The sequence below is a fragment of the Mauremys mutica genome, chromosome 7, assembly GCF_020497125.1.
Source record: "Mauremys mutica isolate MM-2020 ecotype Southern chromosome 7, ASM2049712v1, whole genome shotgun sequence".
Taxonomy (NCBI): Eukaryota; Metazoa; Chordata; order Testudines; family Geoemydidae; genus Mauremys; species Mauremys mutica.
The window spans coordinates 95,859,389-95,931,477 of NC_059078.1; the positions used below are offsets into that span (position 1 = coordinate 95,859,389).

General features: G+C 45.2%; 1 protein-coding gene across 1 annotated transcript; it reads right to left on the minus strand.

Annotated features, from left to right (window-relative positions):
* Positions 1 to 388: 388 nt before the first annotated feature.
* Positions 389 to 58,504, minus strand: SLC16A12 (solute carrier family 16 member 12). The gene is made up of 8 exons (XM_045024909.1): positions 58,289 to 58,504; positions 56,183 to 56,247; positions 24,864 to 25,085; positions 20,078 to 20,181; positions 17,529 to 17,672; positions 10,409 to 11,000; positions 7,738 to 7,997; positions 389 to 1,757 (listed from the first exon to the last, which is right to left on the minus strand). The coding sequence occupies exons 3-8, from the start codon at positions 24,971 to 24,973 to the stop codon at positions 1,495 to 1,497; spliced, it is 1,473 nt and encodes a 490-aa protein (XP_044880844.1). The 5' UTR covers positions 24,974 to 25,085; positions 56,183 to 56,247; positions 58,289 to 58,504; the 3' UTR covers positions 389 to 1,494.
* Between the last annotated feature and the right edge of the window lie 13,585 nt (positions 58,505 to 72,089).

The following is a 72,089-nucleotide window of genomic DNA, read 5'->3' on the forward strand; positions in this document are numbered from 1 at the left end:
CTAAAAACTATTTCCCCATGCTAATTTTCCCCTACTGTTACTCACACCTTCTTGTCATCTGTTGGAAATGGGCCATCCTGATTCTCACTACAAAAGTTTTTTTTCTCCTGCTGATAATAGCCCACCTTAACTGATTACTCTCGTTATAGTTAGAATGGAAACACCCATTGTTTCATGTCCTCTGTGTATATATATCTTCCTACTGTATTTCCTACTGTATGCATTCAGTGAAGTTGGTTTTAGCCCACAAAAGCTTATGCTCAAATAAATTTGTTAGTCTCTAAGGTGCCACAAATACTCCTCGTTCTTTTATTATTTAATAGATGAATGTATCAGTAATGCACCCCACAAGCTACATTTACTCCATAGCTTTTCTGAAGCACCCAACTGTATTGTTTTTTTCCCAACACAATAAGTCTGAATCAGCAGTAAATGTCAGCAGTTGTCTGCTGGCCCAAACAAGCCAAAAATAACTAGGGCCAGATCCTCGTCTGTTGTAAATCATGGATTCACATCCACTGAGGATCTGGCCCCTGGAGTTCTAGAGAGGAGAAGGACCTCTCTGGGTTTGGGTCTGGTTTGGATTTCAGGCAATGAGAATTTGCTTTGGCTCCTTTACATTTCAGTTTGCCTCCTCCCATGCATAAAAACCCTGGAGGACAAACCAAACACACTGGGCTCTAGAGCCCAGCTGGGATGGCAGTCACAGGCTCCCTTCCCATCTGTTCACAAAAGGGATCGGCAACAGGAGATAATACCTGAACTGGAACTCTATCCCCTAGAAATCCAGTGTCCAGGGACCTTTGAAGTGGGAAAGGGCAAATATCTTGTAGCAAGTTTGGGAACAGAGCTGTAAGAATCGTATTTCTCATAAAGCTGCATTCTAGTTATGTACAAAATTTAGGCACACTGTAAAATTAAAGCTGCTTCAGAGATACTTTGAAATAATGTTCTATATGGTCTAAAACACAAATCTCCTGCAGAATTCCTTAACAATGGCATTGGCATTTGTAACAGTGATTTTCAAATGTTTGGAAAAGACCAATAAGCTTGGAACATTTTTTTGCTGGTCAGTCCACTGATAAACAAAACGGAGTGCAACACTGAAAAGCTTATTTCATCAGCCCTGTTTTTAAAACAGTTTCAACCTAAGTTCTATTGTTCCGTTTTGCTTTTTGATGGTCATGTGAATTACCTCTGATTATTATCAATTACCTCAGTAGATTCACCCTATTATCTCTGGAGCCCGCATTACTGACTCAGAAAATATCCTGCACACATTAACTGAAGAACTTTCCTCATTTGTATCTAACTTTGCTTTAGAGCTGTATAAATCACAGTTGTTATTCTACTAAAATATGAGAGAAAAATCTAGTTGAAAGATGCCTTGTTTCTTTCATTGTATTGGGAAAATATATCTTCACGAGTGTAGCATGTGTAGTCACATCTCTCTTAGCCATGGCTGTACTGCATACCAAAGCTTGATGGCACTTGTCATCTGTTGCTGTAGCTATTTGCCTCAGTGGCCAATATTTCTACATCCTTTTGGTCTAAATCTCCAGACACAGAATAAGCTGTTGTTCCATTTGTCCAGTTCTGCTGTTTTGTGTCAGTATCTCTGGTAAGTGACCTCAGCTGTGTCCTTTTGATTTTCTTTGCTAGTCTAGCAAAGCAGAGTAATGTTGAACTGAATATCATAGAAAATCCACACAGAATGAATGATGCAGTGTAGCTGCTAGTTGTATCCACCAGCCAACCTATTGGAAAACAAATATTTTTTAAGGTATTTAGTAGTTTACAAACTCCTTGTATGGTACAGCATTCAATCTGCAATTTATCACATACAATGGTGATCAAGTGACAGGCATATATAGCTGACACATCAGTTAAAATACATTTTGCCTCCAGGGAAAGAAAACAAATATCTTACATAATGATCTCATCACACTTAGCTCAAGTTTTTAGAAGCTTTTGTTCAGAACATAACCCCATCACAAAAGGGCACTGTAGTTTTCCCTACAATCCTATATAAACATCCTCTAAAAGCATTGATTTAGCTGACAGTCTGGAAATGTGCTCAGAGCCATCATGGGAGTAAATGCTATTCTGTGCATGAGTTCCCCACCCAGAAACTTTGTCTGGGCTTGTGTATCACTTGAAATGTTCCATTAATATTTTTGCTGTGACAAATCAAATTAAAAAGCATCAAAAGCAGAGGTGAATTTGAACTTGGAGTGAACAGCAAATACAAAATGAAAGACATATATACTGTACTATGGCTATTCAAGAAAGGCAATATGAATCGGTGATCTTCCCACATCACTCAAAATGGATATAAATCCTTTCTGTGGAATGATCAGGACATCATTGTCCTAATCCCTACTTCATTTTTCAAGCCAGAAATTTAAACTAAACTGGCAGGAGATATGGTGTTCAGATATCCCGGTGATGATGATGGCTACTTAAGAACCTGAATAGAATTGAATGGACTATTGCCAGCCCATACTAAAGAAATTCAACAGTAAACCCCACTGCCTAATCCATGCCACATTTCTGAAATAGACGGATAAAGCTCTCTGGATCCTAAAGTCTATAAAAGAACATCCTTTGATTAAAACTCAAGGGTTATTTAATTTCAAAGCAAAAGATACATTTTTGCACTTTTTATATTGCTGAACTACATGAAACAATTAAATAACAATGTGCTGCATTATTTCATTGTATGCCCCTGAATTTCCATTTGTTTTTAGTGTGCTGAATTCACTCCATCAAAATAGGGCTTAAGTGGGACCCAAGTGGTGTGTAGGTCATGCATTGGCCCTGTGCTCAGGGCTCAAGTGGACTCAAATACTGTTTGTTTATTTTCCTTTCTCTTTTCCATCATTTAGTGCTAAGGCCCACATGAATTTTACATAGAATTTAGAAAACAACTAAGCCACGGGGATCTTTTCCTCACCAACACAATGAAAACATCAGAGAGAGATTACTTTGATCAGTCACAAGGGAAGAACACATTGGGACTGTTCATAATATTTGAAAATGTTATAAAAATACACAAACTGAGAAGTAAAGCCACACTAAGGTGTTTGCTCTTAACTACCATGGGCGGTGCATATCATAGGCTGGGGAAGGCTATGCCTCCCCAGACAGCCCCGTGTGGCCCTGCCCATGCTCTCCCCTGAGGCTCCCTTTTGCTTGCCACTAGCTGGCCCTAGCCCAGGCAGGCTGCTCCTCTTCCGGAAAGCCTGCTGTGGCTGTGGCTAGGGCAGCCAGCCTGTAGCCGGGACTTGGGGTGGCTGGAGCCACCCAGAGCAGGGGGACCCACAGCTCTGGGGCTGCACCGCCCGGCGCTCCGGGGCTGAGGCCGCTTGTCGGTGCTTTGGGCAGAGGGGGAGCGCACCACCCGCCCGCCATTCTGGGGTTGGGGGCACTCAGGCTACCAGGGCGAGGGATCGGGGCCTCAGATGGAAGGGGCGGGCTGGGCCAGGGGCTAGCCTCCCTGAGAACCATGGCTCACCCACCACCCATGTTAACTCTTCTGGCTTTGTTACCTCCTTCCCAATATTGGAGAAGGACTTTTGTTTTTAATATGGGCCAGATGCTCTCCTCTGCTCCAAGTGTTTTTTTTTCTCACCAAAATTTGTCATGGGCGTCTGTGTGGCAGGAGGGTCCCAGAGCTTGGGCTGCAGCCTGAGTCTAAACATCTACACAGCAATTAAACAGTCCCTTGGTCTGCGCCCACATGCCCAAATCAGCTGGCATGGGCCAGCCGCGGGTTTTTAATTGCAGTGTAGAGGGCTATGTTGCCAGGGCTGAGAAGGGGATGCACCCTGCATGGATGTCCTGACCTCCACAGGATTCATATCAGGATTGTCTGTGGCTCTTCATGCCATTTGGGTGAATGTGATCATGAAATGATAGATTACATTATTCTAAGGAAAGGAAGGAAGGAGAGCAGCAGAATAAAGACAATGGACTTCACAAAAGCAGACTTTAACAAACTCAGAGAACTGATAGGTAAGGTCCCATGGGAAAAAAATCTAAGCAGAAAAGGAGTTCAGGAAAGCTGGCAGTTTCTCAAAGAGTTAATATTAAAGGCACAACAGCTAACTATCCCAATGTGAAGGAAAGATAACAAGAGGCCAGTATGGTTCTATCAGGAGCTCTTCAGTGACCTGAATATCAAATAGGTATCCTACTAAAAGTGGAAACAGACAACTTGCTAAGGAGGGAATACGGAAGAATAGCACAAGCATGTAGGAACTAAATTAGGAAAGCTAAAGTACAAAATGAGTTATATCTAGTGAGGGACATAAAAGGCAATGGAAAGAGGTTCTATAAATATATTAGGAACAAGAAAAAGATGAATGAAAATATAGGTTCTCTACTTAATGGGGAAGGTGAGCTAATAATAGATGACTTCAAGAAGGCTGATACGTTTAATGCCTATTTTGCTTCAATCTTCACTAAAGCCGCAAACTGTGACCAGATACTTAACACAATAAATATTAACAAACAGGTGGAAGGAACACAAAGTAAAACAGGAAAATACCAGGTTAAAGAACATTTAGATTTAGATTTGGCTAAATGTAAATGAATACATCAAGGAATAAAGAATATAGGCCGTACTTACATGATGGGGGAGTCTATCCGGGGAAACTGTGACACTGAAAAAAAATTGAGGCTCATGGTAGATAATCAGCTGAACATGAACTCCCTGAGTGATGTTGTAACCAAAAGGACTAATGCAATCCTTGGGTGCAGAAACAGAGGAATCTCGAGTAGTAGTGAATAGGTTATTTTGCCTCTGTATTTGGCACTGGTGCAACCACAGCTTGAATACTGTGTCCAATTCTGGTGTCCACAATTCAAGAAAGATATTGATAAATTGGAGAGGGATCAGAGAAGAGCCATGAGAATGACTAACAGATTAGAAAATTTGCTTTATAGAGACAGATTCAAGAAGCTCTATCTATTTAGCTTAAAAAAGAGAAGGTTAAGGGTTGACTTGATTACAGTTTACAAGTACTTACACATGGAGACAAATATTTGATAATGGGTTCTTCAGTCCAAAAGAAAAAAATATAACAGGATCAAATGGCTGGAAGTTGACATTAGACATGTTCAGACAGGAAGTAATTTTTTAATGGTAAGAATAATTAATCACCGGAACAATGTATTAAGTGTTGTGGCAGATGCTTTACCACTGGCAATTTTTAAATCAAGATTGGATGTTTTTTCTAAAAGATATGAAAATTCTAGGAATTATTTCCAGAAAATTCTATGGTTTGCGTTATACAGGAGGTCAGACTAGATAATTATAATGGTCTCTTCTGGCCTTGGAATCTATGAATCTAGTTAAATTAGATATTTTCAAGTCAGCAGGGCCTGATGAAATTTATCCTAGAATACTTAAGGAACCATCTGAAATAATCTCAGAACCATTAGCAATTATCTTTGAGAATCCATGGAGGATGGGTGAGGTCACAAAAGACTGAAGAAGGGCAGACATAGTACCTATCTTTTAAAAAAGGGAACAAAGAGGACCTGGGGAATTATAGGTATCCAGAAAGACAATAGAACAAATTATGAAACAATCAATTTGCAAGCACCTAGAGGATAACAGGATTACAAGGAATAGCCAACATGAATTTGTCAAGACTCAATCATGCCAAATCAACCTAATTTCCTTCTTTGACAGGGCTAATGGCCTAATGGATGGGGGTGGGGAGCTGTAGGTGTGATATGTTCATTTTAGCACGGCTTTTGACATAGTCCCACATGACATTCTCATAAGCAAACTAGAGATAAGTGGTCTAGATTAAATTACTATAAAGTGGGTGCAAAACTGGATGACAGACCATAATCAAAGAGTAGTTATAAATGGTTCTTGTCAAACTAGTGGGGTACTTGTCCTGTGTCCAATACTATTAAATATTTTCATAGACTAGAATTTGAAACTACTTTGACAAATTGGAGAATTGGTCTGATTTCAACAAGATTAAAGTAAAAAAAGACAAGCGCAAAATATTACATGTAAGAAGGAAAAATCAAAGGCACAGCTACAAAATAGGGAATAACTGGCTAGGCACTAATACTGCTGGAAAGGATCTGAGGGTTACAGTGGATGACAAATTGAATTAGAGTCAACAATGTTTTGCATTTGTGAAAGAGGCTAATATGATCCTGGGGTGTGTTAACAGGAGTGTTGTATGTAAGACACAGGAGATAAATGTCCTGCTCTATTCAGCACTGGTAAGCCCTCAGCTGGAGTACTGTGTCCAGCCAGGTGCCACACTTTAAGAAAATGTGGAGAAATTGGAATTAGTCTAGAGGTGAGCAACAAAAATGATAAAAGTTTTTTAAAAACCAGACCGGCGAGGAAAGGTTAAAAAAGCTGGGCATGTTTCGTTTCGAGGGGGAATAAAAGACAGGGGGTGGTCCTGACACCCAGTCCTCAAATATGTTAAGGGCCTTTATAAAGAGGACAGTGATCAATTGTTCTCCATGACCATGTCCACTGAGGGTAGAACCAAAAGTAATGGGCTAAATCTGCAGCAAGGGAGATTTAGATTAGAGATTAGGAAAAAAATTTCTAACTATATGGATAGTTAAGCACTGGAAAAGGCTTCCAAGGGAGGTTGTAGAATAATCCCCATGACTGGAGGTTTTAAGAACAGGTTGGTCAAACACCTGTCAGGGATGATCTAGGTTTACATGGTTCTGCCTGAGCACAGGGGGCTGGACTAGACGACCTCGGGAGGTCTCTTCCAATCCTACAGTTCTATAATTTTAAACTCTGTATTTTCACCCTGTAACGGGTTGGACTCACCCCTGTGGCGCCTCCTGCTGGTTGTCCTCGGGAATTAGCTCTTTCCAGCCCTGGAGCGCCCTCTGCAGGCCGGTGATCCAACTGTTTGCTACTGGCCCCGTGTCCCTCCCAGGACCCCGGTGGTGCCCCTTTAACCTTTAACTGGGTTTCCCCTTCCCAGGGGAACCCCCTACTATCCCCACTTCGCCTCAGTAGTGGCTACTGCCCAGTCTCTATCTGGGCCCCGTTCGCTGGGGCAGACTGCAGTAGCCAGCACTCATCATCGGCAAAGGGGGTTTGGACCTGCTGCCTTTGCCTACCCCTAGGTTGCCCCCTGCAACCCCCAGTACCTTTTGCCCTGTGCTAGGCCACAGCCTGGAGTTTTCTAGGCTGGAGCTTCCCCAGCTCCTCAGCCTTTCCCCAGCCCTGCTTCACCCTAGGTACCTTGTCTAGCTCCCTGCAGCCAGGCCCTTCTCTCTCCGAAGGCAGAGAGAGACTGTCTGGGCTCCTGGCTCATAGCCTTTTATAGGGGCCAGCTGTGGCCTGATTGGGGAAGTGGCCGCAGCTGGGCCACACCCCAATCAACCCAGCTTTGAGAGCAGAAGCTCTCAAGTCCTGCCAGGCCACTTTTAAACCCCTTCAGACCAGGAGCAGGGGTCCACCCTGCTACACACCCTTTAATGTGTTTTTCCACAAACGTGGATAATTTTGATGGCTGTAAGTTAGAGATGGGCAACGTTTACCAGAACTTGATTTTTCAATGACATTTTTCATCAGTGTTTGAAATTTCTATGAAACATATGGAACAAAATTTATGCACAAAATTACTTCCCACGTCTGACCAGCTCTAGATAAATAAATCATTCAGTTTTCAGAAGGTAAATCCGGAGTAACAGTATAAACAGTACAGTAATCTGTGAACTGACCTGCAATGGGTGGACTCACTAGATAAGGGAGTGCATGAAGAAAATACACTACCCCTAGGGCTGATGATAAGGAAGCAGTTCCCACTACATCTGCTGTCACAACAGGGATCAGTGTAACGTAGGCTCCATCAAAATACCCAAAGGTAAATGAGAATGGCACAAGCATAGGGAAACTTTGAAGAACAGGAAGGAAAAGACAACAGAGGCCATCCATTCCCACGGCAAAGAGGTAGCAAACATAGCGGTACTTCTTCAGACACCTGCAGATTTTAAAAAGAGGAAGGATAAGTCAATCATGTGTACTTCCTCTCTGTTTCTGTTCACTTCCAGACCTATTAGTTTACCATATGCAATTAACATATGGTTGAGTCCTGGGATATTTTCTGTGTTAACCTGTTCCCTGTCTTTTCTATGCTGCACAGTTTTAATGTCTGGCTTACCACACAGCTTTCCAAGTGCAAAACCCAGCCAGTGAGGGCTCTAACACTGTGCTGGATTGACAAACCTGGATAGTGAAGTTCTCTATCTACCTGTAGAACACACAGTAGAGACAGCAGTGTGAGCTTCCATACACTATGCACATGCCTTAGTTTTCTTGGGGACCACCCTGGGTGGGGTGAGGATAGTTCAACCTCCAGGCCCATTCAACCCTTGGTCTCTGTTTTAAAACTTTGTCTGAATAACATATACAGTAACTCCTCACTTAAAGTCGTCCCTGTTAACATTGTTTCGTTGTTACATTGCTGATCAATTAGAGAACATTCTCGTTTAAAGTTGCACAATGCTCCCTTATTACGTTGTTTGGCAGCCGCCTGCTTTGTCCACTGCTTGCAGGAAGAGCAGCCCGTTGCAGCTAGCTGGTGGGGGCTTGGAACCAGGGTGGACTGGCAGCCCCCCTATCAGCTCCCTGCTCCCCTAAGTTCCCTGTGCAGCAGCCACCCAGCAGGCTAGCAAATGCTGGGCAGTTCAGCTGTCCCTCCCCATACCACTGCCATGTGCGGCTCCTGCCCTCTGCCTTGGAGCTGCTCCCGGGAGCCTCCTGCTTGCTGTGCAGGGAAGGGGAGGGTGTGCTAATGTCAGGGTGTCTCCCCCCACACTTACCCCATCTCCATAGAGCAGGTGGGGACATGACAGGGCTCAGGACAGAGGGAGCTTGCTAGCAGCAGCTGCTGTCTCAACTTGCTGATCCACTTAAAAAGGCAATGTACTTAGAGTGGGGTCAGTGTACTTAAAGGGGCAATGCACATCTCTCTCACACACAGAGTGTGTGTCTCTGTCTGCCATGCTGTCTCCCCTCCCTCCATTTGTGCTGTCTTGTAGAGTGTGAGAGGCTACATTAACAACAATGTGTTAACCCTTGAGGACTCAGCCAAGTGCTAGTTCATCATTCAGCACTAAGGCATTCCCCTGAGAAATATTCCACCCTCTGACTCCACCACCTCAACCAAGCTTCACAATCAGATATGGAGATATACCTATCTCATAGAACTGGAAGGGACTCTGAAAGGTCATCAAGCCTCCTGCCTTCACTAGCAGGACCAAGTACTGATTTTGCCCTAGATCTCTAAGTGGCTCCTTCAAGGGCTGAACTCACAACCCTGGGTTTAGCAGGCCAGTGCTCAAACCACTGAGCTATCCCTCCCCGTCATTGCTATATACAGTATTAAATTGTTTGTTTAAAACTTATACTGTATATATAATATAGTCTTTTGTCTGGTGAAAAAAATTTCCCTGGAACCTAACACCCACTTTCCCACATTTACATTAATTCTTATGGGGAAATTGGATTCGCTTAACATTGTTTCGCTTAAAGTCACATTTTTCAGGAACATAACTACAACGTTAAGCAAGGAGTTACTGTACTCCTCTGTATTTATAACTAAGATCACTAAGACTGTTCCTAATATTTTGCAAAAATAAGACAAATGTCCTTATTCCCTCTTCTCTCTTTTACTGGTGTAAATCAGGACTGATGCAATGGAGTTAAAAGTGGTGTAAGTGAGAGAAGAATCAAATCCACAATTCGCATTGACTCAAATATCCAGTGTACTGAATAAGTATGATGACTGAAAGAATAAGTATGACGACCTTTAGAATAGCCTACTGCCACACTCACCTGATCTTCGCCACCAGTATTATAGACATTGCATACAACAAAATGTCACAATAGAGTAAAGGTAGCAAAACACGGCTAAGCACTAAAACCTCAGGAAATGCAGAAGTTAGGATTCACATACAACCTTAACTCTGCCCTTTTGTGTTTATGCATTACAATAGAGTGCCAGATCCTTCATCCCTTTTGTGCCACGACAGCAGCACAAATGAGACAGAAAGGCAGAAGTAGTAGATCACATCCTCTACAGAGCTGGCACGGAGGGCAATGCTTAATATACACTGAACATTGAGCTGCATTTACACTATAGACAACAGCAACTTTGGACAAATGTTATTCATTTCTAAAAATGAAAATTAAAAGTATAAGTTAACTCAAAGATGAAAACTAAGGTAAAAAATGAGCATTTCTGAAAATTGTATAAATACCATAAATTGAGCTGATCTACTGGAAAAATAACGCAAGCTATTGTAATGTCCTCAAAATGTACGCTAGCAAGCATTCCACCTGGCTATCCCACATGCAAAGGCTTATAACTAGTTTGCGGTCTGTCGTTACCTTCTGTCTGTCAACCATCCAAAGGTGATATTACCAACGATATCGATGACACCAAGTATGGACATAAGGAAGGCAGCCTGCTGATGACTCACACCAACACTCAAAGCATAAGGCACTAGGTAGACAAAAAGAGGGCTACAGCCATATGCCATAAATAAAACAGACACTGCTAGCACCATGAAGTCTGAAATCAGGAAGAAGTTGTATTCTTGCCAGGAGCAGCAGCATAGACATTCATGAGACCATGCTTTGAATAAAGGTGAACAGCTAGACAATTGCTTTAAGTCTTGCTTCTGTGCTTCTGAGACATACTCCTGTTCAAGAAACTCAGGAGGGTGTTTATGGTCCTCCTTAAGAGTAATAGGCCTCATCAGGGCACCACAGACACAGAGATTTAAAACAAAACCGCCCAAGATGAGTAAGGCTCCACGCCAGGAAAATTGTTCAATCAAGAGTTGGACCACAGGGGCCAGAATGAAGGTACCGATTCCGCTCCCTGACATGGCTATTCCATAAGCCAGTGCTTTCTTTTTGTTGAAATATTTTCCCACCATTGCTATGGCTGGAGAATAACAAAGTGCAAATCCAAGTCCTAGGGAAAAAAGCAGAATGAAGGTTGTTTAATACTGAATACAAGTAACAGGATACATTAAATTAAACCAAGTAACCCACTCCCATCAGCACTAATAATGAAGAGGCCCTTTGTGGATTATCACATTTTGCAATTTAGTGAATATGGGATAAAAACATGAAGAAAAAAACAGGGATGCCGAGTCAAACAAATATAGTTGAACCTCACTAATCTGTACCAATGCAGAGGCTCAGTGAGGATTGATGAGCTTTGCATATGAACACGTACTCAGGCTAGATAGGAGCACAGTATCATCAGCCAGTTATTAGTAGCCTGGCCCTGTACCCAGGCATCTCTGAGTGCCAGGGGATGGAGGGACCTCCCATTTAGATTGTGGGATTGCATCAGGTACATTGCTCGGTGTTACACTCAGTTACAAACCCAAATATCTATTTTCAGGGCAGATTTGTGTGTTTGCAGATCTCTGAAGGATGGCATAGGGAATTTCTCTCTACTGTAAAATGTCCTACAAGAAACTTTCTTTGACAAGATGAAGAAATTCTGCATTTCAACTGGCTGGAGTTCTGTGCAGTTTTAAATCCCCTGGGAAAGTCCTTATTCAAGGTGCTGTGACCACTTTCAGAACCAAGGTTAAAAAGGCTCAGAACAAGATGCCATTCCTATTTAGTAGATTAATTAGATTCATTTGGGCAGGGAACAATTTCATGGATTTTGCTACAGAGCTTCAAGGACAGATGCACAAGAATCAGATGTTAGTATCAGTGCTGGCATTTCTGCAGGGATTTCTGAATCAGACACAGAAACTTATTCCAGGCTGGCATTTTGAAATAAATGGCACCCTCAGTTACACAGGTACCTCTCCCATTGCCTTTGGCAGAAAGCACAAGCTTGGGAGATTCTCAGGATGTAGCAGGCTATCAGTGTTGACCTGAAACACTCCATCCTGCTAACAGGTGCTGACTCTGCTGGGAGAGGGCTGAATGGATTAAATTGACACACTGAGACCAGCAGCTTGTTACCTCACCAAGAGAGGTCTTGAGTGTCTTGAGGCAGGACCTGTGGCTTTTGGGGGGAAGGTTTGAATGGAACTTTATGTTCCCTCATTGTTTATTTCTTTGTGAAGAAAGCCAAACCCCAGGAAGGGCACTGAATTTTGACACTACAAAGCTAGTGTTGTTCTCAACTGCCCTCTAAGGGTACGTCTACACTACGGGATTATTCCGAATTTACATAAACCGGTTTTGCAAAACAGATTGTATAAAATCGAGTGTGCGCGGCCACACTAAACACATTAAATCGGTGGTGTGCGTCCATGGTCTGAGGCTAGCGTCGATTTCTGGAGCGTTGCACTGTGGGTAGCTATCCCGTAGCTATCCCATAGTTCCCGCAGCCTCCCCCACCCCTTGGCATTTCCGGGTTGAGATCCCAGTGCCTGATGGGGCAAAAATCATTGTCGCGGGTGGTTCTGGGTACAGCCTCACCCCTCCCTCCCTGAAAGCAGCAGACAACCGTTTCGCGCCTTTTTTGCTTGGTGAACTGTGCAGACGCCATAGCACAGCAAGCATGGACCCTGCTCAGCTCAATACTGCAATCGTGGATGTTTTAAACACCTCGCGCACTCTCGTGCAGTATATGGTGAACCAGGACTTTCAAACCGAGGCTAGGAGGAGGCGGATACGGCAGCGCGGCGATGACAGTGATGAGGACGTAGACACAGAATTCTCTCAAACCGCGGGCCCCCGCGCTTTGGAGATCCTGATGGTAATGGGGCAGATTCTATCCATTGAATGCCGATTTTGGGCCCGGGAAACAAGCACTGACTGGTGGGACCGCATTGTGTTGCAGGTGTGGGACGATTCCCAGTGGCTGCGAAACTTTCGCATGCGTAAGGGCACTTTCATGGAACTTTGTGACTTGCTTGCCCCTGCCCTGAAACGCCAGAATACCAAGATGAGAGCAGCCCTCACAGTAGAGAAGCGAGTGGCGATAGCCCTGTGGAAGCTTGCAACGCCAGACAGCTACCGGGCAGTCGGGAATCAATTTGGAGTTGGAAAATCTACTGTGGGGGCTGCTGTGATGCAAGTAGCCAAAGCAATCACTAAGCTGCTGCTACGAAAGGTTGTGACTCTAGGAAACGTGCAGGCCATAGTGGATGGCTTTGCTGCACTGGGATTCCCTAACTGTGGGGGGGCGATAGATGGAACCCATATCCCTATCTTGGCACCGGAGCGCCAGGGCACCCAGTACGTAAACCGGAAGGGGTACTTTTCAATGGTGCTGCAAGCACTGGTGGATCACAAGGGACGTTTCACAAACATCCACGTGGGATGGCCAGGGAGGGTTCATGACGCTCGCGTATTCAGAAGCACTACTCTGTTTAAACGGCTGCAGCAAGGGAATTACTTCCCAGACCAGAAAATAACAGTTGGGGATGTTGAAATGCCTGTCGTTATCCTGGGGGACCCAGCCTACCCCTTGATGCCATGGCTCATGAAGCCATACACAGGCAGCCTGGACAGTGGTCAGGATCTGTTCAATTACAGGCTGAGCAAGTGCAGAATGGTGGTGGAATGTGCATTTGGCCGTTTAAAGGCGCGCTGGCGGACATTACTGACTCGCTCAGACCTCAGCCAAACCAATGTCCCCTATGTTATTGCTGCTTGCTGTATTCTCCACAATCTCTGTGAGAGTAAGGGGGAGACCTTTATGGCGGGGTGGGAGGCTGAGGCAAATCACCTGGCCGCTGATTACGCGCAGCCAGACACCAGGGAGATTAGAAGAGCACACCAGGAAGCGGTGCGCATCAGAGAAGCTTTGAAAACGAGCTTCATCAATGGCCAGGGTACAGTGTGACTGCTGTGTTTGTTGATGAACACCCAACCCCCTTGATTGACTCATTCCCTGTAAGCAACTCACCCTCCCCATTCGAGTACAGCTTACTTATGCAAATAAAGTCACTCTCGTTTAAAAACCATGAATTCTTTATTAATTCATTATAAACAGAGGGAGAGAAGTAAGGGTGTGGTTTGGGAGGAGGATAGGAAGGATGGAGAAGGCCATTAAAAAAAATTCACATTAACGACAGCCTTCTGGTTGGGCTGTCCAGGGGGATGGAGTGGGCGGGTGCACGGAGCCTCCCCCCACGCGTTCTTACACGTCTGGGTGAGGAGGATATGGAACATGGTGAGGGTTGAGGGTGGTTATACAGGGGCTGCAGCGGCACTCTGTGATCCTGCTGCCATTCCTGAAGCTCCACCAGACCCCGGAGCATGTCAGTTTGATCACGCAGCAGCCCCAGAGTTGCATCCCGCCACCGCTGATTTTCCTGCCAGTCTTCCTGCCGCCACCTCTCATCTCGGGTGTCTCTCCTGTCCTCACGTTCACTGGCATCTTTCCTGTAATTTGATACCACGTCCTTCCACTCATTCAGATGAGCTCTTTCATTGCGTGTAACTTCCATAATATCCGAGAACATTTCATCTCTCGTCTTCTTTTTCCTCCGCCTTATCTGTGCTAGCCTTTGGGATGGAGGAGGGATGCTTGAAAAATTTGCAGCTGCATGAGGGAGAGAAATATTTAAAAAGATACATTTTACAGAACAATGGTTATACTCTTTCACAGTGAACAGCACTATTCACCTTACATAGCACATGTGATTTCCCTACAAGGTCGCATTTTTCATCTTAATAGTGAGTGCCTGCAGCTCTGGAGTTACAGATCTCACAGACACAGGTCCAGGCATCAAAATTCAGCTTGCATGCGGCCATGGTAAGCCACTGTCTTTCGGCTTCTGCAGTGATTTACCCCTCCCCCCAATGCATGGCTAATACCACGCTAGCTCCCTGCTAATCAACACCCTTCCCACCCCCCCACCCACTGCGTGGCTGGTAGCTTGGGGAAGCCCCGCTGACCAAACACAAAAAAGATCATCGGCATTTCATTCCTCCCCTCCCCCCGCTTGGCTACGTGGAGGAAAGGATTTTTTTTTAAGCTGCTGCAGTCCACGAACCCAGTAGGAAAATGGCCATCCCACTTACTTAAATTCCTGATTTTTAACCAGGTTATCCTGAACGATATCACTTTGCTGAGGATAACACAGCGAGATAAAGAACGGATGCTTCTTGAATGCCAGCAATCACCGGGACCATACGCTGCTATGCTTTGCCATGCAATGATACCTGATTACTTGCTACATGCATGGTGTGGTAAAGTGTCCTACCATGGTGGGCGGAACAAGGCTGCCTTGCCCAGAAACCTTCTGCAAAGGCTTCTGGAGTACCTACAGGAGTGCTTCATCGAGATGTCCCTGGAGGATTTCCTCTCAATCCCCGGACATGTTAACAAACTTTTCTAAGTAACTATACTGTCTGCGAATGCATCCCAAGTCCTCAGGGCAAATCAATCATTAAAAAAGGCTTGCTTAAAAAACAATGTTTGCTATTTACAAAGGTACACTCACCAGAGGTCCCTTCCATGGCGTCATTGTCTGGGATAGTTGCTTGGGAGGGCTGGGAGGAGGGTAATTCAGTCAGGGTGATAAAAAGCTCCTGGCTGCTGGGGCTCACGTAGTGCTGTGTGCTCTCTGCTAGGTCGTCCTCCTCTTCTTCATCTTCATCTTCCCCGTCTGCATAATCCTCAGCCATGGCAGAGATTACAACCCCCACCTCGGAATCCACGGTCAGGGGTGGGGTACTTGTGGCGCAGCCCCCTAAAATTGCATGCAGCTCAGCATAGAAGCGGCATGTTTTTCGACCTGCCCCAGACCTTCCGTTTGCTTCTTTGGTTTTCTGGTAGGCTTGTCTGAGCTCCTTAACTTTCACTCTGCACTGCACTGAGTCCCTGCTGTGGCCTTTATCCGTCATAGCCTTAGAAATTCTTTCAAATACTTTTTCATTTCGTCTTTTGGAATGCAGTTCTGTTAGCACTGAATCCTCTCCCCATATAGCGATCAGATCCAGTACCTCCCATGCAGTCCATGCTGGGGCTCTTTTTCGATTCTCAGGAGACTGCATTGTTACCTGTGCAGATGAGCTGTGCGTGGTCACCTGTGCTGATGAGCTCTCCACGCTGGGGAAGCAGGAAATGAATTTCAAAAGTTCGTGGGGCTTTTCCTGTCTACCTGGCCAGTGCATCCGAGTTCAGAATGCTGTCCAGAGCGGTCAGTGGTGCACTGTGGGATACCGCCCGGAGGCCAATACCGTCGATTTGCGGCCACACTAACCCTATTCCGATATGTTAATCCCGATATTAGCGCTACTCCTCTCGTCGGGGAGGAGTACAGAAACCGATTTAAAGAGCCATTAAAATCGATATAAGGTGCCTCCTAGTGTGGACGGGTGTGGCGTTAAATCGGTTTTACGCTCCTAAAACCGATTTAAACACCTAGTGTAGACCAGGCCTAGATTACAGGTCAGCTCACTGCATCAGCACTACCAGCCTTTTACTATTAGTTCATTTCTTCCCTACTCACTCCCTGCAGACTAAATTCACTGCTTGTGAAATGGACTGTCTACAACTTAATGTACACTGCTTCATTGCTTCTCTTCCTCAATATTCATAACCGCTCTCATAAAGAAAGCCTCAGTGCCGTAGGCGGGTATGTGACATGGTGCTGTGGTTTACAAAGGACCTTTTTATTTGTTATGAACACATCAGACAAGGATTAACATTGTAATGCAGGAGCAACACACACTGTAACAAGGAATTTTTTTTTCTTAGCAAATAAGCTGTTGGCAGCACACAAAGTATAGTAATTCTACCAACTTGCTACTCAACGGCAGGGGACCAAGTACAAGGCTTATATCACCGTGGCTACCGTGGCAGTTTTAATGAGGCAGGAATTTCAGTATAACTATTGCAACCTCTCCCTTTCTTTAGTGTACATGCAACTATACAAAAACAGGACAAACTGAGGGTATTCTTTTAACACAGTGGCTGAACTCAAAGGGAGGATGCATTAGGATAATGCATTCAACAGGAGATTTGTGCTTCTTAACAATGTAGAGCATGCAGAAATAAGCCATGCAATGGTGACTTAAGAAATTGATGCAATGACTCCCTCGTTTATTTATTAATCATTTACCTTGATTTAAATAATTTAAAAAATCACCAATGCAAAGCTGTGTGTGTCTTGACCTATAATTTATATTACAACAAAACTCTGACAGCATTACACCAAAAGGAACCCTGCCAGCCAGTAACCTACCAACAAACAAACAAGCAAACAATCCTCTTTCCCACCCTCTTATCATCTGAGAAGTTTACCCTCAGCCACACAACTGTTGAACAGATGACTTTTGCTGTGTGCTAGGCTGGTCACCAAAACTGGGGTTATTTCAGATCAGGAGCAAATGCCAGAGGCCTGGAGCCCTCCCACATAATTCTCTGCAAGCTGGTCATTCTTTCATAACAAGGGGGTTCCAGCTTGAAAGCCTCTACTGACTGCAGCTGGGGCAGTGTCAGTGGGACAGTGGTGAGCTCTCTAATGTTAAGGTAATGGCTGGGGCAAACATTATGAATCCCTCCTACCTGTAAGCACGCCTAATGAAAAGTAGAGGTGTTCCAGGCTTGTGGCAAATGAACTCAGGATCAGTCCAGCAGATGCGAGCAGTCCTCCAAACATGATGCCCACTTGACATGATAGATGGTTACTGATAAAACTTCCAAGTGGGGCTTCGAAAATAATGAATGCAGTTAGTGAATGAATGCAGCGTATACTCACCTGCACTTCACCGCCAGAGTCAAGGCTTGGGAACAAAAATCAGCACCAAAGCCACACAAACAAGAGAAAAACACTGATCTGATGCTGCAGCTAATTGGAGTGACGTTTCAGATTCACATATATCATATCATGGTGTTTGTGACCTCCTCAAAAACCCTTTCAGAATGGCTGTTTTCTATTTTCCATAAAATCAGGTCAATGGCTATTTTAAAGCAGGCAATACCACTATAAGACAAAGCTGTTTTTCAATTAATGGGGTCAAAGAAGGCAAAGCCAATGACTAGGTTAGGAGCATTTTGTTCATTACCCTATCATTACAGCAGCCATAAACCTGCTACCTCTGGAATTTGTACTGCTACTCGAGGAGCAGTGGGCGCTGTCCGGGGTTCTCTGCTCGGTGTCACCATCAGGCTCCCTTCTTATGACCCTTTGACCGCACTCCTGTCCCTGTTCTTTTATTAGTTGTCCCCCGCAATTAGTGGGTTTCTGAGGCTCTGTGGCACCTCCCCTTAGGCTGGGGGGGGTTCCGTTAGCATGGGGCGGGCTCACCCGCCCCATTTCCTGGAAACCCAATAGATACTCTATGAAAAGATGGCCCTCTGCCTATCACTGAAGAGCTTAGACCTTATAAGTTGTAGAAATGATCTCTCTCTCTGGTAGGAATAGGGGCTGACCCAGCAATATTAAAAGTTAAAATCCCTGCACACACGAAGAGCAGTATGGAGTGTCAAAGTCCAGTTTCACCCACGGGAAGTACAAATCCTAGAAACCTTTGTGCTCTTCTCTCTGCCTATTTAAAATTCCCTTAGCATTTCAGGTGGAAACCTTTGTCCCCACATCTTCACCTATGAGATGTGGTGTAGTTGGTGCAGAGGTGTCTGGCTACATTTTAGGCCCCAATCCTGGAATGCAATGAATATGGACAGACCACTCTACCTGCAATATGATGTGTGCAGGATCAGAACCTAAGTTTGCACAGTACTTTGCAGATCTTTAAATGATATCCGTGAGAAATTAAATGTAACTCCAGAACAGAAAGGGTGTCCTAGGCCAGTGGTTTTCAAACTTGTTTTCTGGCGACCCAGTTGAAGAAAATTGTTGATGCCCACGACCCACTGGAGCTGGAGATGAGGGGTTTGGGGTGTGGGAGGGGCTCAGAGCTGGGGCAGAGTGTTGGTGTGCGGGGGTGAGGGCTGCGGGATGGGGCTGGGAATGAGGGTTTCAGGGTGTGGGAGGGGGCTCTGGGCTGGAGCATGGGGTTGGGGTGCGGAAGGGGATCAGGGCTCTGGGCTGGGGCTGCAGCCAGGGATGAGCGGTTTGGGGTGTAGGAAGGGGCCCCAGGTTTGAGGGAGGGGCTGGGGTAGGGGATTGGAGCGTGGGGTTGGGGTGTAGGCTTACCTCCGGCAGCTCCCAGTCAGTGGTGCAGCCGGGGTGTAGAGGCAGACTTCCCGCCTGTCCTGGCACTGTGAACCATGCTGCGCCCCGGAAGCGGCCAGCTGCAGGTCCAGCTCCTAGGCGGAGGCATGCAAACGGCTCAGCGTGGCTCTTGCCTGCAGGCACTGTCCCCTTCCCCCACAACCCCCATTGGCTGGGAACCAGCCAATGGGAGTGTGGAGCCGGTGCTCGGGGTGGAGGCTGCACATGGAGCCCTGTGGCCCCCTCACCTAAGAGCCAGACCTGCTGCTGGCTGCTTCTGGGGCCTAGCCTGATGTCGGAACTAGTCTGCCTTAGCCGAGCAGCACCACCAATGGGACTTTTAATGGCCTGGTCGGTGGTGCTGACCAGAGCTGCCACGACCCAGTGCCTTCCATTCTACAACCCAGTACTGGGTTGCAACCCACAGTTTGAAAACCACTGTCCTAGGGGATAATTCATAAAGAAAACACACAGGACGTTTGCTCACAAAAAAAGTTCAGTGAAGGGATGTGATGGTTGTGACTTGAACCAAAGGAGCTAGGAAACACAGTCAAGTCTGAAATGTAACTGCAATATACTAGGTAAAACAAGTCCTAGTGGAATGCCTCTTAAACCGTGACCTCTCCCATTAGGTTTTTTTCCCACAAAAACAGTTCTTAAAACACACATCATTTGACAATAAAATGCTCTGTTTCTTTTCAGTATCAGACAATATGGTACAAAAAAGCCCCCTCCTTGCCAAACTGTGCTGTGGGATACAGCTTGGACATACTACTCCCATTTAGCTACAAAGCCAGGATGTGTTGGACAAAAGTCATTAGCCAGCCTGAAACCAGAAATTTTCCACACTGGCTCTGATGACTTGTGAATACACTAATATCAGGTGTCCCACAGGTCTAAAGAACAAACCAATTTATTATTCAGAGAGTGCAATACCCACCACACAGCATTGTGGCACAGTCTGCAATGGAATGGATCCAAGCTGTTCGCGCATAATCCTGAGCAAAGTATGTCTGGAACTCCACAAAGAAAATTGAGATGCATCTAGGAAAGAAAACATGAATACTGATCTGTTAAATTCCAGGATAAAGGGTACCTGGTTTGGGTCTGTTCCAAATCCTATGAAAGTCAATGCAAAGATTCCTATTGACTTCCAAGGGAAATGCATTGGGTCATTAAACATCTGCAAAATGGAGACTGAAATGAGAGACTATCCGGATGCACAGGAAATAATGACAAATGAAAATGTGGCACATAGGATGGATAGTTCCTACAGTAATTCATGTGGCTGGCTTATATCTGTCTAACTGAATCAGAGAAGAACAAATGAGACAATGACAAATGAGTCACAGAATGGTTACCAAGTATGACCCTAATAGTGGGATTAGACAGATCAGTTTAATCCAGCAAGGACAAGGAAGACATTTCTTTCCACAAGGAGAGCCAATCTTTAAAAGAGCAGACAATTATATTGCCCTCTTTTATTTTAACCTCCCATAAACTATTATCCAATTCCTACATTGTTGTTTCTCTCTTTAAGGACTAATATATGTTAGTCAGATGACTTCTGGGCCATCAGAAGTCACTTAAGGCGCGAAGAAGGCCCTGCCATCCCTGTGTATCATGTTGTTTTCCAGAGTGGCTATCTTGTTGTGTTTCTATAACTTCACTTTTTCACTAGGCTAGGTTGTTGGCCTATCATTCAACCTGTGATACTTCCCAGGGATACCCAGAGCCATGAGGAACTTCACTACCACCAGCCCTTAGCATGAGGAAGACTTGTCTGTGTCTGCTCCCTGGCTGCACCAGCCACGGGCAACACAAAAACTCCCCTATGCAGGCCCTGGCTCTCTCTACAAATTAGCGATAGGCACATTCCAACCCCCAAGCCCTCCAAGCATCTCCCTGGAATGTTCAGCACCTGATCCACCAGACACTTGCAGTATTCACAGAATTGATGCTTCCAAAGAAGCAAGACACCCCAGCTTACCAATTACATCTCAGATCAATGCTTTATTTAACACACAGCACTTAGGTATGTTTATAGCGAAAACAGGAAACATTTATTTAATAAACTATAGAGGTTCAAGTGATAACAAGTAGCACTACTGAAAACAAATGGTTACATATAAATTAAAACCATAGCATGCATTCTAGAACTTAGACTTATTTTCAAATCTTAGAGCAATACTTATCCAAAATCCTTCCAGTGTATTACAAGCAGGCTTGGCTGTGATCTTCCATTCATCAGACAAGTCATGCTGGCAGCTTGCCTCCTCAGTGAAAGATCCAGCGTGTCTGTTTGCCTTCCCAGAAAGATCAGAACAATTCATTGTCCATATTTATAAACAGGATACCACCTGCTGGTTGTTTATTCCTGTATACTACTTTACTGTAGACTTTACCATTTCTTAATCAGCATCTGACTCAATATACAAATTGGCCTCCGTTGAGACACACACAATACACAACGACCAGGCAGGGAGATAAGCGTCTGTTACCCTCTTCCTGAAAGGAAGCCATCCAAGACATGTCACCTCCTGGTTATCTGCCTTAAGGATCTCATTTTCAGTATAGACATAACTCCTTAAATATTATCTGTGCATACATTTTGCAGTGATTATGATGGACCAGTGGGCTACTGGTTCTCAGTAAAGACTTCATATGCCAACCTTTACTCAATTATTAGGCATATATTTGACCTGGCAATCCCTGTAAAACTCTTTGCACCCCTTGTGCTCTCAGTCAGTTGGCACCAAGACATTTCTCAAGGATAGGATGTTGGCCTGTCATTCTCCCCCGCAACCTGGAGGACCTAGGGACTCCTTTTTTGTCTGGCCCCTATCCTTTGACCTGTCCAGTTTGGGTGCCCCCACCAGAAGTTACAAATGCTGCCAGCATAGCTCTCAGGGTCACTGGAATGCAGAGGCCTTCCCATCACATCGAGGATACTCTTCTCCTTCCCTGGGGACTGCACCTGAATGTGGTGGGAATGTTTGCATATGACCCTGAGAGCTCTGCCAGAGGGAGATTTAACTCCTGGCAAGGCCACCCAAGCAGGGCAGGCCAATGGGTAGGGAGGGACCAGATGAAAAGTAGTCTACTGGTCCTCCAGGCTGCAGGGGGTTGGGGGCGGTGGGAAGAAGGGGTTGAGCAACCTATCCTTGCAAAAAAGTGAAGTTATAGAAACACAACAAGATAGCCACTCCGGCAAACAACATGATAGACAGGGATGGCAGAGCCTTCCCTATGCCCTAAGTGACTTCTGATAGCAGAAGAAGGATTTAAATTCATGTTTACAGAGACATATAGTTATACAGACCTACACACAAAATGCTATTCAGTTATGTATAGGTTGGAACAAACTCACAGTAATCAAGGAATCCTGTGCCCATATGCCTGCAGACAGCAGCATACACGGTAACTGAACAAAGGATCCAAAATGCTGGCTGCTTTAACAGTACAGACTCTGAATGGCTCTTCACATACAGAGACTGATTCTGAGACCAGCCCTCCCTTTTTGTGGCTGCAAATACTCGTGGATGCATTGTGAACATAAAGACAGGAGGCCATCTGTTTAAAATCTGGCCAATAAGGTAGAATGTTGAAGTACAAATAGTAAGCAAATCCCCCACACACACAAACCACCACCACACACACCCTGTCTATACTGATGCCAATTAATGTTAGACTTATTAGTATTATTTATTTAGGTACCTCCTACTGCAGATCAAATAACACAACCCCTGCTCTGGCAAGCTTATGAAGTATGGCATCAATGAGACTCATGTGCATAAAGTTAAGTTGTGTGCATGAAGGTCTGCAGGCTTGGGCATAGGCTCTGACCCTGCAACAAGTTCAGTGTGGATAGAGCCAATGCCCCATAGTTTCCATTAGCCCGAGTTGCAATAGAATAGATACAAAAATAACAAGGAGTCTGGTGGCACCTTAAAGACTAACAGATTTATTTGGGCATAAGCTTTCATGGGTAAAAAAACCCACTTCTTCAGGTGCATCTGAAGAAGTGAGGTTTTTACCCACGAAAGCTTATGCCCAGATAAATCTTAGTCTTTAAGGTGCCACTGGACTCCTTGTGGGTACAGACTAACACGGCCACCCCCTGATACTTGAGAATATATACAGACATTCTTCTTCTTTCCTGAATCCACAACATCAAAGTGCAGGGTGTGTCTGCCATCTTTCCATATCACATGAATGAACAAAATTGACCTTTAGGATAAAATGTGTTTATGTACTACTAGGAGCATGTTACTAAAGCAAAACAATAAGAGTTTTGTTGGAATGAAAGCACCAGTAAGGATGAGAGGCACAGTGTAATTCTCAAATATAGTCTGGTAAAGTAGACCCTTTCATCAGGTCTTCTTGCTGTATCTATGTCTGATTCTCAAATTCACCATGGAATTCCACGGCCTCCTTCACTGATCATGTGGCATCATACCACTATTTAGTGGTGTTTTTTGATACGTTAAAATAAAATATCCACACATCCAATATCTGATTGAGAAATAGGAATATTTCAAGTTTGCTAAATAAGCCAGGGATTGTTGGGTGGTCTTCCTGCTCTGTCCCCAATCAATCAACTGTCTCTCAGTTCAAAGCCAGATTTCAGATGCATCTGTTCTAGGAAATATAGCATCAATTAGATCAGTTCTATAATGCAAATCAATCTATTTCACATGCAAAAAAGCAAACATTATGGGGACAAAAACTGCCTTTAGAAAAACTTGTAGTGTTAGTATGTAGTTCATGTAGCTGTAGTAATATGGTAGCACTAGATCAACATTTACATGGTTATAGACAAGTGTTTATGAGACTTACCACACAATTCCTTCATCAAGTGTGGCAGCTTTATTTAAAAAGAAATACATTATGTAGGTAAGAAGAGTTGTAATTGTATCGTGTTGCCAGTTCAAATGAGACCCTTGTCTCCAATGCCCCTCACATACTATGCTGCCTCTGTCTGATATCCCTCATACAGTTTACATGTTCATATCAACATAGACCATCCTCCCATGTATAGTAAAAATAAAACACAGCAACACCAGCAGAAGGAACCTTCTTGTCCCCAAATGTATAGATGAGCTTTTCAGAGTATGTTAGCCTATTTTCTCTCCTATTTTTGAGGAATACAGCAACAAATATTCCCTGCATAGTTAGGATACTTGAGGTAAATATAGTGAAGGGCCTCTTTAGGTCATCATAGCTCTCATGCAGGATGGCACCTGAAATGCTTGTAGAGAGCAAAGAGATTACACTACAGGTCGATCAGATATACCCAAGAGTCAAACAAATCCACAGGAACTGGCCAAAACAAATCACAGGAAGGTCAGAGAGGGACACAGGGCCTGAAAAGACCCCGCCTGCCTCCTCTAGTCCCCACTGAACAACTACAGCATGAAGTAACTCTGACAGTGCAGAATAGTAAGGGCGGTGATAGGAGTTCTTGGATAGGGCATAACAGCTGTCATCAGGAACTAAGCAGGACTAATATTGGAGGAATCTTAATCTCTTAGCTGTCCCAGCCCCCATACAGATTTCAGGAGGCCTTCAAAAACAAAACAGGTTAGAAGGATAGTAAAAAGTCCAGACAGAATTGATTCCTTTAATTTCAACTATTAGCCATTACAGAGTATCTTTCTTATTTTTCTCTTTAGAAAAGAATAGAAAAGATTACAAAGAGTCAGCCTGACAAGAAGCTATTTTACCTTGTTACAGCCCTAGTGCAGATAGTAACGAGGAAACAGCCAACAACAATCATCCATCCCCAGCCTCCATCAGGAGGGGAGGAGAGCAGAACTTTCTTTGGTGCTGCCATAGCTGTGATAGTGATTCAATTTTCTTCTTTCCAGAGTCACTGTAAGGGACCGACTCCAGATGACGTGCAGAGCATGCATGGAATGTTACCTGGTACAAGGATTATTTGCCATCTGAAACAGAAAAACAGCAGGGAGAGAATCAAACTAAATCATCCTTCACCCAACCCCTGTGAAACCACATTATCAAAGGGTAAAATATAGCTGTTGTTTTATTGTATGTGATGATTTATTTCTAACTACAATGACTGTGTAACATGCATTCTGTGCATTGTGAGAAGCAAATGACTTTGGGTCACATTCTGTTCTCATTTACTCAGCTGTAAATCAGGAGGAACTTCACTGATTTCAATTTACATTGTATAATCAAGAGCAGAATTTGGTCCTATATCTGAGAGATTTTCTATCTTTAATATTTAATGTTCCCGCAATTACACCCTTGCACATAATACTGCAAAATGCAGTGATCTACATGTACAGGCAAAATCCTCAACTGGTATAAATCCCTGTAGCTCCTTTAACTTCAACAGAGCTACACTGACTAACTCTAACTGATGCTCTGGCCTGATTTTAATTAAAGTTGTAAAATAGTTTTCCTTGTAATCAACTGTTTTCACTCACATATACTTTACTGAAAAATTCACTTTTGGGGCTGAAATTTTCACCTGCACATTAAGGTGAATATCCCTGGAAGTCTGAGCTTTTTTGAACTACAGATGAGTGAACTCCCCCCATCCCCAGCAAAATCTGTTGACTTCAGTTATGATTTTTCTGAGTAAGGAGAGAGGAGAAGCCTAAAGGGAGAAATTTTTACTCTTTCCCATGAAAACAGTCAACACAATGTCTGTGCACCACTTACATCCCAATTAAAACCTCAAAACAGGGTGTAAATGCAATTTGAGTGGGGCTGGACCTCTGCCCTAGACTGAATTCCACCCAAAGGGCTCAATCCTGTAACCAACTAAAATCATGTGAGTGGCATTCTTAACAACTAAAGTTACTCATGTTACACACGTTTGCAGGATTGGACCCATAGTGGCCAGTTGCCATGGCTGTGATTTGGCTTTCACCAACCACTACAATACAAGGCAGGGCTGAGCGTTCTGAGGCTAAGCCCCACTTATGCTCAGTTTCCCGCACATGCAGCTTGGCTGTCTGGGCTGTTCCCCATTCCCAGGTCTGGGCAGGTTGACTGCATGGTTTGGGTGATTACTGTTAAGTGATAGTTGCTTTGTTGCAGGGTTGTTGTTTTTTTGTTTTGTTTTGTTTTGTTTCCTGAATGAAGTAAAGACTTCAAACAAACAAGCAAAGTGGTCTGGTATGTGTTTCAATTTTGCTTGGAGAGAAACCTAAAATAGCACAGCTACAGTGTAATATTGTAGATGCTGAACATACAGCATTCACGCTGACAAGAATCACAGGCAGTCCCATGAAATGTTATCTGATAACATTTGGAGAAGGGCTTTGGGGCTCTTTAAAAGTACACAGTGATAAGCAACTCAGAGTGGTGATTAAATCTCTGACGAGATGCCTGCTCAATTCACACAGTTCCTCAGCCAGACACTGCACAGGGGCTTGACCCTGAAAGGCCCTGAGCACTATGGCCACAATCCAGCAAAGCACTACAGCACATGCTTAACATTAAGAACCTGAGCCCTCCCACTGAAACTTGCACAATCCACCCTTATATGCCGTAGCATCTCAGTTTGTGCATTTTGAAACAGAAAATTCTTTCCAAAGGCAGAAGCTTCAATCCACAGGGCAGAACTGGTGACCTGAGTTATATAATGAAGAGAAATATTTGGAATTGCAATATGGAAACGTGTGCTTGTCTGCCATTTCAGGCTGTTATTTTAATGCAAATGTGTTTTAGAAGGCATACTATAAAAACTGTATCAAGGAATAAAACAATCCACAGAGCAGGCTAAATCTACATGTCACTGCCATGTGATGACACAAGTTAAACCAGGTCACTGACAAAATGTCTGCCCCAATTCTTGATGTAAAGGATACCAGAAAAACCAGTTATTTCTATGTTGTGGTCCACTGGTTTTCTGTCACTCCCTTTACTTGAGGCCGAGGTACTGTATTGTGTGTGTTTTCTTTCTCTCACGTCTGATGGGGATAGCTGATATTTCTAAATGATTCAGAGCCATCAAGCTATGCACATTGTCAGCCTATGGAAATGCATGTTTGTATACTATTACACCCTCCTCCCTCTGATTGTTTGTCACACCCAATGGTTTTTCACTTAAATCATATTGGAAATGGGCCGTGTCAACCTCCATGTTTGTATAGCACCTTGCACAATAGGCCTCTTGAGTGGCACCTATGGGTGCTACCAAAGCACAAAAAATAACAACACATTTATTAAAATAAAATAGGGCTGTAAGTGGCTCCAATTGTGGTGGAAATTACATCCCCTGTAACTAATCAGCTTCCCTTCCCAATTCAAAGTGGCTTTCAATCTCATTAATTTGTCAGGACCCTTATCCCCAACATAAAAAATAACCCGTGTCAAACTGAACATCTGAAGTATCTTCAGTTTGGTTATATAGTAATGGTTATCTTTGCTCACAAAAATCTAACAAGAAGTCTCAGCCGTCATTGCAAGAGTTTTTATGAGCACCCACAGGAATAGGTAGTTCGGCCACAAAAGTTCCTATGGGAGTTTAAAATGTACAAGCTAATACAAGTACAAGGTCACTTTTGCAGGAGTAGAGACCACAGACCTTGTCAGTTCGAATCTAGTTCAAGGTCTCAGCCCTTATCTTCAAGGCACTGAATGGTGTGGGCCCAGGATATCTAAAAGATCAACTGAAGCTCTGGGATGAAGATTATGGTCAACAGCTTTGCTTCTCTGAACTCTACAATAGGAGAAAAGTTCTTCTGTTCAGGAGACAGGTCTTTCTCCAGGACTGGTCCAAGACTGTGGAATGAACTCCCCCAGGCACTAAGGACCGTCACAAACCTCGTCACTGTCCAAGTGCAAAGTGTGTTTCTTTGACCTACCTTCTCTAACTAAAACATATAGCAACATGTCTATACACCTTATTTTGAGAAGTTCCAAAAAAAGACGCTCCACTACATACACTTTTCCTCTGATGGGAGGATGAGAGAACAAATACATGACAAATGTTAGTCAGGTTGCTTTATCCATTAACGGAAGGTGCTCAGATATTATGGTGATGAGCGCAGTATAGGAACCCATAAAGAATTACACACACACACAAAATATATAAAAGAAAAGAACATTAAGGTTACCAAGTCAAGCTCTCAAAAGCAAGGAAATGCCAGAGCTAAGGTTGCCTGTGCTTCCTTAATTTGTCCCCATTGTGCATATGCATTACGATACAGTCTTTAATTATATAATCACTGAGTGAGACTCAGGAATCTTTCCTTCCATTCCAGACTCTGGAGGGGAGTGTATTTTAGTGACTATAGACTTTTTTGTCCGTTTCCTCCAACCTTGACCCCTTCTGCCTCATCCCCTCTAACTGATCCCTGACCCAGCCCTGTCTCTTTCACCACCCTTTGCTCCTTGTCACAGTCCCATTCTCTACTCCTCAGTCTTCTCATCCCAGTGCCAGTCTCCTTGTCCAGCCAGTCTGGGTCTTCCCCTCCAGGTTGACTTCCAATCTCCCCCCTGGCTCCCAGTTTCCCACCCTCCTCACACCCAGTCCCAGGCAGTCCCAGTTCCTTGCCTCCCAGCTCCTCATCTAATCCATTTCTGTCTTCCCCACATTGGCTTCCAGTCCCAGTCTCCCTCCCTGGGTTTATCCAACCTCACGCTCTTCCTTCCAGCTCCACACTGGCTACTTAGCCTAGTCATTTTGCCTAGTCCAGGTTCTTCCCCCACACCCTGCTCCTTGTCAGATCTGTCTCCCCTCTACCACTGACCCCATTTCCCTCCAAGCATTCCTAGTCCAGTCCCCTTGTCCAGCCAGTTCCAGTCTTCCTTCTGCACCCCATCTTCTAGAACTTCATCCAACCTCAGTGTCATCCCCCCAGCCAACTGGTTTGCAATCCCTACCCCAGCCGAGGAGTCATTACAGATAAAGTCCCTCTGAGCTCCCATAACCCTGGGCTGTAGCATGTTCAGTCACTCTGTGGGGATGGCACATGTGCAGTCTGGTCAGCACTAGGCTAGAAGAGGATGGAGCATGCTCAGTGAGGATAGAATCTTTGTAGGTTTTAGCTGTTAATATTGATGTTTTTATTGAGCATGTGCAAACTGCAATTTTCAAAGGCTTATAACTTGACCAGATTTGGGAGGATTTTCCTGGGGTTGGCAATAGGCACATCCTTGACACACAGGCAATCCCCTGTCAAATTTCAAGTCTCTGCTCCAAAGCATGGAGGTACTAGAGCATTTCTGAAAAAGTCTCAAGAATTTTTTAACATGGGCTAAACAATGTATATTTCCCTAGCTTCTTTCTCACAAACAGGTGGACCGTTTTGGCTGAAAGTTTCAAAGAAAGTTCCGTCTCAGATTGACAACTGGCATGGAAAAATTCAGCGCAAATAGTTAAAGTTTTGTAAAGTTATGAGCAATTGGAAACAGGGTCTTATAATGGGAAGTGTTGGAAAAGCCCCTATAATAGGCAGTGCTACCAGCCCTACCTATAACAAAATAGAATCACTTTCAGAAGAAAATGCTAAATTCCTCTCATTGACTTAGTTTTCCCCAGAAAATTCTTCACATGGTATATACAGTAAACTAATAAGTAACTTAAATTATGCCTGTGCTAGGTGTTTCTGCTCCTGTCCACTGCACATTTATTTTGGCATTATGGCAATTTGATTCTCCAGTTAGAAAACGTTATCTGTCGTTAAACAAATCCAGTGTTATTTTTCTAATGGTGCCACACAACTGAATTTCTTTGGGCTGTGGACTCTGCAAGCAAAGTCTTGAAAACCACTAATGAGGCATGCAGCTGTGTGACCCCCTGTCCTCCCCACCACCATTCCTACCCCTGTTTGTGCTCTGATCTATTGCATTTTAGCTTAATCTAGACACTAAGCTTTTTGGTGCAGGAAGTGTCTTCCTGGTGTTTTTACAGAATCTAGCATATGACCCTGATCCCAGCTGGTCCCACTGGGGGCTGTGGTAATACAAATAATGCATACATCATGAGTCTTGCTCTCAGATTTGGATGAGGGGAGGAAGGGTTAAGGGAAGAGATCACTAGAGAGTTTGCTCTTTGGAACCTTTCTTGGCTAATTTCCACTTGGGCATTAAAATGAATCTGCCTTATAATGAATTCACATGAGGCTCCAGGGTGAAAAGGTAGCAGAAATTCTGCTGATGTATGAGAAAACTCTCAGCTCCCCTGTTTGTTCAGGAGTCACTGCTTACTGAGCTGGTTCTCAAGTTAATATGTTAGGGTCTAATCTGGAAAATAAATAGCCTTTCAATTACTTTTACAGTTGTCTTCAAGATCCCTGGATAGGAAATAACAGTTAGTAACAGCATCTTCCTCGCTGTATCTGCTCAGCCAACAGAAAGAACAGGGCAAGTTTGCTCAAAGGACACCGCCTCAGTGTCTCACCTCATCAGGAGATCCCTCTCCTAATGGTAGGAAGGCAACCAAATCCACTGCAACCTAGCAACTGGCCTCTGCACATCACATGAGCCACCGACCTTTGAAAAATAGCACACAGCCAATGAGGCATTCACTGCATCTCTCCGTCCATCTGTCCTTCCACAGTAAAGATTTCATTTATTAAACAGTCCAATTCAGTGACACAGTGATATTGCAACAGCTTTTGTGTTTTAGAGGATATTAGTCTAAGTTATGGAAATTAGAGAGAGTCCCTTGTTTTTTCTTTTCCAGTCCATCTCTTCAGTCTCTGGTTAATAATACTTCAGAAAATAGCTACTTCGCCCATTGCAGATTTTGGATGATTCTCAAACTTTTAGGCTTCTCATTAGATATTTGATCCATGATGGAGAAACAGACATAGGGCTGGATTCTGCTCTCCCCCAGGGTAAAGCTGCAGTAACTCTATTAAAGTCAATTACCCTTATTCTCATTTATACTAAGCCCGCTTGGAAGTGTAAAGGGGGCCTTAAAGTGGGAGTAAATTAAGGCCCCTTTGCACTGCAAATACAGCATAAAAGGGCCTGTGTGTAACTGATAATCAGGCCCAAGAAGTTAGTCCAGATTTACAGCTGTATAATGGCAGTCAGAATCTGGCCCATAGTTTCTACATATGTCAAATAATACAGAAGGAAAGGTAATTTTCATGAGACACAGATGAGTAACAAAGGGATTAGATAGTGTTCTGTCAGGAGAAAATTTCTGAGAAAAAGTTGTGTGTGTATATTCAAGTATTTGATATTCACTTCACTATTTTAGCTGTAGTGTTTTTCTGTGATTGGTCAAATAAGGTACATATGATGACTGCTGCTGTGCCCTGAATGGCTGAGGGTACAAGTTCTCCTAGAATGAATGAATTTGCATGTGTGAATGTAAAATCTGTTTCCTGTGAATAGTAATGTACATAGATTTGAAATTCACTTTCTGGAAATGAATGTCCATGGAAAGTGAATACAAGCTGTATAAGCAAGGCTAATGCAAAATGAATTTATAAATTAGAGTGATTAATCACAGCTTTTTGTGTGTGTGCAATATTCACCCAGTTCTACTAGGTTTACTATCTTCCTAAGCAACTACTTTTTCCATTTTTCCCATAGGATTTTCAATGCAGGGCACAGATTATGAGATTTAGAATAAGTGGTTGGTATGCATATGTTATATTAATGCATTAACCTCTTGCTTGGATCCTTTCTGGTCTTTGTTCTCTCTCCTCTGAATATTGCATATTTTGTTAGTAATGGAAGAAGGGGAAAGGGCAGAGAGGGGGAAGAAGAGCAAAAGGTGGAAGAAAAGGATGGAAATGGGAGAAAGAAGAAAGAAAATGGATGGTATAAAAGAAAAAAATAAAATATTTGATAAGTGCTATCGGAGCTGACTCATGTGACCTACATACAGGTTAAGTCTGCATATGATTCCTGAATGTGCCTTGAAAGAGTTGTTTGCCCTAGAAAGGTTTTCACTGCTGCATACAGATGCATATAAACACATAGAGAAAGTAGCCTAAACCAAGCAGCACATTTGAAGGAAGATGAGATAGTACTCGTGATATGAAATAGCATGTTACCTTGCTGTGATCGGATTCTCTAAATTAGTAAATATTAAATATGGTATCAAGAATCTCCCTTCCCCACTCTCTGGTGTCCTTAGATGTTTACTATCCATTTTAGTTATTTTCCAAGTATACCTCTACCCTGATATAACGTGACCCGATATAACATGAATTCGGATATAACACGGTAAAGCAGTGCTCCGGGGGGGGCGGGGCTGCGCACTCCGGTGGATCAAAGCAAGTTCAATATAACGCGGTTTCCCCTATAACGCAGTAAGATTTTTTGGCTCCTGAGGACAGCATTATATCAAGATAGAGGTGTATAATTAAAGATGTTAGTGCACATAATAATCTGCAAACTTTCTTTTTAGGAGCCATTTTTAAGTAATAAGAGGGGAGAAGATGTTGAAGGGCACAGGAATGTAGTCAAATGAATTATTATGAAAGAGCACCAGTTCTGGCCTCTCTTTCCATTTTTCCATGACAATAACTTATCTCTAATGGCATTAAAATGAGAAGTTTGGTAGCCAGATAGATTTTAACCTGTTCTTTAATGCATGAGAAACAAATACCCTTTAATTCTGGGATTCGAAGGCATTTTTTATTCTAATATATTTTCTCCAATTAAGAAATGAAATGTCCCATTTTTCAACCTTGATTAGCTATTTAACCAAAAAAAGAACAGCTTGTTTGGATAAGTAGCCCCAAGTTCTATGATTATGACTTTGCCTTGTTTTTAATAAAACTCACCTGAAAATTTTAGTGCTGCTGCCCAAATGTCTCAGATTTCTTCTCCACTTAGAGATGTGTCTGTCTAATCTTTAGACAAAACCAGTTGTTTATGCTCTTCTGAGATAACATGTGGGGTTTACACATCCCTACACAGGTTGCCCAATTAACATTTGTCCCCTTGGATTACACTGACTAAGGCACAGGGTTGTTCATTCAACTTTTAAGTGGGTCTTCCTAACTTCACTGCTTCCCTTATAGCTTTACAAAAGGTCATTAACAATTATCATTCCTTTAGTGAATTTTGCCTGTCAAAAAGATTTCAGCCAGATTATTAATTGCCACAACAGCGCTGAGATGGTAAATACCTACTCTTGACCAGCTTACATTCCTTATCCCACTGTACCTTTAAGAAACATTTAGCCCTACATCACTCTTATCTTTATCAGACATTCATCCACAATACGATGCATTGCCTTGTTTCTAACTGGGTGGCATCCATCTGATTGGTAGAGAAGATTTAAATTGAAATGAATGTGCTAGGCAATCTTATACTGCTATTAAGAAGTGTTGAGAGTGAATCCAGGCACATGTCTATTTTTCTAAATTACAAATATGTTATATTTTGGATCATGTACAGGCCACACTGATATAGCCTGAGTTAGAAATATACCTTATTTATCTCAGTGCTCTCAGATTATGGGCCACATTCAGCTTTCAGTGCAGCCACTCAACCCTATGGATGATGACGATATGGCTCAACAATAGCCATAGCAGCTATTTGAGTAAAAAATCCATTTTAAAAGATGGCAATGCCTGGTTTACGTGCACCAGGAGATTCAAAACTTTTAAAGGCACCCTCAAAGGGCAAGGACTGTTATTGTACTGTGACCTGAATCCTGTTTTATTAATACAAAAATAAAACTAATGAAAAAAGTCATTTTAGGCCAAATCCTACCCTTCTCTTTTACAGTTGAACATCTAAATATGTGGTGGTACTTCAGTTTTTCATTTTCTTGATTTCCCTAATTGTTCTGGGAATCATAAATTCACTCCTTTGGGTTGGGTTTTCATCAATTTCCCACTATGCCTTTAAACAGATGTGAACTTTTCAATTTAATTGCTTGCAGAAAAATACAGAAAAAGCTTTTTGTAAAGCCTTACGCTCTTCCATCTTGCAGGAACACTACCATGAGAAAGAATTCTGCTGTACTACTGCAATAGGACACATGGGAATATGATGTTTTTCTCGAGGCATTTGATGATTAATGTGACTAAATTATTACTTTATTTCCGTTCACTGATGCAAACCAATTTCATCACTGAGATACCCTGACAATGATCCAAATGTTCTTCTTCCTTTGTGTTAGCTGGGGATGGTCTAGTAACGATGTGAACTGTAAAGGGAACATGACCTAGAAGAAGCTCATCTCGTCATTAATTCGAGGAAGATTTTTGGTGCCCAGGCAGCCCTAGCTGTGTGGGGAGTATAACAGTATGTAGATTAAAAAGGAGTACACTACATCATGTGGTCATATAGATAAGTTTATAAGAAAAGTACCCAGGCTACTAAAAAGCAGTGATACTGCCAGCTCTCTCAAGTCCCAGTCCTCAAGTGAGATCTACACAGGTGGACACTTTCTTCCACAATTGTAGGATCAGAGCCTTAGGGAAGTGCTGGCAATAATTCTGCAGGTTTATGGGAGCTTTTTACTCATGCCTAAAATACTGCTAAATATAGTGGATACCAAGTAAGCAGTAGTCAGGGCTACAGGAAGTTGAGATGACCTGACCTGGTACTTTTAGAAAATGTACTTGTATTTTGAGTTTCTCTCATTTTTCATCGGATGCTTTTTCATCCCTTCTGCATGTGGAGTTGTTTTCATTCAAGTTATGAAAGGCTGAGTTGGTCAGTAATGTACTTGAGTTCTAGTAAAATGCAAAAATGCCCCTGTAAAGGAGTTAATTCACCGCAGGAACACCTCCATGTGGCCAGGCGTAGCACAGCAGTTGTCCCCATATGGAGCCCCCTGCCGAGGTTGCTCGCTCACTGCCCTGGTCTCTTTTCTCGCAATTTGGTCCTCCGGACAAGTCATGCTTTAGTCCACCCCTTCTGAGGCAACAGAGTCCAACCACTACAGTTGAATGACCTTACAGGTGCCTTCCATTGGTCTCTGGGCTCCATAGTACATATACCTCTTACTTTAGGGTGTTTCACACCACCTTCCTTGGTGGCTTGTAGGGAAGCCAAGGTGATCCCTGTACTCTGAGTTCCAGCTCAGGGACCCTTTGGCTGGCAGACAAGGTCTACTCTGTCAGACTCCTTGCTGCCTCCCTGGACAGCTTCTTACTCCTTCTATCCCCTAGCAAGTAACTACACACTCTCTCCCTGTAGCCTCTTTCTACTACAAACTTCATGGCTTTATAGTCATCACCCAGGCCCTCCTCAGCTAGGCTTCATTATTAATTAAGTCTGGCTTTTTCTCTCTTGCAGGTGCTGCTCACATTAACCCCATCAGGGCCTGTGTGGGGTGCACTCCCCATCATAAACCTCTTAGAATAAGACAACGGGTGTCTCTTTTAATACAGAAATAATTCTTAGGAAGATTCTCAGTGCTTTCTTCTTCATATTTTTCTTATTCTCCTTGTAATTAGCTCAACCCACTGTTGTGTGTTACAATGTGCAAGATTTGTTTACAAAAAGTCAGACATGCAAGGGCAGAACAGATTGTTTCCCCTCGTTCGCTCATACTTACATAACCAAACAAATCATCTGGTATGTTTAATGCAGTATGTGTTCTTCTAATGGGCAACATCCATTACATACAATAATATTAAATTGCACTATGATTATTATTTCCACTTCCTGTAGGTCTCAATTGTTAGGTATACCACTGAAATCATGATCCCTGTAAAATTATGATAGCCACATCATCAGCTAAAAGACTCTACTGATTTTTCTCAATAGAAAAAATCCTTGGTCTTTGATGGATTTAAAGCAGTAATGGAGCAGCATCTCCAAATATAGGGGAGATAAGAGTTCGACACAAAGGAAAACCAAAAAAGATGAAAAACTCATAGGTTCTTGAAATGACTGCTGCTTTTGATGAATATTGGTTTAATAATGATGGGGCTGAACATTACTGAGGCACCAGACAAACCACAGATACCTCAAAGAGAGAATAAAAAATGTGGCCAATGACATCAATGAGTGAAGGCATCTCTATTATAGCAATGCCGTTCATCCTATTAGAGATCAAATGTCTGTGTCACCTCTGCATCTAAGAGTCATTAAGGCCATCAAATATTGTTCTGAAACAATCTTTGAAATAAAAGATATCAGTGCAGGAGGAGCTGATTTTACAAAATGCTGAATGAAACTCTGTTTTCCCTAGGTAAATATGTTGTTTCACATCTCTTGTCCCTTTACAGACATTATTTTAGTTAGGGGGTCAGAATAAAGGGTGAGCATATACTTTGTTCAGAATAAAGTTTGTCTATATATTAACAGGTGGAGGATGCTGCTGTCTTTCCCTGAAGTGTCAAACAATAAGCCACTGGCCAACTTTTTTTCATTCATAACCTTAAAATTCCCATTATTTCAATAATTCTCTATTTCTCAACAATACAGTCTATACAGTCATAAAAACCCTCAGCGGATGCTATCCCATCTATTCCTAACCTATCTGCCTATTACAAATTATATGAAAAAAGTAATGCATAATTAAAGTTTGTTTTAAGAAATTTTCTCACTCTCCTGTAACTAAAATACTTTAAAAGAAAGCAACCATCTGTGCGGGTGACTAGTCAATAACAAATTATGCCATTCATATTCATAGCAAGATAGATTTTAGGAAACACGTGATGTTAGGTACAAGAGAATACTTTGATATGCTAGTCACTTTCAATCAATATAAAACAATGTAAAGTATTAAATACCCTATGAATAAGAAACATTGTAAGGAAGACACAGACAGGCAAACAGCGTAGTCACATATAAAATACATGATTGACTTGCCTTGTTCTAGAAATCTGTATAAGTCTAAATTTTCCCTTGTATTTTAAGAAATGAGTGTAGGACTAAACTGTTGCACCTCAAGTCATCATCTGACTAGAAGAACCATTCAAACAAAAGGAAAGTCACTGCCTCTGTCATCCCCACAGCTTTTTGTTTTTCCACATAAACTCATTCTCAGGGCAGGCACTCTTATAATAAAAGGCATAAATAAAAACAAATCTATGATTATTGTATCAATATCAGACTGATTTCTTTGTAATATTTTCCCAAAACAACAGGACAATATACTTCTGTGTGCACACAACTTTACCATCCACTAGGAACAAGCATAAACTTCTAGTCACATCAAAGGCTCCTCTTTTCCGACATGAATAAGGCCACATTTCATGAGAAATCTTTGAAACTTGAGTGTTATTTTAATTCTGTTTGTTGAACCTCCTTCAATAACATTTGCTTTTCTTTCCCACATATACCAGCACTAATCTGAGTTATAACCAGAGCCTAATAAAACTAGAATAACTCTTTCTTTTCCTGCATTGAGTGAATGGAATTAGAGATTTTTCTGTAATAATTTCCAATCTCACTCCTGCTGTGGCAGGCATTATAGCAGAGACATATTTACTAAGCAGAAAGGTCTCTTCTTTTGTTCTTACTCCATGTTCATTAATACCAAACTGCATTCACATGTGACTACGACTGTAACTGGCCAAATTCTGCCTTCAGATATGTGTTTACAGCTACCATTAAAGTCAATCAGAGTTGCAGCCATGTACTTTATGACAGAAATTGGCTAATTGGTCCTAATTTTTTTCCTTTGACTGAACCATTCCTGACCTGACCACTTATTTACAACTCCAGTACAACCGTAAGTACCATTACCTGCATCATTTAATAATAAGCAGCCAAAGTTCCAATACTGGTCCTTTAGGAGTTCAAGTGAAACTTCATTCAAGCATTTAAAAAAGTTTGAAGTCTGATTCCCCTGGCTAATAAGATGTCTTTCTATATACTCCAAATATTTTCATATATAGTTCAAAATGTATAACTTTATCACAAAACTCTTAGAAAATCTCAGACCTAGCTGGAGGGCATGCAGTATCTCTTTTAATTCCCTGAAGACTTTCCATAAAAGACATACACCTCTGCATTCAGGACACTTCCATTTTCTTTCCTTGCGTACACTCGGCTTTTTCAAATAACTCTTACAATGTAGATTCTTCAGACGTTCTCCAGAGTTGGTGTTAATTCAACAGATCTGTAAATCCTTGGTATAAATTTAGGCCCTTTATAAATATTTTACATTGCACAAAGTCATTCCAGCAATATGAGCAATAGCAGGAAGATTTCCTAGAATGGGGTTAATTAACAATAAGTTAATTTGAATATTATTTAAAATATTAAAAGTTGTGACCATAAATGTAGCTCTCAGAGAGGTACAGCAGGTACTCTGAAATGTGTTTCATTTCAATCATCCCACTTTATTAGGAAAGTGCTGGAAGCCTCATCACTGGCACACTTTATAACTAGATTGGACAAAGCCATGGAGACTATGTGGAACAACCCTACACTGGGAGGGTGAATATTTTCCATCTTTGTGATAATGTTATGATTCAGATAGCTCCTTCTCTACCTGCAGCACATCAGGCTGTGATCCTGTCTAATCTTGCAAACAAAGATAGGTTGAACCTAGCTAGGAAATGTTTGGAAGACCACAGGAAACACATGCTACAGGAAGCAGGGTTGGAGACTCAATAGTCTGCACTCTGCCTTCTAAGGCAGTGCTGAATCAATGCCTCAGTGAGATGATGAGTGCACAGTATGGAGCTGTCATATTTTGGATGAGATATCAAATTTTTGACCACTTGTGTCATTAAAGATTCTATGGCATTTTTCACAAGAGTAGAGCTATTCGCCCTGGTGACTTGGCCAGTTGCAGCTGAGTAATTTATATTCTGCTTACATAAAAAGCTCCCTTATTTCAGTTGGTTAAAGTATTCTTCCCTTTCAGCAGTGCACTAGTGTCACTGTCTGCCATTGTAAAGTTACAGATTTCCACACTACAGGTAGCTGTATTTCAATGGTAGGTGAAATGATTCATAAACCAGGTGATTCCTCTAAATAGTTGTTCACTCTTTCAATAGAGTACTTGGAAATTCCAAGTTCTCTATCAGTCTGGAGTCTCTGGATTTAGTCAGAATCATTTCTGTCCAAATAATACAATGAAAATACATTCTTTTTGGCACATTGTATTTCTTTTAATAGAAACTGGGGTTTTTTTCTGAGTTTTCCAAACAACATGGGAAGGAAACATCACACATTAAAGTGGAAGGAAATAGGTTGAGATCAAAAGAAAATGCTCTTTTGTTTTTCTTAGAAAACAATCTTTGAACAAGAAGAACCTATAAGTCCGTAAGCACATTGTGAAACTAGGTAAAAACTTTGATCTGTTCACAAGTAAAAGTTTATTTTCTTGAAGAAATTATTTACCATGAATCAAAGAACAGCTGACATGTCTGAAATAAACGGGCACATTCCCTATGCTCAGTGTCCCAGTTTGTCTTACTGAGTAATTCATGTTTAAACTAGTTTCCCATTAAGCTTGTTTCTTTTTACTCTTAGGACATCTTTGAAGCTATAAGAAAACTGCCTCTCTAGTTTCCGCTCCAGAGCAAACCCTGGAACAGCTGTGTGATTACAGAGAATCTGCAGCGACTTCCAGGCATGGTACTGCTTGAGGCCATTGCAACCCAGGAGTTCAGTTTCAATATTCATCTCCCTTAACCGTTGACTTTGTGATTGGTAGGAGAATTACATTCTTCATATGTTTCAATGTATGGATCTGTAACTACTGGGAAATACTGAAGAAATAACTGCACATGAAAACAGAGGATTAGCCCAACACACAAAAAACACTAGACCAGGTGCTAGGTAGGTGAGATGCACAGAACTAAAGAACTACAACAGAGAACTAAAGGGTGTCCATGATGCTAAAACTAACTAGTACAAATGGAAGCTTGTGATTTTATATAAAAAGAGATTGAGTCACATCAGAGCTCAGGAGACAGCAAACAGAGAGAAAGACGGCATCACATTTGTTCTTTGATCATTAGTAGCTACACTGAAACAGGAAAGAGAGCCATAAAAGAAAAGAAAGGTTGAGCTAGCAGAAGAGAAGAAGATAGTGAGTCAATGAACTGTGAGGCAGCAATCTTGGAGATTAGAGAATCATCTTTTAAGAAGTGAAGAAATTAATAATAACAGAGCCTGTGAAGGATGACATTTAAAGAGCCTCAAAAGACAAAGGGAGAGAGAGAGAGAGAGAGACAAAGATTGACTATCTATAAACCAATCTACGAATTTATCCATGAACCACTTACAGGAAAACTGCACAAAAACCTCTATATCTCCCTCCCATCAAACAATCCCCTACTTCCACAGTCATTTTGCCTATGGATTAGAAAATTTATAAGACAAAATACTTGACCAGGCAGGCATTTTAGAAAAGATTATAGAACTAAGTATCAGATGACAGCATATGAATGGTACTGTTCTCCCACAGGGTGTGGGACAATAACAAGGGTGTGTAGAAATCTTCCTGACACCCCGCTAGACTTGATCAGTGAGCCATTCTAAGGAGAAGTTGTCACTGGCTTGCCAGCCTGCACAATAACATGCCTAGCTGCTGGCAAATATCTGAGCACATACCTCAGCTAAAGGAACTACCACTGTCACCTGTAGCAAACAAAAAGTGGGAGTGTATTAATAGAATTTGCAGATGACAAAGTTGGGAGGTATTGCCAATACAGAGGAGGACTGGAATATCATACAAAAGAATAATAGAAATGGGATGAAATTTATTAGTTTGAAGTGAAAGGTCATGAATTTAGAGATTAACAATAAGAATTTTTGCTATAAGCTGGGGTGTTATTAGTCGATCACAGGATGACTATGAGCTATCAACATGAAGCAGCCAATGCAATCCTAGGATTGCATTAGGCGAGGTATTTCCAGTAGAGATAGGGAAATGTTATTACCATTGTACAAGATGTTGGTGGGACCTGATCTGGAAAACTATGCACAGTTCTGGTCTCCCATATTTAAAAAGGATTAATTCAAACTAATAGGGTGATCCGAGGAATGGAGAGCCTGCTTTACAAGAGGAGACCTAAGGAGTGGCTTGCTTAGCCTAACCAAACGAAGGCTGAGGGGAGATGTGAGTGCTCTCTATAAATACATCAGAGAAATAAACACCACGGAGGGAGAGGAGTTATTTAAATTAAGTGCCAATGTTGGCACAAGAACAAATGGATATAAACTGCCATCAATAAGTTTAGGCTTGAAATTAGATGAAGTTTTCTAACCATCTGTGACATTCCTCTCTGGTGTTATCTGGACTGGTGATCTGCTAGGTCACTCCAATCCTTGACTCTGGGAGCCAGCCTTACCCTGCTCTGCTGTGAGAACTCACACTCCTGTTCACGCACAGCCTCTGGCATGTAAGCTGCTCCCAGCTACTTGCAACTGAATGACATTAGCCAATATCTCCGGTCCCAGACACAACCCTAGGAACCTCCATCTTGCAGTGTCCAGTTATGCTTTCTGGACCTTGCAAGCTTATATGAATTTGTCAATTTAACAAAGAAATTGATATGTACCAGGCTTGTTATCCCAAGGGGAACCCCTGACACACTTCAAACCAAACACACTGCTTCAGGTAGAATAAACAAACAGATTTATTAATTATAAAGATAGATTTTAAGTGATTATAAGTCAAAACATAAGTCATATTTGGTCAAATAAAAATAAAAGCAAAACGCATTCTAAGCTGATCTTAATGCTTCCAGTGCCCTTACAAACCTAGATGCTTCTCACCGCAGCCTGGCTGGTTGCGCTTCAGCCAGGCTCTCCCTTTTGATCAGCGCTTCAGTTGCTTGGTGTAGTGGTGTCTGTAGATGTAGGTGGAAGAGAGAGGAAGAGGTGCTGGCGGGCGAGTCTTGCCCACATGCTCAGGGTCTAACTGATCGCCATATTTGGGGTCGGGAAGGAATTTTCCTCCAGGGCAGATTGGCAGAGGCCTTGGAGGTTTTTTGCCTTCCTCTGCAGTGTGGGGCATGAGTCACTTACTGGAGGATTCTCTGCAGCTTGAGGTCTTCAAACCACAATTTGAAGACTTCAATAACTCAGACATAGGTTAGGGGTTTGTTATAGAAGTGGGTGGGTAGGATTCTGTGGCCTGTGTTGTGCAGGAGGTCAGACTAGATGATCATAATGGTCCCTTCTGACCTATGAGTCTATGAGCATGGCAAATGTCTGTCCCTTTTATCATGTCCTTTCTTCCCTCTTGGCTTTGCCTCCTCCCTGCCCCCACCCTCTACTTCAGAGTCAGGTGAGAATTTTCCTCCAGGTCAGATCGGCACAGATCCTGGGGGGCTTTCACTTCCTCTGCAATGTGAGGCATGGGTCACCTGCTGTTTTGAACTAAAGTAAATGGTGAATTCTCTGTAACTTGAATTCTTTAAATAATGATTTGAGGACTTCAGTAACTCAGCCAGAGGTCAGGGGTCTATTACAGGAGTGGATGAGCAAGGTTCTGTGGCCTGCCATGTGCAGATCATCAGACTAGATTATCATGATGTTCCTTCTGGCCTTAAAGTCTATGAGAATTCTACAGCTAACTTTAACCCAGGTGGTTAGTCTAGTCCAGTGGTTCTCAAACTGTGGGTCAGGACCCCAAAGTGGATCACGATCCCTTTTTAATGGGGTTGCCAGGGCTAGTGTTAGACTTGTTGGCTGAAGCCAAAGCCTGAGCCCCACCGCTCTGGGCCAAAGCCTAAGGACTTCAGCCCGGGGTGTCGAGGCTCAGGTTATAGGTGCCCTGTGTGGGGCTGAAGGCCTTGGGCTTCGGCTTTGATCTCCCCACTCCGGGTAGTGGAGCACAGGCTTTGTCTTTGTCTCCCTTCCCACTCCACCCCACCCAGGTGGCAGGGCTCAGGCTGGCTCAGGCTTCGGTCCCCCCTCCTGGGGTCATGTAGTAATTTTTGTTGTCAGAAGGGGGTCGCAGTGCAATGAAGTTTGTGAACCCCGGTCTAGTCATTTGTCAATATACGTCAGCCTATGAACTCAGGAGCACGGAAACAATAGAGAATAAGACACATAAGTCTCTTCAGGGACTAAACAACTATCCCCTTATCCTATTATTCTACTCCGTCTGGTTAACTAGATTCCATTACCAAAAACCCTTATTAACTGAATCTATTTAACCTTAACCAGCCTATTACACAAGACACCAAGAGAAACAAGAGTGATGCAGTATCAGAAGACAGAGATTCTAGCAGAAAAAAGTTTAGCTAGAAAAACATAAGATTACATTCCTAAAAATCAATTTTGTCTGATTTAGTTCAATTCTTCCCCTGAAATATGCAATGCCTCAGTGTTCTCTTCAGAAAATTCTCCTATTTATAAAAGTAAATTCATCCCTTCAGAGAAACTATTACTATGTGATTTACGTGAGCAATCACATGACTAAATTCTAAATACTGAATATCTGAAAAAGGACTCACTCTGGACAGTTTTCAGATAAGCCACGGGCACATATATTGTATGTTCATAACTGTTTGGCAAAAAATTATGAACAAACAAATTAGTACGAATTCCAATCTGCTCGTGGACAATTCATGAACAGAAAACAAGGACTGATCCAATAAATACATTGTTCACAATGAATAGTTCATCCAGCTCTGTTCTTATTTCTTGTCCAGTTAAGTGCAGCTTCAGTTTCTTTCTCCGTCTCCCCCTTAATCCCCAACAATTTCTAACTCCCTTTCTTGTTCTGTATGTGGAAAAATATTGTAGACCTCTCTGGCTATGAACATTCTTTTTGAATGTTCTTATTAGCTTGAAAGCCTCACCTGATTTATTATTAAAAAGTTCAACTGCAAATGAATTATGCATCACAATTTAGGCATGTTTTAAAAGCCTGTGGGCCATATTCTGCTCTTGATTATGCACATACATTGACTGTCACTGACATTACTGAATGCTGTTTGTGGAGATGTGGATTATTTGTGAACAGTTTAATTACAAGTTGAAGAGTCATTCCCGAGAGGCTATGCTTCCGGGCATCCTGGACTTTTGACCCAAATACGCCAATAAATAGAATGTCATGAGGACTGCACAACTACCAATACTCCTTGTCTTTTGTCTGTATGCTACATACAGTATGTATTTGTGTCTTTGAACAGCCAGCTCCTTGGGGCAAGTACTGCGTGTTTTGTGAGATTTAATTTGATATACTTCACCAGTTGTAAACTGCCACATTCATCTGTAAAAGAACTGCCTCCCACTCCTTCTGAGGCAAGTAACCTCCTTTTTCTCTTTAAAATCGATCCTTAAAAATATACTCTATGTGTTTTACATTGTTGCATGAAGCCTTCCGATGTTATTCTCCTTGACAGCATGTCTGCACCTTTGTGTACTTCAGTTTTAACTAATGTCTTAGAGCAGATTGCAGGGAACTGCTCTTTGATGTATTGGTAAAGTTCTTCATATGCTTACTGTAGTCTATAATCAAGTATCAGAGGGTAGCAGTGTTAGTCTGGATCTGTAAAAGCAGCAAAGAGTCCTGTGGCACCTTAAAGACTAACAGACGTTTTGGAGCATGAGCTTTCGTGGGTGAATACCCACTTTGTCGGATGATGTAGTCTATAAGTAATTGCAAAAGCTCTTGCTCCTTAACCAGTCTAACCAAATGGCAGCCCTATATTCCAGGTTATCCAAAGTGCCTCCTGGGATTTACTCTCTCAACAAAGCACAGGTCAGAAAGTAAAATCAAACCCCTAAGAAAGGAAATGCCTCCGGGATTCTGTCTTTGAGAATTTCCAATGTGAAAGCTCTCATTTGGGAAGCATATTACTACTACCATCTGTATCTTTCTGGCAGACAATCAGATCCTGAAAACTATACCAGAAGGCACTTGGATGAAGGCTTCATTTCAGCACCAGTTGCGTGTGTTTGGGTATTTTTGCCCAAAGTGCAGCACAAACAAAAGTAGCATTATACAATGTGGCTCTATATCAACTCCCAAAAAATGACTATCCATCCACTAACTTCTCCAACAACCAACTGGCTGTGTTGCATAACTTGGTTAGTTCATTTTAACTTTGCTACTGCAGCAGGGTAAATGAAATTAAACCTAATAGGATAAAATCCAACCACAGGTAAAAGGTGAGAGAATGACTCCAAATAGCAGAGAGTGGGCTAGTGGTGGCCCAGCAACCTACAATAACACTAAATTTGAGGTTCTCTCGTGCACCTCCACCCTACAGTTTCCATATCTGGATCCCTAAGCAACCTGGAATGATTATTTTTCAAACCCTGGGAGAGTTGGATTGTGCACTATTGGATTAAAGAATGTCATCTAAGGACACAGTGCTTGTTTCGACAGGAAACAGGCTCTTGCTTGTGTGCACAGTGATGTCTCTGTTGTGAAACTTTGTTGCCCTGCCAATTTACATCTCAGCCACATGCAAAAACCAAAACCAAACTGAGGCAACACAATTGTTCTCCAATAACATCCTGTTTTGAAGGCTGAGCATTTTCCATTTTTTAAGGTAGAAGACAATGTTTGCATGGTGTAATGATATACCGTGCATATTTTTGCTCTTTGAAGATTCTTTTTCTTCAAGCTGCAATGCTGCATACAGTACATACTTCACTTTGGCGGATTCATTACTCTCATCGAATTGTATTCTGTAGAGTCTCCATTTCCCCTTTTGGTTGCAAATATGAATGTGACCCAAGCATAATGAACTAGAGGGAAAGTGACTGAAATGATGTAGACAGGGAAATTAGCAAATTTAAGCCCCAGTTCAACAGTAATATCTTCTTTCACATCACAAAACTGGGGCTTCCTGGGACCTCATATCAGTCCTTGATGTGCAGAAGTTGCTTATTTTTGTATAAATCAGGCCCTTGCAGTGTAGAATTGCTGCTCAGACTCTTGCTCAGATGGGTTTCATTTCATTTTGTGTGTCTTCACAGAGGGATTATTTTAAACCTCTATTGCCACTTAAAAACATAGATGTGTTTTTGCCAGCCAGTATACAGATGTGATATGTTTTTATTTACATTGTGCCATGGCTGTACATGGCACATCACTGGCTTCTTAGCCAAGAAGAGTCTGCAATTCTAATTAAATAAAAAACATAACAAAATGACAAAACATAGCCTGAACTGAAATGAGGAGCACTGTAGGCTGAGGCAGGGAGGTGGGAGGGGGAGTGTCTGGAAGATACTGCTTATAGAAGTAAAGCTTCTCCCCAGAGAGCAAACTGGATTGGTTGAGTAGATCAGGCAGCTCAGACAGGATGACCTTTCTTTGGTGGATTCATTTTAAAGGGTTTATGGAAGAAATGTACTTTAAGAAGTGGTTTCTATGAGAGCAAGGTGGCCAGCTGGTGGGAAAGTTCTCCAGGCATATGATGCAAGATGAAAGATGGGCAGATGAGAGTGGACAGACTGGCTCTGTCATCCAAATGAAAACATGTCTTCTGGAAAATCAGAAAGTTTACAGGCAGAAAGAAGTATTAATGCAAACTGGTCGGCTCTACACAAATGATACCAGAGGAGGAGGAACAGAGAAAACTAAAATCAGCACAGTCTCAAATTGGAATATCCCAGGGAACCAGTTCCCTGGGCTTTGAGAAAAGCCATTACACTGCAAACTGAAAAGTTATTGAAAAGATTGTGATTGAAAAGATCGTTCTTTGGTCTCATTAAACTCAGCATTGTTAATATATAAGGCACCGATTATTTCACAGAGGTCACAGATTCCGTGACTTCCCATGACCTCTGTGACTTCCGCAGTGGCTGGTGCGGCTGACTTCAGGGCCATCTGAGCACCAGGCCCCGGGGCCCCAGGACCAACCTCTCAGGTGCCCCAAGGCCAGCCACACTGGCCACTGCTGGAGCGACCCTGGCCCAGCTGCTCCAGCAGTCCCCAGGGGCAGACGCACCAGTCGCTGCTCGGGAAGCCCCTGGCAGCTGGCTCCGGGGAGTGCCCGAGCAGTGGCCGGTGCGGCTGGTCCCACGGACTGCCCAAGCAGCGGTCCTGGGGCCCACCCCAGAGCCAGCCACAATGGCCACTGCTTGGGCGGCCCTGGGCAGCTGGTCCCGGGGACCATGTGAGCAGCGGACGGTGCGACTGGCTGGTCCTGGGGGTACCCTGGGGACCATCCGAGCAGCAGCAGGATCTGGGTGGCTGGAGCAGCCCCAGGGGCACCCTGAGGCCATTTGGAGAGCGGTCCCCAGGAGCAGCAACTGGGAGGCAGTCAACCCCCAACACTGGAGCAGGGCCATCCAGAGGGAGCAGCAGGGACCCAGAAATAGAGATTTAGTCCCCGGTATTTTTGGTAAAAGTCATGGACAGGTCACAGATCATTAATTTTTATTTATTGCTTGTGACCTGTCCATGACTTTTACCAAAAATATCTGTGACTAAATCTTAGCCTTATTAATTCATTTAACAAACTTGTAATTGTTTATTTATTAGCCACAGTGCACTAGACTCTTCACAGACAAGACTGAATATAAGCTCCTGGCCTGGGGAGGTTACAGTTTAACTATATGAAGGGTGGGATCGAATAGCCAGCAAGTGACTGAGTGGTGACACTGGCACATGCCTTGACAGTTAAACCATTTTGGCGTTGGGATTTTTTTCTTTTTTCTTAGTATTTAAGTTTTCCTGTCACCTGTTTGGTTACTGATTCCCAGAGGGGCAAGCTAAGGCTACAGGCCTTTAGGAAGAAGCATGTTTAAGGAGAGACTTCAAGCAGGCACACAAGCACAAAGCCCTGGAACCTGCAGAGTTCCAATACATGCTGGGGAATAGCATTCCAGGGAATGCCAGAGAAGCACACAGGGGGGTTAAGGACAGGTGCAGGCCAAGAGAGTCACCACTGAGATCATGATTACACCGAGGGGCTCAACAGCTCCTTGGCCCCTGACCGGAGCTGGAAATTTGGCCTGGCCACCCCTCCATCAGGACAGAGGTGTGGCTGGGTTAAAATTGAGTGGTGTTGTGACCTTGTGTGCCAGGTCACAATGCCACTCATGCAGATTTGGACTGGCCGCCTATCCAGAACTGTGACCTCATGCATCAGGTCACAATGCCACTCCCTCAGATCTGGTCCAGCTTCCCCTTCCTCAGGATGGCTGCAGGTTGAGTTGAAACAAGATTTAAATGATGTAAAAATACCTACTTCTGGCCCCGAGCTTCACTTTCACAGTATGTCTGCACTTTGTCAGGATGATCTTTCCATAGCACTTAATTGTACATGACATTAAAAATCCAGAGGCAATATAGCACATGCCACAGCAAACACCAGTGATAAACGGTACAGCTGAAGGGAACCAAGCTTAAAATACCTCGGGGTTATTTGAGAGCTTGATTCATCTCTCAGTGACAGTGAGTTTACATCATTTTACCCTCACTGACTTGAATGGACTTACTCCTGTTTACACCAATACAAGTTAAAGAAGAATTAGGCCCTAAAACTAAACTTTCCATCAACCTGAGAATCTGTTTTATCATACACATTTACATATTCTCCCCCATAAAAATATAGCTTCCTTTAGTCTATTCATTCATCTAAGTGTACTAAATCTGTTTCCCCAGAGAGTGATTAATAAAAACCGAGTTCCTTATCTACATCTCTCTGTTTCTTTCTTTTCTATAACTTATTAAGACAGAGTTCATAATAGAACCAATAAAAATAACCTCACAATAAAATAACCGAAAAAGGAGACAAGAAAAGGGAAATATTCCAACTGTAAAAGACAGGTAACATCACTGACTCAAAACGACACTAACGAACTCTTCAGTTACCATCCTCTAAGTTCATTATTTCACCTTCTAAGAGCATCAGGTAGTTAAATGTGAGAGTCTATAGGAAGGAGGCACAGACAAATAATTATGACACATACAAGGGGAAAAATGAAAGCCTTGTTTGGTTTGTTACAAGTGCTTAGGAGCCGGAGAGCAGAGTATACCACTTTAGAGAGAACTTTACAAACAAGACAGCTCAGTACACAGGCTTTAAACTCTTAAATGGCATCATTTAGTGCATGACAGGTAACTGATCAGGTTTAACAGGGATAAACAAATTGATTCTAATAAAATCATACACACCTGGTGATCTCATTCTCCACAGCAGCTCTACAGCTCTCAGCTGCAGTGCAGGTCTGGATCAGGGGAGAGGCTTTTGAGACTCCAACAGTAGGCTCATCTTTTGGCTATGTTATCTCGCTGTTGAGCTAAGATTTACTGCCTCTGAAGTTTGCACAACTCCGAAGTTTGCAGGTAATGAGTGCCGGATTTGGCCTCAGCTATTGAAGGAGAGAGTATTAGAGGTCCTTCCTAGCTATATTTGAGTTTTGCAGGGCAGCCTGAGCAATCTGATCTTGGGTACCAATCACTGTGTTATCTAGGGACCATATGGTAAATGAATGTGCACTGAGTTTGTTCTCCAGGACACCAACCCCTTCCCAGTGAAATAAAAATTGGGGATATGTCTTGCTACTCCAAAACGAAGAATAACCCTAAATACAAGGAGGGTTTTTTATACCCATTACTTTGATACTAGAGCACAGCTCCTAAAGGATTAATATGACCTCTAGGTGTGGTCAGATGGGTCCTACAAAGGGAAATTTTAGGCTGCTTCTTTTGTTTTATTGGTAAGGGGCCAAAGCCTGCATTCCTTATCTAATCTTCACTACAACATAACTCCCATGGAAGTCAAAGGGCTACTGCTAATGTCGCTGTTAGCGCTATCTTTTGTAAAGAGGGCAGGGAAGAGTGGGGACCGGGCAGCAAAGAGAAGTGGATGCTGCACCCCCCTCTCCCTGAGTGGTGCAGCAGCCATCTGTGCTCCTGAGAGCTCCCAGAGGTATTGTGTCTCCCTGAAGCACAATGCACCCTAGAGCTGCTGCTGGACTGGGTGCTCCTGCACTCCAACCTACAATGCAGGGCTGTGGCTATCTACTATCCTGCTCAAGGAAATTGTTACCATAGTGAAGGCTGTGTAAGAACTGCAGAATTTTACCCAAGATCCCCAGCAGGAGCCACTTGTGTTACACAGAGGGCAGTAAAATGCACCAAACCTTAGACCATGAGACCACAGCCCTGATTAAAATTGAAGGGGAATAAATATTGGCCAACACCAGCTGGGTCACCACATTCAGCTGCTCCCGAGATCTTGCACGCTCAAAACTGATCATGGTAGGCAATCCAGAAAAAGAATTTGGCAGCTGCTTCCAAACCCAGTTTCAATTGATATGTGACCTTAGTGGCAATGGGACTCCCACCATACCAAAGGAAGATCATCCTCTTGAGAAGAGCTCTACACCTTTGGGATTGGACAATCCAAAAGAAAAAACCCTACTCCAGGGATGAAAGATGAAGCCAATCAGGGGCGGCTCTAGGAATTTGGCCGCCCCAAGCAGTCATGCCTGTGGGAGGTGCACTGGAGCCGCGGGACCAGCGGACCTCCCGCAGGCATGACTGCGGAGGGTCCGCTGGTCCCGCGGCTCCAGTGGACCTCCCGCAGCTGCGGAGGGTTCGCTGGTCCCACAGCTCCGCGCAGTCATGCCTGCGGAAGGTCCGCCGGACCCGCCTGCCGCCCTGCCGGCAAAATGCCGCCCCAAGCGCGCGCTTGGCGTGCTGGGGTCTGGAGCCGGCCCTGAAGCCAATGAGGTTCGTGGATCTCTAACTTGTTTTTAAATATTCATTCTTGTTTAAGTTTCTTTATATAGGAAACAGGGAGATGTGAAATACGTGTACCATTTCTTTCAATGGGTATCAGGGTCTCCAAACAAGTGGGTTCCAGGAAGATTTAAGATGAAACTGCGGCAATGAAGAGCTGGGGAGACTGAGTAGCTTTAGGGAAAATACTGGTTTCTTTGTTCTAACACAATTTCTCATTTCATGTAGAAGACAGCAAATCAGTGGTTTTTTACCACTGTCTCAGGACTTTAATAGCAAGTAACTGTAATTCAGAACTTTCCCCATATGAGTATCAAATTCAGTTCCTGTTAGAAAAGCATAGTAGGGATGACAAGAGGTCTCTTGAACTTAAATGAAATAGTAAGAAGTGGCACAGTTTTTACACTCACTAGGGTACAGTATCTCTCTCGGTCTCTGAGAACAATTAAGTATAGCAGTGTTTTTTTATTGATACCCACACAGAACAACACAGAAATATCTCTCGATGTAAATGTTTTGTAAGATGCTACAGCAGGATCATCACTTAGGGTACGTCCATACTACCCGCCCGGATCGGCGGGTAGCAATCGACTTCTCGGAGTTCGATATATCGCGTCTCATCTAGACGCGATATATCGAACTCCGAACGCGCTCCCGTCGACTCTGGAACTCCACCACCACGAACGGCGGTGGCGGAGTCGACGGGGGAGCTGCGGACGTCGATCCCGCGCCGTGAGGACGGGTAAGTAGTTCGAACTAAGGTAGTTCAACTTCAGCTACGCTATTCGCGTAGCTGAAGTTGCGTACCTTAGTTCAACCCCGCCCCCTAGTGTAGACCAGGCCTTAGAAAGAATACATGTATCAGGCCGGGGTGGGAATACCGATATAAAAGCAACACACTTTTATTCCAGTCGGGAACCACTTACAGTGGATTTTGGAAGCTGCTGTGCCCCACTGATTTTTCAATCTCCTTGACTGTGCTTCTAAATGAAAACATGGCTAGTTGCATCATACTTTTAGAGTATGTAAAACTTTAACAGCACGTCCACAGAATACTCGAAGTGCGCAGTGTGTAACATTCCCATATGTAAGCAGTATACATTGTGACTAGGTAACTTTGCCTACTTTTAACTACTCTGTATGCTTAGAGGCATCTCAGCATGTTTTACAAAACGAGTACTGGTTATTATGGGAGGCATAGCTCAGTGCTTTGAGCATTGGCCTGCTAAACCTGGGGTTGTAAACTCAATCCTTGGGGAGGCCATTTAGAGATCTGGGGCAAAAATCTGTCTGGGGATTGGTCCTGCTTTGTGCAGGGGGTTGGACTAGATGACCTCCTAAGGTCCCTTCCAACCCTGATATTCTATGATTATCTGGAGACACTACACTCCTGGAGCTTTACAATTCCACTTGACTGGCAGAATGCATTCCAGTGAATAACATTCAGCTCCTATCAATACAAAGATCCCTTCCTATATGACAGGTGTGACTGTAAAGCTCCCATGCTGCAAAAAGAATGGTACAGTAAATGTCTCCTGAAATTGATTACAATTATCACCAAATACCAGTAAAGTAAAATCAATGAGGACAAGCATCTGCCAAATATACATAAAAATGCATGCCTTCTTTTTGTGTGCAGTCACCATGGCTGCACACACCGACTTGTTAACTGCATGCCCAAATGATCATATGAGGATGTTTGAGCATTCAATTACTTTTTGTTTCATGCAAGTGCAGTAACCACACGCAAAACTAAGGAAGGCAGTTCCCAGTGCATACCTAAAATATTTGAAAATCTCTCCCTACAGACTTGATCTAAAGGATTTCAGCATTTGGCCCAGCCTTAACAGTCAGTAAAACTGTATATTTTTAAAGCCATTTGTTAGGTAAAGGTATGAGATGAACACTCAACCCCAAAAGCTGGGCAAAATACTCTGTTTTCAAGCTTTTCCTCCCTGAATTTTTGTAGCTAAACCAATTTTGACAAAGCTTTGTAAAATAAAAATGCACTCTCTTGCATTGAGATATTTTATTTCATGCCATTTCCCAGTCTTAATTTGAAGCAAAAGTTAATAAGTGAGTTTTAAAGTGCTAAAAATGGAAGCTTCTAAAGAAAATACTGATATATTCTCAGTTAAAATGGTGTTGCCACACACTCTCATAGGTAATGACAAAGTAAAAGATAAAATCGAATAGAAAGGAAAAATAGGGTATGAAATAAAATAGTGGAGAAAAAATAATGAATGGATAATACTACAGACTATTTTTGTGAAAGATTTCATTGTAATGATTGTTATATTAATAACAATATTATCTACAATAAAGGCATAACAGACCTCTTTTGAGCAAAATGTAATCCTGCTACACTTCATTAAGTTTCATGTTTTCCCTGTAATTTCCCAGCATTAAAGGAAACGTTATTTCACTGACTCTGCAGGAACAGACCTACAACAACAAATAGAAAGTAGCTGCTCCAACTAGCTTGTTAATTTGATAAAATCAACGCAGTCAAAAGGTTATCGCGCAAACATACTTGAATTCATCCAAAATGTTTCATTAAGAGTCTACATTCTTGGAAATTAAACAAGTTTAAAAGTAAACTAATGGCAAATGAATCAAAAAGCATTAGTTCAGCCAAGACTCATTATAAGTGTTCTCATTTTGCTTTTTTGGTTTCTGGTTGAATTATCAAGCATGTACTAATTTATAGAGATACAAACAAATAATTGTTTAAAAGCTTTATAGTGTAGGTAGGTTTGAAGGTATTTGCATATTTATATTACTTCATACTTATGGGTTGGCTCAGTCCAGCAAGATGCTGAGCACTCAAATACCGCTAGCACTGAGGACCTCCCAGAAGGCACTCAACACGATTGAGCCCTATCTGAATCACCATTTTTATTTTTATGTTTTTAATATCCCTGTAAAAGAATATGGGCCACATTTAGCAATCCTTCATCACAAAATTACTTCCACTGATTTCATTGGGACTACTTCTATAAGAAAAGATCATGTGCATGATCAAGTCTTAGGTAATGAACTGACAGAAAGACAATTAATCCTCTCTACACATATTACATACTATAAAGGCATAGCTAGTGCTGCAAATGCTCCAATGTTCATTCTTATATTTGAAATAATTATTTCCAAAAGAATTTGGAACAGGTCTAGTTGTACAGGTATCCCAAGGAATAAGAGAATTACATTCTGTGATACCATCTAGGAATTTGGACAGTTGAAGCATTTTTTTTATTGCATCACTCATGGTTAATCATACTGATGCATTATAAACTGAAAAATTGAAAACAAATATGTTTTTAAAAATCAATCAATCACAGTTCTGTGGTTGGAAATCACAAAAGTAGAGGGAATCTGAAGACCATTCACTTAAAATATTGGTTAAGAAACTCATGTGATTCAAACTATTGGACTACATGACAGAGCTTTTATGTAAGTTTGCCTTATTACACAATCAGCAACAAAAATGTAAATATTGTGGAGCTGGTCAAAAAAATGGGACTCAAATGATTTGGTGTGTGGGGGTGAAAGTTCCATCCCACTTTTCCTGTTGAATTTTTTTTTAATTTTGAAATGTTTCTACTAGCTCCATAGCTAACTAGAAAATGGAATTAATTTTTCACACAATTTTTTATGAAATATATGCTCGTTTTAGTATAAAATTTTCAAAGTTTTTAACCAGCTCTAAAATAGTCACATTTATAATTTTATACTACACTGCAGCAAACTATTTCCATATATGCAGGGCTAAATATAGGTCTACCACAACACACATTAAAATCTCATCTCCAATACACTTACAGGAAGAGTGTTTGACAGACAAGCCCAGAATGCCAGCTTGTGGTACCTCTGACTCTCACACATTGAATTAGTACCATTGAAGTTGACAGGGGTACCTGTGGAGGACAATGTTACTCGATGTGAGTAACATAGCATGGCCTGGCCCCAAAGCAGCAACCCTCTTCCCACTGAATTCACTGGGCATTTTGCCTTTGAACTCAAGGGGAGAAAGCCGGACTGTGCCCTGTAAAAGTTTTGCAAAGTGCGTTTTTGAAATTATTTCCCAGTTGAAACTCTTCCTAGCAAGTAAAGTCTAACTTCTTAGATCTAAATCCTGACATCCCTTTGTCTCAAAATAATGCTCTTTGGGTTGCTTTGGTTCCTGCACTTGGCAAGCAGGCAGAGAATAAGGCTGCACTTTGCTCTGGGAGACCCCTGCCCATGTCCCCTCCAGTTGCATCTCTACCTCATCTTGTCCAGGTAACAACACCACATCCTTGTTCCAAGACTGTTACAACAACCAAGGAAAAGCCACTTTCCCCAGGAAGTTTCCTAGCTGATCTAACTAGAGGAGCATTTGGAAATCTTCTTGCCATTGGCCAGGGGCAGTGAGTTAAATGGGCCCTTGGTGCCTGTGTCCCAGCAAATTCAGGCCACGTGGTCCCGGCTCCACCAATGTTCAGGGCCGGGTCTCTCCCCCTGCCCCCGCCTGCTGCCCCGTGTGCCTTCCCCAGCCCCAGCTGCCACCCACGCATGCCTCCCCTGGAGTGTCCCTGCCTGCACCCTGGGCAGCCGCCCTGCTGCTCCTCACCACTTCCTTGCTGGCAGCTGCCAGCTACAAAAGGGAGCGGTGCTTGCAGAAGGCGGAGGCAGTGGCACAGCCACCACCTGCGGAGGGGAGGAGGCGCACATGTGATGGCAGCCCCCCCTACCCCCCCCCAGCACCCACCACAGGGGAGCCGAGGGGGCTTCCTGAACCTAGGAGGGGCCCAGCCCCTAGGAACAATGCAGTGATGGTGCCGGATGAGTGTGCTGCTGAGGGCAGACAGGGGGACCCCTCCCCTGGAGCTTGCTGCTGCCCGTGGGCAGAGGGCTGGGGGAGGACTGTGGAGTCCTCCTCTCTGGTTCCACCCTGCCTGCACCCCAAACTCCTCATCCCCAGCCCCGCCCCAGAGCCCACACCCCCAGCCCTGAGCCTCCTCCTGCACTGTGAACCCCTTATCCCTGGCCCCACCCACAGCCCTCACCCCTGCACCGCAACCCTCTGCCCAGCCCTGAGCCCCCCTCACCCCCCAAACCCTCATCCCCCCACACCGCAACCCTCTGCCCCAGCCCTGAGCCCCCCACACTGCAAACCCTCATCCCCCCACACCGCAACCCTCTGCCCTAGCCCTGAGCCCCCCCATACCCCAAACCCTCATCCCCCCACACCTCAACCCTCTGCCCCAGCCCTGAGCCCCCCACACCGCAACCCTCTGCCCCAGCCCTGAGGCCCCCCACACCGCAACCCTCTGCCCCAGCCCTGTGCCCCCTCCTGCACCATGAACCCCTCATCCCCAGCCCCACCCCAGAGCCTGCACCCCCAGCCAGATTCATCGTCTCCCCAACCCCGCATTGTCCAATATAGGGAAACTGTTAATCCACTCCATGTTCGCATTAGTTTAAAAAAATATATATCGATTTACAAGGCAGGTGCGTGTGTTGGGGCGGGGGAAACTTGGACCCATTCTGGGCACCCGCAAAAATGATACAAACCTGCCGCCCCTGCCATTGGCTGCCGTTGCACCTTGGAATTCTGCTCCTGCTAAGGGACTGGCTGCCTGACACCATGAACAGGGTGGTGGGGCAAGAGAGAGAGAAACTCTCCTGTCATTATACAAGCAACAATTCAGATGAGTTCCTCCCCCGCCCCCTCCCGTCATACCGGCCCTCCCCCCCCCCAACCCTCAGCACACACCCCGTTACCCCCATAATCCTTCCCCCCCACAACCCTCAGCACACACCCCGTTACCCCACATAATCCTCCCCCCCCATCATACCGCCCCCTCCACAACCCTCAGCACACACCCCGTTACCCCCATAATCCTCCCCCCCATCATACCGCCCCCTCCACAACCCTCAGCACACACCCCGTTACCCCCATAATCCTTCCCCCCCACAACCCTCAGCACACACCCCGTTACCCCACATAATCCTTCCCCCATCATACCGCCCCCTCCACAACCCTCAGCACACACCCCGTTACCCCACATAATCCTCCCCCCATCATACCGCCTCCTCCACAACCCTCAGCACACACCCCGTTACCCCACATAATCCTACCCCCATCATACCGCCCCCTCCACACCCCACTGCACACACCCCGTTACCCCCATAATCTTTCCCCCATCATACCGCCGCTTCCCCCACAACCCTCAGCACACACCCCGTTACCCCACATAATCCTCCCCCCATCATACCGCCCCCTCCACAACCCTCAGCACACACACCGTTACCCCCATAATCCTTCCCCCATCATACCGGCCCTTCCCCCACAACCCTCAGCACACACCCCGTTACCCCATATAATCCTCCCCCCCATCATACCGCCCCCTCCACAACCCTCAGCACACACCCCGTTACCCCCATAATCCTTCCCCCCATCATACCAGCCCTTCCCCCACAACCCTCAGCACACACCCCGTTACCCCCATAATCCTCCCCCCATCATACCGCCCCCTCCACAACCCTCAGCACACACCCCGTTACCCCACATAATCCTCCCCCCATCATACCGCCTCCTCCACAACCCTCAGCACACACCCCGTTACCCCACATAATCCTCCCCCCATCATACCGCCCCCTCCACAACCCTCAGCACACACCCCGTTACCCCCATAATCTTTCCCCCATCATACCGGCCCTTCCCCCACAACCCTCAGCACACACCCCGTTACCCCACATAATCCTCCCCCCATCATACCGCCCCCTCCACAACCCTCAGCACACACCCCGTTACCCCCATAATCCTTCCCCCATCATACCGGCCCTTCCCCCCCAGCCCTCAGCACACACCCCGTTACCCCCATAATCCTTCCCCCCCGTCATACCGTCCCTTCCCCCCCAACCCTCAGCACACACCCCGTTACCCCCACATAATCCTCCCCCCCGTCATACCGCCCCCTCCACAACCCTCAGCACACACCCCGTTACCCCCATAATCCTTCCCCCCCACAACCCTCAGCACACACCCCGTTACCCCACATAATCCTTCCCCCCCATCATACCGGCCCTGCCCCCCCAACCCTCAGCACACACCCCGTTACCCCCATAATCCTTCCCCCCATCATACCGACCCTTCCCCCCCCAACCCTTAGCACACACCCCGTTACCCCACATAATCCTCCCCCCCGTCATACCGCCCCCTCCACAACCCTCAACACACACCCCGTTACCCCACATAATCCTCCCCCCATCATACCGGCCCTTCCCCCCAACCCTCAGCACACACCCCGTTACCCCACGTAATCCTCCCCCCCCCCCCTCACGCACGTTAACTTTGCCCCTCGCCCAGTAGGGTCCTGGCCCATGACTGGGGCCGGTAGGTGCTACTGCAGTCCCAATAATGATGCATCCCTCCCCCCGCTCTCTTATCCCCACAGATCTTTCCTCCTCTGCAGTCTCCAGCCCCCCCGCCCCCAACACCCCGGGTCCCTTTCCATCTCCTCTCGCACCCCGCTGCTCCCCTCTCCTCCTCCGCTGGCCCCCTCGCACGCAAACTCCCCGACCCCTTAGCGCTATCACCGCCCCCGCCCTGACCAGCCGCTGCTATAAAACCCTACCCCAGGGTCAGCCTCGCACGGGGGAGCAGGAGGCGCTTACCGCGCGTGGGCCTGGGCTGCAGCGGCGCTGATCTCCCCGCGCGCCTCGAGACCCGTGTGGAAGAGGCGGTCAGTCAGGGGCACATCCAGACTCCTCCTAGGGCTGCCCGGGGCGCTCAACTGCAGCTCGTGCCGATCCGCCGTGCGCTAGGGAAGCCGCAGCCAAGTTACAGTGAAATCCTGGCCCCTAGCTCACTGGAATCGGATTACACCAACTCCCCTGGCCTCTGCTTACTTTACATGGGGCACCTGAAACCACTAGGATCTAATACAAATCGGGCTGAAAAGAGCTACATCTGATCTGGATTGCCTCCAAGCGGGCTGGGGGAGAGAGCTTTTCGGAACGAGAGGCCAGTGAGGCATGATGTGTTCTCTTTGATTCAATTAAATACTCGGATCTTAACAAAATAACCACCAAGGCCCGCAAATGCATATCTTTCAAAAGTACTTCAGGCACCACTTTACGCAGCTTGTAAAGTATCGGAGAAATTGCTGTGGATTTTAAGATCGAAAAACTGGCCGGATGAGCTGGCTGGACATAGCTTTATTCACAACAACTTTCCTCACTTTACAACTGTCAACTGCATTAATGCAGGGAAAGGCAGTGGCTGTCTGAAATGCAAGGTGCTCCTTATTTCAACTCAGTATTTGACAAAGAATTGTGGGAATTATTTAGTTAAATCTATGCCACAGTAGAAATAGTAGGATAAACCCAGCGCCTTTCCCAACACTGAACTTCACTCAGAATGATCCCAAGTTGATGCTAATATTTGGTTAAGACAGGCTCACCATAGTACCTGTTGTCCAGTCAAGGGGAGCTGCTAGAGACAGGTGGGAGAGAAAGCAAACAGAAAGTTGAGATTAATTTGGGGAAGTGAATTGTGCCTGGGCTATCCAGGACTTGTCTAGGCTAAGATTTATGGAGTGATGTTACCCCTTTTATCTCAGCCATTTAGCATAGGTTAAGTTAAAGCAATGTTCCTTGTTTACACTAGACTTCAAAAAACGTATTTATATGTGCTAACATCACATATTGAATCTAGTCTAAACAAGGCCTGTATTCAGCACAATAAAGTCCTGTCTTCTGGGGCAAAAAAGTGTTTTTCAATCCAATTTCCTCAGATGAGTTAGCTTAACTCAGTTAAAATAGACTTTACCTGCTAGGAAGAGTTAAAGGCTAACTTCTTAGATCTAAATCCTGACATCTCTTTGGGCTTGGCTACACTTACAAGTTGCAGCGCTGGTGGAGGCTTTCCAGCGCTGCAATTACACCCCGTCCACACTTGCAGGGCACAACCAGCGCTGCAACTCCCTGGTTGCAGCGCTGGCTGAAAACCCATCCCGGTTGGGGTATAAGGAGTGCAGCGCTGGTGATCCAGCACTGCTCAGCAGGTGTGGACACTCACCAGTGCTTTAATTGTCCTCCAGGGAATAAGGAGTTATCCCACAATTCCTGTTCAGCCACTCTGCTCATCAGTTTGCACTCTACTGCTCTTGCCTCAGGTGACCCGCCCTTTAAATGCCCCGGGAATTTTAAAAATCTCCTTCCTGTTTGCTGCAGCCAGGTGTGGAGTGCAATCAGTTAATCTTTACAGGTGACCATGCCTCCACGTGGCAAACAAGCCCCAGCATGGAGCACTGGCGAATTGCAGGACCTCATTAGTGTTTGGGGGGAGGAAGCTGTGCAGTCCCAGCTGCGCTCCAGCCGTAGGAATTACGATATCTTTGAGCAGGTATCAAGGTCCATGCTGGATAGGGGCCATGATCGGGACGCACTACAATGCAGGGTGAAAGTTAAAGAGCTGCGGCGTGCCTATTACAAAGCCCGCGAGGGGAATCACCGATCCGGAGCTGCCCCCACGACCTGCCGTTTTTACAGGGAGATGGACGCGATACTTGGGGGTGACCCCACTGCCAATCCCAGGACAACGATGGACACTTCTGAGCAGGCTGTGGGACAGGAGGAGGAGGAGGAGGCGGAGGCGGATGCGGAGGCGGCGGGGGGGGGAGGAAAACGCGAGTGAAGCTACTGGGATGGGGGAAGACACCCCAGAGTGGGCATGCAGCCAGGAGCTCTTCTCAAGCCAGGAGGAAAGTACCCAATCGCAGCAGCCAGCAGTTGCAGAAGGACAAGCAGAGGAGCGGGTTACCAGTAAGCGGCTTTTATTTTCTGGGTGGAAATGTTTCTGGAGAGGAAGGGGGTTTAGGGCTGCATGCATGCCAGCCTAGATGTGGAATAGCCCATTGATGTGGTCTATCACGTCGCGGTAATCGGCTGCAGTGATCTCAGCAAAAGTTTCAGCCAGAGCGTGGGCAATATGCCTGCGCAGGTTTATAGGGAGAGCCACTGTGTTCCTTGTCCCAGTCACGCTGACGCGTCCGCGCCACTGTGCCACGAGGGGTGGGGGGACCATTTCTGAACACAGGGAAGCCGCATAGGGTCCAGGGCGGAATCCACATTGCTGTAAAAGAGCCTCCCGCTGTTCCCTAGTGACTCGCAGCAGGGAGATATCTTCCAGGATTAACTCCTGTGAAAAATGTTGGGAGACTCTTTAGTGAAGAGATAGGGAGATAGTGAAGATCACCCCTGCAGCTGCATCTTCACTCAACCCCTCTATCACTCCAGATTACCCGAAGCAAGCACCCCTCTATCACTCAAGCCCCACTTCTCCCTCTATAAGCACCCCTCACTCACCATTTCGTGGCTTCTGTTGTGTTACGTGTGTGGTAAAAGAATGCTAAACTGAGGACTAAGAACTCCCTCAGTGTAGCAATTAATGTCTGGAGATAGTGAATACAATGCTGCCCTGTTAAATGTATACATTTCTGGCTTTCTACAGTGACCTTGACTGCTGGACTGAGCAGATGTACCACAGCACAGAGGCTGCACAATTTGAGGAAAAATCCCCGAAAGAGCAAGGAGGACATGTTGAAAACTGTTCTTCATCACTCTGCTAGAGAGAGTAAAGAATTGAAGGAGTGGAGAGAGAAGGAAAGCAGGATCCACAAGAGAAATGCAGTGGCCAAGAGGAAAAGCACAGAGCGGCTGCTAAGCATCCTGTCGCGCCAAGCGGACTCTATAGAGTCACTCGTTGCCATGCAAGCAGAGCACTACCGTGCTACTTCACCACCACCCCACCCCCCCGTCCCAAAGCTTTTTGCCTTGTGCCCCAATGTCAGTTCAAACCACCTTTCCCCAGCATCCAGGTTCTTACCACCACCAGCTGCCTCCAACACCTGTACGTTCACCAACCAGCCCTGATACCTACCACCCTTACCCTCTGCACTCAACCCCCATCACCATGCAGTATATGCACCCTGAAGTGCAGGATTCATTAAACAGCACTCCAGACAGGACATATGCAAACTTGTGACTGTACAGTTCACCAACCCACACCCCTGCCCTCTTGTGTTCATGAAATGTTGTGTGTCTGTCTGTCAAGGAAGTTTTTTTCTTTTCAATAAAACAATTCTTGGCTTTGAAAACAGTCTTTATTATAGCAGATAGTAAAAGATACCTTAGCCCAGTAAAGAAAGAGGCACTGCAAATCATTTTAGGGATAATAGAATAACAGTGTAAACAGTGCAATTCACTCCCATGCAAGGCAGCAAACATTACTGTTGGCTTTCAGCCTCAAATTCTTCCCTCAAGGCATCCCTAATCCTTGAAGCCCTGTGCTGGGCCTCTCTATTAGTCCTGCTCTCTGGCTGTGCATATTCAGCCTCCAGGACTTGAACCTCGGTGGTCCATGCCTGACTGAATGTTTCACCCTTCCCTTCACAAATATTATGGAGGGTACAGCAAGCGCATATAACCGCGGGGATGCTGCTTTCCCCCAAGTCTAGCTTCCCATACAAGGAACGCCAGCGTGCCTTTAAACGGCCAAAAGCACACTCCACAGTCATTCGGCACCGGCTCAGCCTGTAGTTGAACCGGTCCTTGCTCCTGTCAAGCTTCCCTGTATAGGGTTTCATGAGCCAAGGCAGTAACGGGTAAGCGGGGTCTCCAAGGATCACAATGGGCATTTCGACGTCCCCTACTGTGATCTTCCTGTCTGGGAAAAAAGTCCCTGCCTGCATCTTCCTGAACAGGCCACTGTTCCGAAAGATGCGTGCATCATGCACCTTTCCAGGCCAGCCTGTGTAAATGTCAATGAAACGCCCGCGGTGATCCACAAGCGCCTGGAGAACCATAGAGAAATACCCCTTACGATTAACGTACTCTGATGCCAGGTGGGGGGGGGGCCAGAATAGGAATATGCATCCCATCTATCGCCCCTCCACAGTTAGGGAAACCCATTTGTGCAAAGCCATCCACAATGTCCTGCACGCTCCCCAGAGTCACGGTCTTTCTTAGCAGGATGCGATTAATTGCCTTGCAAACTTGCATCAAAACGATTCCAACGGTCGACTTTCCCACTCCAAACTGGTTCCCGACCGACCGGTAGCTGTCTGGAGTTGCCAGCTTCCAGATTGCAATAGCCACCCGCTTTTCCACCGTCAGGGCAGCTCTCAATCTTGTGTCCTTGCGCCGCAGAGTGGGGGCGAGCTCAGCACACAGTCCCATGAAAGTGGCTTTTCTCATACGAAAGTTCTGCAGCCACTGCTCGTCATCCCAGACTTCCATGACGATGTGATCCCACCAGTCAGTGCTTGTTTCCTGAGCCCAAAAGCGGCGTTCAACGGTGCTGAGCATTTCCGTGAATGCCACAAGCACTTTAGTGTCACACGCGGCAGGAGAATCGATATCGATATCATCGTCAGACTCCTCACTGTCACTTTGGAGCTGAAGGAATAGCTCGACTGCCAAACGTGTTGTGCTGGCGACACTCATCAGCACAGTCCTCAGCAGCTCGGGCTCCATTTGCCACAGAAATCGCGATTCACACACAGAGAGTAAAACAGAAAGACACTCACAATGGCGCCAAACGTTGCCGGAAAGAGTGAATGCTGGGATGTGAAGCGATGCACTACGGGGCGTTGGCACAGGAAGCGGAATGACCCGCACACTTCCTTCCCCTTCCCACAATACTCAGCGCCAAAATGGGACGAGGTGCTCTGTGGGATAGCTGCCCACAATGCACCTCTCAATACAGCGCTGGAAAGTGCTGCAAGCGTGGCCACACTGCAGCGCTGGTAGCTGTCAGTGTGGCCACACTCCAGCGCTGGCCCTACACAGCTGCATGACCAGCGCTGTAACTCCCAGCGCTGCAACTTGTAAGTGTAGCCAAGCCCTTTGTCTCAAAATAATGCTCTTTGGGTTGGTTTGGTTCCTGCAGTTTGCAAGCAGGCAGAGAACAAAGCTGCAGTTTGCTGCACTGAAGCCTAACAACCAGCTCTAAATACTCTGAAGGTGCATCCACACTAACAAAACAAAACAAAAATGTGGGGGAATCAGGTTACTCTGTACTAGATAACACATGATAAAATCCTAGCGTGAGCAAGGCAAGTGTAATTTACACATGGGTCAGAGATAAATACAAGTGGGGAGCTGAGGATTTACCTCAGTGCCTGCTAAGATATGAAAACCTACAAACGGAGGTGTCCAAATTAGGAAATTACCACATTAGCAAATGTGGTAAAAAAAGACACCAGGTGCTAAAACTACCTGAGAGGAGAACGTCTCCTTATTTGTCCATCTAGAGACAGCCTCGGAGGCCATTGTGCCTTTCTCATAATTTTTTAAACCCTCTGACTCTTGACAAATGAATTAGGTGTGTTTTTTTTAATTATTTGGCTCAGTCAAATTAGTTTAACAGGATTAACAAGCCTCTTTGGTCTTCATGAGCATTAAGGGCATGTCAACACTACAGGTGAGAACAAGCCCTCGCAGCCAAGTTCCACAAATGCATGCAAGTGCTCCAGAAATAGCTGCGTAGATGTTGTGGCCAGGGCGGACTCTGAAGCCTGGAGCAGGAGGGGAAAGGACTTAAGAGCCCAAGTCACAAGATTAAAGCAACATTTACACAGCTATTTTTAGGGTGCTAGTGCAAGTTTGTGGCCCTGGACTGGGAGGCTCATTCCCACATGCAGTGTAGACATACCCTAAGAGGGCTTCTTAGTTAATTCAATTGAGCTAATACAATTAGAAACATACTCTTTTTGCCCATCAAGACAGAGCCTATAGACAACCTTTGAACTTATCTCTTACTAACATTAACTTCAGACTTTCCTTTAACTCACTTAAGGAAAAAAAAAAAGACAGTTACCTTTTCCATAACTGGTGTTCTTTGAGATGTGTTGCTCATGTCTATTCCACAATAGGTGTGCGTGCTTGTCACGTGCACCAGTGTCTGAAGTTTTTCCCCTAGCAGTACCCATAGGGAGCACCCCTAACAACCCCTGGAGTGACGCCTCCATGGCGCAGTATAAGAGGTGCTGCGCGCTCCCTCCACCCTCAGTTCCTTCTTGCCAGACAACTCCGACAGAGGGGAAGGAGGGCGGGATGTGGAATAGACATGAGCAACACATCTCAAAGAACACCAGTTATGGAAATGGTAACTGTCTTTTCTTCTTCGAGTGATTGCTCGTGTATTCCACAGTAGGTAATTCCAAGCTGTATCTGTTGGAGGTGGGTAGAAGTTCACAAATTCTCGGGACGGAGCACAGCCCTGCCGAACCCAGTGTCCTCCCTGGTTTGGGAGACGATCGCATAATTCGAGGTGAAAGTGTGAACTGAAGACCACGTAGCAGCCCTAAAAATGTCCTGGATGGGGACATGGGCCCAAAAGGCGGCCAACGAGGCCTGCACCCTAGTCGAGTGTGCCCTCATAATTGACACCAGGGAGATTCCCACCAGGTCATAACACGTACAAATACATGGTGTTATCCAGTTGGAGAGCCACTGAGTGGAGATTGGCCGACCCTTCATGTGTTCGGCTGAGGTGATGAACAGTTGCGAAGACTTTCTGAACAGTTTTGTATGCTCCAGGTAGAAAGCCAGAGCCTGTCTCACATCCAGCATGTGGACGTGGTGCTCCTTACTGGACGCATGGGGCTTGGGGCAGAGGATTGGCAGGAAAATGTCCTGACCCATGTGTTAGGCGGAGACCACCTTCGGGAGGAATGAAGGATGTGGGTGGAGCTGAACCTTATCCTTATGGAACACCGTGTATGGGGGCTCAGAGGTCAGTGCCCTGAGTTCTGAGACCTGTCTAGCTGACATGATCGCCACCAGGAAGGCTACCTTCCACGAGAGGTGCGACCAGGAGCATGTAGCCAGCAGCTCAAACCGGGGGCCTGTGAGGTGGGCCAGCACCAGGTTCAGGTCCCACTGCGGGTCTGACATATGGGAAGAGACGATCCAATCCCTTAAGGAATTGGCCAGTCATATCATGAGAGAATACCATGTGGCCCTGCACCAGTGGGTAGAAGGCCAATATGGCCACCAAGTGCACCTTGATGGACGAGGGTGCCAGGCCCTGGGCCCTAAGGTGAAGGAGGTAGTCCAGAATGAGCTGGATCAGGGCAGCCACGGGGGAAATGCCCTGCTCATCTTCCCATTGGGAGAACCAAGACCACTTTGCCAAGTAGGCTCGGTGCATGGAGGGTCACCTGCTTTCCAAGAGGAAGCACTGGATGTCCTCTCCGAGCACGTCCTCTCCTCCCGACCTAACCATCGAGCAGACACGCCGTGAGATGGAGTGCTGCTAGGTTGGGGTGGAGGAGGTAGCCCTGGTCCGGGGAGAGCAGGTCTGGGCAGGATGGCAACGGCCACGGCAGAGTGACCACCAGGCCCGTGAGGGTCCCGTACCAATGCTGCCTGGGCCATGCTGGGGCAATTAGTAGGACCCAGTCCCTGTCTGCCTTTATCTTTTCCAGGACCTTGCCTATCAGTGGGAGTGGGGGGCAGGCATAGAGAAACCAGCCTGACCAGGACAGGAGGAAGGCATCAGAGAGAGTGCCCCGTTCCAGTCCCCCCTTGGAGCAGAACCGGGGACAGCAATGGTTCTGCCGAGTCGCAAACTGGTCCACCTGGGGAGTTTCCCACTCTTGGAAAAGTCTGTACACCACCTCTGGGTGAAGAGACCACTTGTGCTAAGAGGAGAAGTCCCTGCTCAAGCGATCTGCTGGCGAGTTCCAGGCACCCGGTAGGTGGTAGGCCTGTAGGCAAATGTCATGGGCTATACAGAAGTCCCACAGCCTGAGGGTTTCCTGACAGAGGACAGAGGATTGGACCCCACCTTGTCTATTGATGTAAAACATCAAGGCCATGTTGTCCGTGAGAATCCTGACCTCCCAGCCCTTCCGGTGAGAGCAGAAGGCTATGCATGCCAGCCGCACTGCCCTGAGCTCCTTGATGTGAAGGGCCAGGTCCTGCACAGACCACAGACCTTGGGTCTGAACGTTCCCTACATGGGCTCCCCACCCCAGATCCGATGCATTGGGCACCAGTTTCATCGACAGGGACCTGCCTCTGAACGGAACCCTGTAGAGCATGTTCCCTGGGGAGGACCACCAATGTAGGGAGGCGATCACCGGTTCGGGTACAGTGAGGACTTTGTCCATCATGTCTCTGGCCTGGGAGAACGCTGAGACCAACCAGAGCTGGAGGGGCCTCATCCTGAGTCTGGCGTGGCAGACCACATACGTGCACACTGACATGTGACCCAGGAGCTGGAGGCACACTCTGGCTGTTGTCACCTTGTGACCGTGTTGATGAGCCCTTTCAGGGTCTCGAACCTGTCCTGAGGGAGGGAGGCTCTGGTCGACGTGGCATCCAGGACCGCCCCGATAAACTCTATGCGTTGTACCAGGACTAACATGGACTTGGTGTCAAGTATCAGAGGGGTAGCCATGTTAGTCTGGATCTGTAAAAGCAGCAAAGAGTCCTGTGGCACCGTATACACTAACAGATGTATTGGAGCATGAGCTTTCATGGGTGAATACCCACTTCATCGGATGCATGTCTTGGTGTCATTTACCAACAGGCTCAAAGTGGTGCATGTGGACAGAAGGAGCACCACGTGATCCCACACCTGCAACTGGGAGCTACCCTTGACCAGCCAGTCATCCAGATAGAGGAAGATCTGGACCCCTCTGGCGCCTGAGGTAGGCCGCTACCACCGACATACTCTTTGTAAATACCCTGGGGGCAGTGGGCAGGCCAAACGGGAGGACTGTAAATTGGTAGAGCTCCTGCCCAACTGTGAAACAGAGCAAGCGTCTGTTCCCCTTGAATATATGGATGTGGAAGTACGCATCCTGCAGATTGAGGGCAGCATACTAGTCCCCAGGATCCAGGGAGGGGATGATGGAGGCCAGGGAGACCATGAGGAACTTTAGCTTCACTGGTTCAGGCCTCACAGGTCCAGGATGGGCCTGAAGTCCCCCTTTGGCCTTCAGGATAAGGAAATAGCGGGAGTAGTACCCCTTGCGTTTGAACTCCACTGGCACCACTTCCACCGCTCCTAGGCCAAGGAGCCGCCCCACCTCCTGCTCCAGCAAGATCCTCGGGAGATGGTGTTGAGAACCCATCAGTCCGAGGTCAGCCACAACCACTCCGGGAGGAAAGCACACAACCGATTGGAGAAGGGAAGCTCTATTGTGGGTGGATCCCTGATGAGAACTGGCAGGGCACCTCCAGACATCCCATCGAAACCACCGTTTCTCTGCCTTTTTGCCCTTGGAGGACCCAGGCTGGGAGGCAGGCTGAGACTGCCTCTGTGGGCATTTCTTATAGTCCCACAACCTTTTATAACTGGGCTCGTATTTAGAGTGCGAGGCCTGGGTGGGAGCTGCTACGGCTTAAACTTAGGTTTAGCCGATGCCGGAACATAGAGGCCAGAGTCTGAAGCGTTGTGTAGGAGTCTTTCAGGCCATGGAGTTTTATATCTGTTTGTTCCACAAACAGAGCTTTGCCATCAAACGGGAGGTCCTGCAAGGAGGTCTGCACCTCACTGGACAGCCCAGAGAGCAGGAGCCACAACGCCCTTTTCATGGACACTGTGGAGGCCATGGACCACGCGGCCATGTCTGCTGCTTCCGCCGCTGCCTGCAGGGTTGCCCTGGCAGCCCCTGTACCCTCCTCCACCAGCGCTTTGAACTCCTTCCTGTCACGCTTCTGGAGGAAGTCCTCGAACTTGGGCAAAGAGTCCCACAGATTGAACTCATACCAGCCCAGGAAAGCCTGATGGTTCGTTACCTGTAACTGGAAGCTCAAGGATGAATAAATTTTTCTTCCAAATGAGTCCAGCCTCCTTGAATCTTTATTTTTTGGAGTAGGGGCTGGTTGAACCTGCCACTCCCTGTGGTTGACCAACGCGACCACGAGGGAGTTAGGAACAGGGTGGGTGTATAGGTATTCATGCCCCTTGGTGGGCACAAAATACTTGCCTTCTGCTCTCTTAGAGACAGGGGGCCAATGAGGCTGGGGGGCCACAGGGCATTTGAAATTTTCCCCACCCCTTTGTGGAGAGGCAAGGCCACTCTGCCCGGTATTGAGGCGGACAGTACATTAAACAGGGAATCTGAGGGCTCCTCCACCTCCTCTGCCTCAAGGCTGAGGCTTGACGCCACCCTTTTTAATAGTTCTTGGTGGGCCTTAGAGTCCTCCTCCGGGACGGAGGGAGGAGGGGCTGTAATCGCCTGATCAGGAGAGGGCGAGGAAGCCAGCGCCATACTGTGCGTGTCCACCAGCACCAGAGGGTCCACCATCTGGTCGGTGTCTGGGCACAGTGCCGAAGTTGTACGTCCCACCGACTCCTTCCTCAGAGGCCGGGAGAGGGAGGCCGATGGCCCTTCTGAGGCTCCGGCTACTGAGCAAACCCCCACCAGGGGCTGCATCAGGAGCCACGGTGCCCACTGATACTATTGTGCTGGCCACGGGGCCCAGTGCCACTGCACCTGCTGTGGCACTGAGGAAGTGGGCTGCTTGGCCTGACCTATCGATGGATGGCTACAAAGGGAGGCCAGGCTGACATATGACCTGCCACTGTCCCTGGACTGGAAGGAGTGGTGGCGCTGGGAGCAGTGCGGACCCAGAGACCTTGATCTCGACCTAGAGGTCTGGTACCATCGGTAACAGCTTCTTGGCGATCGGCTCCAACAGGCGGATCTGCGACGGGGACTCACTGGCGATCGACACCCAGGGCTGCGGGAGCAATGCTATGAGATGAGTTTCACCCAACCTTATAAACAGTCCGCGTGCAGATCACTCACTGGCATTGGACGCCGACAAGTGTTACATGACTTAAAACCCAGGGCGCGGGGCATGGCCCAGCCTGGGCACGCTAGCTAATCTAAACTAAAACAAATTGACTACTAACTACAGGTCACATACACTGAATGAACAAGAGTTCTGGGGACAAGCTACAGCAAAGCTGGAGCAGAGCAGTTCCGAAGCACCTTCACTGGCGGCAAGAAGGAACTGAGGTTGGGTGGAGCGCGCAGCTCCCTTTATACCGTACCATGGAGGTGCCACTCCAGGGGTCGCGGGGGGCCCTCCCCTATGGGTACTGCTAGGGGAAAAACTTCTGACACCGGTTCATGTGGCGAGCACACACATCTACTGTGGAATACACATGAGCAAACACTCAAAGAAGAACATCAGCTACTTCACTCAATACGACTCAGATAGGGTTAAGAACCTGGACTGATTAAGTACTAGTAATTTCCCCATGTATGACTATCAGGGTTACCTTTTTCTGCGTCTGCTTGCAATTAAATTTAATTAAATGTTAATTTTGATGTATTCTGCTCAAAGATCCAGGGTAGAATATGGAGGCATTTTTCTTTAGGATGTATTTTTAAGCTGCGCCAAGTGCACTTAGTTCATATGGGTAGGTCCACTTTTTAGCATTTCCATTAATTGTAATACATAAATAACAGAATATTGGCCATGTGAGGATGCCTCCTTATTTCCGTGTGCATGGATAATGTGCTGTACGGCATAAATCTCTAAACACCATGGTAAGTGTACATGTATGAGTGGGACTGCTAGCATTGATTCTGAATGCTCACAGCCTGACTCAGAAACCACTGAACCCAATGGAAAGACTCCCATAGACTTCAGTGGGCTTTGGACCCTAGATTCAAACTCTTGGAACAACATGCTCAAATGCGAGCAGCCTTTCATTTATAGAAAGAAGATAAACTGAGTTGCATGCTGAATACTGCATGTGGATTTTTCAGATGAGGTCTGGGCCCTCTCAGCTCTACATGGATATTAAAAATCCCATGGCACTTATTATATAGGAATATAGGAATATGAGCAAAGTAGGGCCAACGTTTTCCCTCCTCCGATACTATTCAGCGTGCTGAGTGTTGTTCGGTAGCTGTCTTCCATCCCAGACCTGGCTCCCTGTCCGTGGTGCTGTATGTAATTTACCAAAAGCAAGTGCAACGATCCCACTTCAGTGGTGCAGAAGCAGGATCTAGGAAAAGAGCTATGTTGTGCATTTATTACACAGCTTCCACAGAGCTTCTTCAGGACCAAATCTTGGGCCCTTACCCAGCACAAGTAACTGCAGTATGTGCGCAGCAGGAGAAATTCTTCTCCCCAGGTCATGGAGCTACTCTGCAGGGATACTGCAATCCAAAGGTGAGGGTGGCCCATTTGTCTTCCAGCCCTGACAACACATGCCCTACCTTCACCTAAACCCCATGTCCAGGCATCCAGGGTGCTCTTGTGGAGTGTGCTCTGCATTGCACAGGGGTGCTACCTGCATATCTCTTCCCTTGTACTATGGAATCACCCTAGTTCTGCTGCCACGGGGTGCTCAGCCCAGGGCTGGATTTGTCCCAAGCACAGAACTGATAGAGGGTCATTTAAAAAATATATAAATACAACAGTTATATTTTTTGGTGAGATTCAGATTATTCTGGTTTCTGGTCTTAAACTAAAACCCTATCATGTTGTCTTAGTATTAAAAGCCTTTCCGCATAGGGAACTCATGATTTAGTAGTAGAGTTAATGCCCAACAGAGGTGAGAGCACCTCTGTTGGGCATCCAGCTTTTTAATACTGTATTGTGATGAACACTTGATTACAGTTAGAGATGCTCTTCTTAGATTGGTCTGCCGCTCAAGAGATATGAGTTCTATTCCTGCCTCTACCACACACTTCCTGTGTATCTTTCAGAAAATGATTTAGGCAGTGCCTGCACTCAGAGGAGCTGATTTTGTGGTTTCCCCTGGGGGTGCTGGACTCCCACTCCACCCCAGGCCCCATCCCCACTCCTTCTCCCAAGCCCCCACCCCACCTCTTCCCACCCCATTCCACCCCTTTCCCTTGCCTCTTCCTGCTCCCACTCCTCCCCCTCCCCCCCATGCCTTCTGCATGCCACTGAACAGCTGATCGCTGGGAGGGGGAGGCACTGAGAGGGAAGGGGAGAAACTGATCAGTGGAGCCCACCAGTGGGTGGGAGGCACTGTGGAGTGGGGGGAGTAACTGATCCAAGGGGTTGCTGGTGGATGCTGAGTATGCACTATTTTATTTCTGTGAATGCTCAAACTCTGGAGCACACAGACTCAGTGCCTATGCCTGCACTGGCCTTTATCCTCAATGGCAACAATAATGGTGGCGAGCTAGCCAACTGCTGCTATTTCATTTGTGTTGACAAGACACAGTTCTCTACTTCATACAATAGGGGTAATAATACTTTCCTACCGCTCCGAGGTGTTGTAAAGATACATTCAGGTATGAAGGTGGTAAGCACCATAGAAAAACATATACATAAATAAATACATAACCAAATAAATAAAGCAGCAACATTGCAAGAATTGGGAATACATGGACATTTTGTAATGCAACTACAGTCTGCTGCACTGGAAAATGACAATTTAACAAATCATGTAACTTGT

Coding starts and splice junctions, on each gene's coding strand:
- SLC16A12 (XM_045024909.1), bottom strand. CDS start 24,973: ATGGCAGCACCAAAGAAAGTTCTGCTCTCCTCCCCTCCTGATGGAGGC. Junction 20,182..24,863: donor TGCACTAGGGCTGTAACAAG/GTAAAATAGCTT, acceptor TTTCTTTCCTAG/ATGCATCTCAATTTTCTTTG. Junction 1,758..7,737: donor AGTGAGTCCACCCATTGCAG/GTCAGTTCACAG, acceptor GTTTTCCAATAG/GTTGGCTGGTGGATACAACT.